Source organism: Malaya genurostris, chromosome 2 (genome assembly GCF_030247185.1).
Source record: "Malaya genurostris strain Urasoe2022 chromosome 2, Malgen_1.1, whole genome shotgun sequence".
NCBI lineage: Eukaryota > Metazoa > Arthropoda > Insecta > Diptera > Culicidae > Malaya > Malaya genurostris.
The window spans coordinates 20,112,974-20,185,062 of NC_080571.1; the positions used below are offsets into that span (position 1 = coordinate 20,112,974).

Genomic DNA, 72,089 nt, shown 5'->3' on the forward strand with positions numbered 1-72,089 from the left:
CAGTTAGTTTCATGACAATCAGTGGATGATTTCATTTAATACTATGAAAAAAACATTGATTCCAAGTTTTTCTTTTTCTTATTTTTCTATCGTCCATATCTTCTAAACCATATGAGACAGATGGTTTATGTCTTTGACAAAGTTTTAGTATTTGAGTTTATTTACAATATTGTGGAAGACTTCAAAATTGTATTTCTTCAAATAAAAAAGTTAGTTTTTTGTGTGTCTTAACAGTGAGTTTTGGAACATGGTTTTTAAGTTTAAAAAAATCTTCAAACTACACCGCGCAACTATTGTGCAGACATCAAACAACTCAGATCAACCGTTATAGCATAATAAAAGAAAGCAAACTCATATTACCACCACTAGCAGCAGTGGTGCTAGATACATTAAGGAATGAGCCATCGTTCGGACCTTGTGTCGGTTTTTCTTTAATAACATTTTTTACAGATGTCGGATTATGTTACAGTCTTCGAAGGTTTTCTTCCTCATTAAATTTCCTACAAAAAATACATGCCCGCTGATTTTTTGAGTATATAGGGTGACCTCCAGATGATTTTTTTGTTAAGAGTTAGTTTTCCCATACTAAATCCCATACAAACTTTGAACCGCGGGCGCGAAAATATAGTTTCTCCGATCGAGCTAAAATTTTGCATTGTTTCTATGGGACCCAAAAGGAACACGAAAAGTTTGGTGGAGCGAGAAAATAATTTTTCCCATACAACCTTGTCCCACCCTAGTGTACATGTAGGATATTGTTGTTCCTTATTACCTTTAATATAATCGAGATTTAATCTCTAGGTCTGAAAATACAGGGTGATGTGTTGAAAATTTCAATTCGTCATTAAAAGCAACGATGCAACAACAATTAAAAATTCCCACTTGGTCCAAAACTGTTTCCATTTCAAGGTCTTGTTAGTTGATTTCAATACAAACTTAGCTTTATCGGTTTTCGGTTTCAAAAGTAGTTCCCATCCTAGGTACGTGTTTGGTTTTTCTTCCGTGCCTTGTACTCGTCCGGTTGAACTGCGGGATTGATACGTATCTAAACCAAATGAAAAAACTACAAGGATCATCCCCATGGGGTTGTTCGAGCCATTGATTGATGTGGAACAAGGCAACCAAAATTTCTAATGATCGACATTTTCAATTAGTAGTCGCACTTTTGAATCCGCAAATGCACGAGAGTCTGCTTTAATCTTTATTAGGAACCAACACCGATCACGCCAACGCAGAATATAGACTCTAATTGTCGTGATTTGAATTTGTTTTATAGCCGACGAAATTAAATCAATAGCCCAAATGTATGCAATTATATGTTTGTACATACTTGCGATACGGATATCGATATTTAAGCTTCTCTTCGCCAAGTTTGTGTTCAAGTTTTGTATACAAGCAGTTATTTTTATAGCGTTTCTCTACCATTACTACCATTCTGCGATTTCGGTTTAAGCGACAAACTTTTTCTCATTATCAATCGAGTTCATCTTATATAAATTAGAAATTAATCTTATGCACTCAAAATTTACCCTGGGGTAGTTGTCAATTTCTCAGGCGAAACGATATAACTTGGAATTTCATCCGATCTTGCATGACACAAGATCATAGCATACCAATTAAAGCTTCAAGTCATTTTATAGCATGTTTTGTCTTGCTGTCTTGCAACAACCTATCTCTGGCATGCTACATGTAGGACTGAAATGTTAGCTATAATTTTGCTTATGTTTATAGCTTTGCGTGCTTCCAACAGCTTTGCTTTTGCATCGATTGACCAATCCGAACGATGCTTTCCCTTTGATATATCGCTTACTCCTTCAAAACCGTCGACTATGGCAGGGAAATCCGGTATGCCGGAGATTTTTTGTAGACAAAATAGGACACTGCTAGCTATGAACATTCAAATCAGTACGTAGAAATATTTCCAATCAAATAGTGACATAATATTAATAATTGATACAAAATTGACTGAACTGTAATTGTTCAAAACCTGACCACATTTCTACGTGTATTTTTCTTGAGTTTATAATTTGCACACCTATATAGAAAACAAAAATGTGTTCCACATTAAAATCGTAACCCGAGTGCGAGAAATACAAGCAAAAAGCAAAGTGCTGGCATTACATTCCTTTTGTGGAATTTGGCCTTTCTGTTTCAACAGACTTCGCAGCCGATTCTTAGTGTACAGATTCATTGCATGGCTAGTACTATGGATCCGACAACTGGCTTGTAAGACCAGCGTCCTATGCATTGAACCGCCAACCCGGGAAATACAAGCAAGCTGTGATGAATTTTCCTATAATAAATTAGGACGTATTAACGCCCAAAGAGCCAAAGGGTGTGATATCCACTGACGGGGCTGCTGATCAACACGCGCAAAAGACGACATTTAAAATTATTACACATTTTTATTCAACTGTTAATTATTACTTTTTTTTCTGTGTTAGTCTTATATATAATCGAAAACGCTGCACTTGGAAAAGAAATACCAAAATTAGAATAGTAGGAGGGAAATTTGTATAACTTTCCCACCACAAAAAAGGACTTCCACTTTCCGGCGTTTGTTGTCCAGTAAAAACACAATCTCGTTGAATTTTTCTTTCGCTTCGAAATGCCGAAATAACACAAACAATTCAATGAAAAAAAAAGCTTACACGTACATGGTTTTCTGTTGTTTTTCCTTTGCCTAGCCACATGTTACTTAGCTACATTTTTTTTTGTTCCTTTTTCTTCAACTGATTATTTGCTCATTCTCGTTTTACTTCTTTTTGTAGATTCAACCTCAGTAACAGCAGTTCCATTTTATTTCAGTAATCCGATTTTGATTTCCGGTTGATTTCAATTACATCGTACCGTTGAGCAATAATCGGTTTTTTGTTAATTATTTTTGTATTTCTTCTTTTGTGTTGTCATAAGGCAGATTTCAAAAATGATTCAATTTCATGGTATACGAATGACAAGGGACTCACCTTTAAGTGTTTGCCATCGACGTTTGCGGTGTGAGCGGTCCTCCCGCGCCACCCGGTGTCGGATGTCCACCCTGGGGTGTCTGAGGTGTCAGTGGTCCCTGCTGGCTGCCAGGTCCTCCTTGCTGTTGTTGTTGCTGCTGTTGCTGATGCTCGGGAGATACGGATTGTTCCTTTGATTTACCGTTGTTGCTCTGATTTTGAGTACCTTGAGGATTAGGAGTTCCATTGCTACCGGGGCCATTCGCCCCCGGAGTACCTGATTGTTGTTGGGGTGGAGCATTTGGAAGCATCATCTGATGGGGTCCTGATTTTAACGGATCATCATCAAGAGGGGAGTGGGGCAGCGGTCCACCTTGATCCGGCATTTTGGGCATCATGTTTGGTCCACCGGGGCCCGGTCCCCCTGGGACACCCATTCGCTGCATTCCGGGATTGAACATTCCCGGGCCAGGACCAGGACCGCCATGATTACTCATACTGTTGTAGCCTCCTCCCATTTCGGACATCGGTGGAAAGATTGGATCTGGGTCAGGTTTAAACATACGGTTCATGGGACCACCCGGACCCATGGGGCCCATAGGACCCCCGGGACCCATTGGGCCTCCACCACCGGGACCCATTGGGCCACCCATCGGTCCCATTGGTCCTCCACCCGGACCTCCCATGTACATACCAGGGTTCATCATACCGGGCTTGTTGTATTGCATCGGAGGAATCTGTTCATTGATCATACCTGGCCCAGGACCGTCCGGTCCCATCGGACCATTAGCTCCCAGTGGCGTATTCATAAATGCCGGATTCAGCGGTCGATTGGGTGGCCCTCCGAAATCAGGACCGGGCATTCCGCCACGGAATTGCGGTCGCATTCCCATCCCATGTGGATCCATCATTCCTCGTTGTTCGGGAAAAAATATTTTCTGCATCTGTCGAATGGTGGCCAGCTGTTGTTCCCGATGTTGTCGTTGCTGTGGTGTGAGGTTTTCGTCTGGTACTTTTACTCCCTGCAATGATGGTTGTGGATGACCTCTCGATTGTGACAGCACATTGCCACCTTTCATCAAGGGCAGTGAAGCGACCAAAGAGTTCATTTGATCGATAATCGTTGAACTGGAATGGCTACCACTTCCAGGTCCAGGTCCCGGACCACCGGGGGAAGGGTTTTCCATTTTAATCACCGGTGGATGTCCTCCCGGGCCGCCACCACCGGAATGATCAGCAGACTGATCAGAACCGTCCATGCATGAATTCGGTGTGTGATGAATAGTCGACGGTTTCGACATTGTTTCCGGTCCTTGCATTCGCATGTGGTGACCATCGTTTGGGTACATTGGAAGCGATCCGTCCTGATCCATGCAAGGGTTCGGTGTGTGATGGATGGTGGCGGGTTTTTTGTTTCCCATTGGTCCAATATCTGAACCGGATCCCATACGCATGTAGTGCTCATTCGCAAACATTGGTACCGAGTTATCGTTATCCAAGCATGAATTTGGCGTGTGATGAATCGTGGCCGATTTCTTCACACCGTCCGGTGGTATTCCGGGTCCAGGGCCCTGATTCATTCTCATGTGATGATCTGGTGAGCCATGTCCGTGGTCCATCCATGGTGACATTGCACCCACCCCACCATCTTCAGGCCCACAGTTTCCCAGTCGGTTTTGCTTTTGCATCTGTGCACAATGATATGCAATAATCGAGCGGAATTGTCCACTGTGTACGGCTTCCGCACCTTTATTAGCTAGTGCCGTGCTAAATACGAATATCTGACTTTGCTGCTGCGTGTACTCCAACTTATTGGATGGTTTGTTAGACATCATCCCCGGAATACCCTGATTCATTTTACCTGCGTCCGGATGCACATCTTGGCCCATTCCCGGTCCCATTTTTGACATGGTATCAATGCCGGGTCCACTATTCGCTACACTGCTGTTGATGCTGCATGCATCTGATATCTGCAGTGAACCCGGTCCATTTCCAGGTGGGCCACCTTTCATAATCGGTGAACCATCATCTTTCAAACCAAAACTGCTCATCAAATCGGCATCTCCCACGGAACCTGGTCGAGACTGCTGCTGTCCTGGTCCACCACCAGCTTCCAATTTATTCATTTTTTTACTTCGACCCAGTCCAGTGATTTCCCCCGGTTCCGATTTTTTAGGCATTCCTCCTCCTCCTCCTCCGGTGTATAAGTGCTGCTGCTGTTGCTGCGACGGCTGTATATAATCGCAATGCATTCCACCTATGGGACCATCTACCAGAATACGATATTAACGAATGAAAACTTCGCAGCTCAAGCAAAACCTACCATATCTTCCACCGATGCAACTGGTCATTCAAAACAGGTAAAAATTCACAATAAGCAGTAGCTTAATTGTGGCCACAACACACCGAATCAGAAAGAGAAGGCAAGTGGAGCGCGCTTCACTTAATTTCAATTTTTTCGCTTTCTATGGTAACTACGCTGCCAATTTCACTTGCTCTAGTGTCGACCGGGACCAAGACTCATTTAACGCAGAACAAACCTCGATTTTCTGATGGTTTTCACGATTTTCCAGATTTATTTCGACAACGATGACAGCTTGGACTTGAAATTCCTTTCTTTCGTTTTCTCCTGTTTGCTACTTCGTCGTTTTTTTCGTGTTCGTTGCTTTGGTATTTTTTGACAGACCCTTTTTCTGTTCGTTCCTTGTTGTACATGTACTAAATCCGGTACTAAATGCAATCTGGGCTGAATACTGTCTAGGGCTGATTTATTTTTCTACACGCACCAAAAAACTTAATCCACTTGCTAGAAATATTGTATGTTGAAGAGAAATTGCACATGTACCATTGGAAATAAACTAATAATGTTGACACCAGACAAATCAGATTGTTTTTCTTTTTTGTTAACTGTTATGACTAACTCACAGCGATTACCGAATTCTTCGGAATGCCTCTTAAAAGAGAATGCTTGATTAGCCCGATAGATAGTAACATTTTAAATGTCATTAAATTTTCGCACTCTGAAACCATTCATTTACCACTTGCACAAACACTCGCATGAACTAATACCATAAACTAAATATACTAGATATGGTAGAACCTTTAAGAATATGGTACATTTATTACGTTGTTCAAATGATACTCCTGCATGCCGGTACACCAGTGCTACATTTTTTCTGCACCGATACCGCTGTTGTAGTATTTATCAAACGATCATTGTAGTGCTGCGGAACAGAATCGTTTATCGTAATGGATAATCTAACATTGTGTATTACTACTAGAGGCGTTCGTGTGCGATGATGATGGTTACAATTTTAACTGTCAAAATACAAGGAAAAACGAATGTCAGCTCAAGGGGCGGATAAGCACAGACTAACAGACATGACAGTATGAGTAAATTCTTATAAAAATAATTTTTCGTGATGCACTAGTTCCACCTATATTGTACTGCGCAAACTATTTACTATCGGTACACCCCTTGTGTTATGTAAAAGTTCTTTTACTAGTTGGTTCCACCTCGTTTGTTAACACCGATCAGCTGCAAGGATGCCTGATTTGTTCATATAAACTATTTTTGATTGTGTTGGTAATTTTCACCCGAAATTAAGTGTCAGCAGACCAGAAATAAGTAAATATTGTAACCAAGGATGGCTTTTATCGTATCAAAGAATGCTCACTCTTCACTCTTCACACGATTGAATCAGTGCCATCAAAGAAAGACTAATATCATCGCAACAACAAACACCCGGCATGGCTCATTTAACATAGAATAGACACCAGTGCGAGAGCGAATTTTTTTTTCGATGATATTTCTGAGAATCAAAGGTCAGCACGTTGCCATCGATTCGATTTTCTGCGATAATTGTCAACTTGCGATCCTCTCATGGGAAATGCATTGAATGACTCGAGTGGGGGACGGGTGTAGCGTAATGGGTAAGTCGATGCCTTTCACGCAGCCCACCTGGGTTCGATTCCCAACCCCGCACATAGGGTCAGAAAGTTTTTCTGGCCCGAAGAGGCGAATGACCTTAAGGTTAAAACCTCTACAAAAAAAAAAAGAATGACTCGAGTTTCTGTAATTCTGTATGAATGGCAACTCTGTTGGTAAATGAAAAAAATACACACAGTCTAGATGAAAGACAGTATGTTTTTGATAGGGTAACGTGGCGCCATCATGACACATGTGTGTACTGTCCCAAATAAAGGAATATTCGAAATGACCGTTAAAATGATTGGAGAATCTAATTTGAGTGCCCTGTCTGTTAGTCTGTGGGATAAGGTCGAACCATTTAATTTTTCTTTGCGTTTTCTTACAGTAAAACATTCCAAGAATGATAGTTCTTATTCGATTGATTTGAAATTTGTCAACACATTCATTAAAAAATATATGGTTTTATAAATAGTTCGTCCTTATGCGCTCCCTAGAAAAATAAATTGTTTTCTTAGATTTTATAAGCAATACATTTTAAACACGTTTTTTTTTCTCGAAAGCACGTTTTGAAAGGCCGTGTCCATCGTTATTTGAAAACTTTCTACGAGGACATTTTACCAATTCCCTCTGTATTTTTTCCGTTTTTTTTTGTACTATGGGGAGGTTTTACAGCTCCAAAATGTCGGTTTGTTTCATGGAAATCGCAGTTTTTACTTCAAACAACCACAAAAATAAAAAAAAATCAAACAAAAATATCAAATAAAAAGGCGGATGAGTAATGTCACTGACATAACTGGAGGACGTGAATGCGAATATAAATGATAATCGTTCGTATTAGTTGATTGTGTGAATTTCACAACTTTTATTGCTTCGCTTCCAGAATTGTAATGGTGCATTTATAATAAAGATTGACTTATTGGCGACAAATAATTTCTACCACACAATTAAATAACGCGGAACAAAAGAGAGTAAAAAAAATAGCCACGTATAGAATTTTGATGTAGATTATTTCATTTCGAATTAGCATATCTCAGTGCAAGAAACTATCAAAATGCTGTACGGGATTCATCTCGGGCATTCAGGCATTCTGGTCACTGTTCGAACCATTTTTATCGAGCGCGACGCCGTCAAATGCTGGCTTTATTCGCACTCGTCCCCCAATTGATTCAATACTGAGCTTGTTCATCATATGATGATCATATCATCATATTGATGATATGTTACAGCCGATCCTGCAACGGCCGATGCTTACATTATTCTTTCTCGCATTTACGATCCTAGTGACACTAAGAATCCTTCCAGCTCGGAACTCCAACAAACGACAACTGTTTTGTAAGATCAGTACCCTATGCAGTTTCCAAACGAAGACGCCATTAGTGTGTACACTCGCTCAAATTTAAGTGAAGCACCAGTGTAGAATGCGATAACGAGTTTTTTAAGGCCAAGAATCTACAGTTGAACAATACAGATATAATAAGACTTATAATGCTTACTTGAATACAAAATAATACATGCAAATCCCGAAAAGAAATATCACAGATGAAAACATTCAAATATTCAAAAGTATATATGAAAAGTCAATTTTAATTCCATTTAGCTTTTCACGCAATACTGAAATCTTTTTCGTTCGCCTAATCCGTATATTTTTCAGCTCCACAAGAAATGACGACGTTGGTGCTAAACTCGACGGTTCCGCGATAATAGTGGCCCTAACACGTGAATTATTTACGTAATAACATTTTTAATGATTGTGTAAGGGGCGCTATTTAGGTTTTCTTCTACCTCTATTCAACATTGCCACAAAAATGTATATTGTTTTCGTATAGCGGCCCTTACACGAGCATTATTTTTGTAATTTTTAATGATGACTAAGTAATGATGTATTTCAAATTTGATAGAAATCTCGTCATTACTTATGATATTATTTTTTAGTAATGACATTTTTATGATATTATTTTTTAGTAATGACATTTTTAATGACTCGTGTAAGGGCCGCTTTACACGAGCATTCAAAATGTCATTTTTAATGATCACTAAGTAATGATATTCCAAATTTGCAAGCAAAACTCGTCATTACTGCACCTTACACGTTCATTAAAATGACATTATTTTTTTCTTAATGACACTTTTAATGATCGTGTAAGGTCCGCTTATGAATTTTTGAAGAATATCAGAGTTCTATTAAATTAGTTAATTTATTAAAAAAAACTACTTGTATGAGAAACGATTATGTATGAAAATTTTAAATAGTATCAAATACTAACTGAATCCTAACTTCATCCGTAAAGGAAATATACTAAATTCTATCAAAACACAACAGGACATTTGAGCTACTTGATGAAAGACAACACTCGAACTTTGATAGCTTGATGTGTTAGAAAATCTCGGTCACCCATTCCAGTTGCCGTATAGAATTTCAGGAGGCAATCAAACTTCATCAGCATCTTTATATCTTTCCGATAGTAAAAGAACGTGTCGGGAGTGGTTTCAACCTTTTAAAAATGGTGATTTCGATGTCGAAGACAAACATGGTGGTGGAAGAGAAAAAAAACCTTCAATTTGGTGGGATCAGCTCGGTGTGATGTACTACGAGATCCTAAAACCGGGTGAAACCATCACAAGAGATTGCTACTGAATGCAACTGATGCGCCTCAGTCGCGCGCTAAAAAAAGCGGCCACAATATCAAGAGCGACATGACAAAGTCATCCTCCAACACGACAATGCTCGGCCTCACGTCTTAAAAGTGGTCAAAAAGTATCTGGAAACGCTGAAATGGGAAGTCTTGCCCTAACCGCGGTATTCCCCAGATGTCGCCCCTTCTGACTGCTACCTATTCCTTTCGATGGCACACGGCCTGGCAGATCAACATTTTCAATCCTTCGAAGAGCTGAAAAAATGGATTGCTTCATGGATAGAATCAAAAGAGGACTCCTTTTTTCGAGCCAGGATCCAAAAATTGCCGGAAAGATGGGAGAAAGTTGTCGCTAGCGACGGATAATACTTTTAATACATCTGTAAGCACTTTTTCGCAAAAAAGCTTTTAATTTTGGAAAAAATCGGCGGAAGCAAAGTTGTACACCTGATAGATAGGAGCTTCCACAGCCGTACTCTGGCCGAAAAATTTTACTTATCTTCATGATTTTGGAGTCATTGTCTTCCTTTTTTTTGTTTCGATTATAGAGTTGTTAACCTTTAGGTCATTCGCCTCTTCGGGCCAGAGAATTTTCTGACCCTATGTGCGAGGTTGGGAATCGAACCCAGGTGGGCTGCGTGAGACATCGACTTACCTATCACGCTATACCCGTCCCCTAATCGTCTTCTTGTCCGGCTCGATGCACGGTTGTTGACAGCACTGGAGTTTCACTGAAGACATTTGACCACTATTTGCTACTTTTTTATGGCCTTCAGTTCTCGATTTCTCTTCTATCCTGTCTTGCTGGCTGTCAACAAAGGTTATCTGATCAGTTTTACAACTTTGGTAACACATTCAACAGTTTCGCCATGCGAATAGTTCGGATTTTTCCGATGCGCGAGCTGAATTTTGACCCATTGTTCTTGCTTCGATTCATATCTGAATTTTCTAAATTGAAATAGTAATTTTTAAAATGAGTGTGCAGGTTTTTTATAAAAAAAATGCGTTAATTTGAAGTTGGTCAATTTTTTATCATAACATCCGTTATGTATAAAAAAATGAATCTTTTGTCGCATTCGTTTGAAAAAGAAAAACTTATACTGACACTGAAACTGTGCTGGGTTCGCATTCAGAAAGGGGATGGGATATAAGCATCAGGTTTGTAGTTCACTCGAATTTGAGTTCAATAACGTTGTAACTTGGTTCGAAATTGACTTCAAACAAACAGTTCGACAGCAATCAGGGGAAAAACTGGAATAGGTTTGCCAGAAAAAAAAAACATTGAAACGACATTGACGCGTGATTACCATAGTATGTCAATGAAGATTATAAGTACCATAAAACATCCTACGACTTTCGAACATAATATTCATTCGTATTCCGTATTTCGATCGAAACGGATTATTTCGTTTTAAGTGAAAATTGCATTCTGAGACTTTCAACCCGCTTCTGAATTTCGGTCAAATCGGACTGTTTCGATCAAATGCAAAATTTTGCATTGCGATATTCACAATCGTTCATTGTAGTGTTTGATGATACTGTCCTCTTCATGTGGTTTAAGCTTACAGCGTTTCTAAAAATATGTCAAACTCATTTGTGGAACAAAACGGGCTACATCATACGGAAGAAAATGAGCGATTCACATATTTTTGCTAAACTTGCCAGTATATTTACACTAATTAGCATGTTCCCGATCTGATTATACAAGCCATCATTTTATCGTAGTGCTTTGAATAATTGAATGCCATAAACAAATTGCAAACAATTTTGTTAAATAATGGTTTGCACCGATGATTTAGCTTTTTTTTTTGCTACCGGCACTTTTAGTCTTTACTTTTTCTCAAATGTATAGTGCGGACCATCGTGTGGGTACTGTTTTTCCAGAACCGGTCGAAACATCTTGTAATTCTCCAGCCAGAAGTAAACTACGAAGCATGCCGTCATGACACCAATGAAGGTATACCATTGATTGGCAATCGGAAAGCGAAGCGGTTCAGCAGTACCGTAGCGATCTTCGCCATAGATACTTGCGTGAACGTGGATCTACGAGAAGACATGATCAATATGGGTAAATTTACTTGCGCAAATGTACGTACCGGATCGTGCAGATTTCTTTTGAGCTCTGGGAAATCATACGGGTAGTAGGGATCGCGGGTTTCTACCGGTGTGTCGGGAAGTTTTGGATAGTCTCCAAACCCAGCACCATCGTCGGGGTATGTTTGATACTCCGACGGATGCAACCCATATTTACGAGCAGCAGCTTCTCGCTCTTTTTCTGTTTCGGGGATCTTGCCGGGTTTGAAATCTTTATTCCATCCGTCTGAAAAAAAAAAATATTCAAAAATTTATCTGTCAACAAAAAATTTTCTATTCGATTGCATTGGGACTGTTTGGAATCGAAGAATATAAAGTTACGTAAATATGAACACAAAATTTGAATTGGTTATATTTCAATTTGGTTGGCTATCTTTCAATGTTACCGAGCATAGAGACACTGAGAATACTTACGGGCTTGTCGGGTGGATAACGCGAACAAAGTTGAATGCTTCGGAGCGATTTGTGAGACTAGTTTCAATCCTTTGATTAGCGCTGCCATTGTCGGATATTCGACAGTCGTGATCTGAAAAATATATTTTAATGTCAAAAATAATTGCCTTGAGTTCTTGAGGTTCTTGACAGCTCAAAGCAAGGGTTGATAAGTTTTAGTACATTTGGCCCATGAAGCATAACTATGTTATATATTTTCATTAAGGTAAGGATACACATTAGAATATTTCCAACTTGCTGACAATAAATGTAATTCTAGCAAGCTTAAAGCAAATTCAGCAGCTACAAGATTCATATGGGTGGTCTATAATGTAAATGAAACTGAAACAAACGTATCCCCAGCAATCCGTTTTAGTTTTATTTTTTCGACCAGTTCTACTGTCAAATTTGAAACTGGTATACACTGCCGTTCTATTTTTTCTATATAGTGGTTTTCAGCTTGACATAGAATGCGACGGAATCGTCGCAGGATTGCGAAATAATGAGCGTCAGAACCACTGATGCCAGGTTTGCGGATTGATATGTAAATCTGAAATTTCGTTTGTTAGCAGACTTTGCAATTAAGCCGACTTTTTTGCAGATTTTCGAAATTTTTATAAACAATCATCCATTTTAATGACTTTTGCTATTACTGTAGGGTTTTCGTTTGGTTTTTTCGTCATACTTCTAAACATTGAGGTCGCATAGGACCATTTCTAATACGCAGACGCCTAAAATTTCACCTGGCATCGCTGCCAGAAAATTGGACAGTTTTTTTAACCCCTTCGCTGTCTGTTGTATTGAAATTAACTAGCATCAGAGCCAAAAGAAAAATTAATCGGCTGTTGGATTGAGGCCAATTGCATTTTCAACTGGTAAAATTCCTTAGCGACAATTGTTATTTCATCGAAAGCATCAACAAATGTATATCTGTCAAAGACGACCAACCTTTTAGAGTAGACAAATAGCACAATCGATTAAAGCACGAGGTTTTGAAAACCAAGGCGTCGATTAATACAAAATATAAATGAAAAGGGTACATACTAACAAAGACATCATATTAACAAGATATCCAGCTCTTACATTTCCCGAACAAATCATTGGCAACATCCTTTTTTGCGAGCATGTCGCCCCCAGACGAGCCCGCATCGAATCTTATGCATAGAAGTATGGGAGAAAAATGTCAAATTCGTGCGCGCCAAAATAGCAGGGTTGCGCACCCATACAATTGACATGATATGTTGAATGTGATGCCGTGCGATGGCGTTGCTGAACTGAAGATTGACTTCGCTCCAAGCTGACAGGGTCTGATACTAAGCACAAAATAATAATTACGTACGATTCAGACGATCCGTCTTCTTTTGTCACAGTCAATCTCCGTCACTGGCACCGTCAACATTAATTACATGTATTCTTATGGAGCCATTCACACGTAACGTCACCGTCACGGAACGTCTTGACGGACGGAGCGTGTGAACGTTCCGGTAAAGAAAGTATTAAACTAATTTTGACGGAAGCTGACGTTTCGGTGACGGTGACGGAAGGAGGCGGATCGTCTGAATCGTACATTATGTCAAATAAATAGCACACGCTTAAAAAATCCGTGCAAGTTAAAGCCATAATCATACGCATTATCAATATGAATTAATTATGACTGCAGTTTTCTTAATAATTAGTTGTTGTAACGGTCAATTTAAAAAAATATTTTTTTCTGGCTTGTGGTCTCGAAGGGGTTGAATAGATGCGAATGACAGTTTCGCTATCTTTGCGGCATTTTGTCGCTATCTTATCGCATCGCAATCTTTTCTAGCCGACAGTGAAAATCACTATATTTGAAACACAGATAAAACGCTGCTGGGGTTGCCAGTTTATTTTGTTATAATTTCAAGATTTAAATTTTAAAAATGACTTAAATTATGCATCTAGAACTAGAACACTCCTGAACATGCCCTTAGTCGTGCCAGAATCTGTAAGTTTACAGCCCGAAATCAGCCTTTAATTACGGCCACGGTTTCATATTTATGTAGCGTTTACACTATTGCTACTGGTATACTGGCGCGTCAGCAGCTGACAATGTTTACACTATTACTGATAGTTTTTTGCTGGCAAAATTAAAAAAAATATTAAAAACAACGAAATATTTCTTTTAAATATTTAAATCATCATTCATAGTTTTGATATTGAATCTCTTCATACGAACGAATGCTTTCAACTGAGAAAAGCATGAAATACGTACGAGATGTTCAATATTTTCATTCCGTCGCCGTTGAATTTCTTCATCAGCATCGCTTGCCAGCATGAAATTTAGAACGTTCAGAAATTTGCATGCTGGCAACAACCAGCAGCTGGCAAAGCGTTTACATTATGCTGGTAGCGTGCTGGAGCCAGCATACTGGCATCAGAATGCTGGCTTCCAACAGAAGTGTAAACGGGGCATTAATATACATCACATCAGAAATATGATTGGCTACTTTATCATTTTTCTCACCTAGTTGTATGTAGACCTGTGCGCCGATCAATATTAGCAACATCGACGGCTAAAGCGTCTTTTTGACCAGCGGCGGCGGCGAATCGACCTGACGCCAATTTCTGTAAATATCGGCGGCGCGATTTGGCGTATTTAATTATAAACATATTATTAATTTTAATATTGATTCACACAGGACAATTCACGCGTTTTTTTTAGAACGGCCAATAAACCACCTGTCAACTTCCACTTTCAAAAGTTATTGCAAGCGAGCTATGAAAGATAGAGTATTAAATTTAACACCAGACGAAAGTCTTCTCTGCCGTTTACTATTATAATTTATTCTCAGCGAGTGCCGAGTCATTCGAAATTACTCTTTAAAGTGAATGTTGATGGATGGCTTATTGGTCGTTCTCAAAAAACGTGTGAATTTTTCTTTTTTATTATTTTATCAACCTACAATCAACGATCCTAATGTTTGTGTCATTCATTAAATCCAACGTAGTGAATAGATATGGTTTTTTCTATTTTATTATTTTATCAACCTACAATCAACGATCCTAATGACAGATTGCTAATGAGGCCCTGAAAGTCTCCAATTCTATACCCTTCCAACTGATTTTTATCCGCCTCGCTCGATTCATTTGTTTGGTGATGAGATTAAAATTAAACTATAATTAAAAACTTCCTAAAGTGGAATCCCTTCAGTTTTATTGTTCAAATTAGAGATAGCTGATCATTTAGTTGAAAGTCTATATTATCCAATGACCGGTATAAAACATTGCAGTTGTGAATAGTTACCGTTATTTTTATGGAGTCCTGTTGTGACTTTGAAAAGCCTCTCGGCCAATGTTGTCAGATCAGGAGGAAAAGTGATCTGTATTTTCGGTTGCAAAGCAATTATGTGCACTTCAAATTTATCACATTTAAAGTATATACTAAGCAGTAATCAACTATAAACTCTCAGCCTCTTCTCCTCCTGGCTCTTAATGCGGTTACAGCTGTCCTAGGATCAAACCTATTCCACTAAATATGCAAATTGTACGATTTTTAAGGAATGTAGACAAAATGGGGACTCTCCATCTAGGGTTTTAAAATATATAATAAATCTATTTTCGTGTGTGTGCGTGTTCATTGGATCACAGTTTCACTCAGAGCAAATTTGAGGGTTCTAAAGTACATTTATGACACATTTGTTGTGAGCTATATGATTTATTGCTTGTTAGGTTAAGTGTAATTTGCATTAAAGAAAAATTCATGGGCACCATAATGATATTCTTTGCCGTAGCCTTTATTGAGATGAAATAAACTTCGAAATGTAAAAACGAGGAAATATGATGGACTTTCATAATTAATTTCAAAACGTATACACAAGTTTTAACGCCACGAAATAGTTTTATACAAAAATGACGATGAATCACAGAAAATAATTTTCATAAATTATGGACACTTTCGCGAAAACCGCATTTATTTCAAGGCGATTAGTTATAATTCTTATTTTTATCCATACATTCACGATAGAAGTAAAAGCGCATGAAGTTTCTATGTTCGGAAAAAGTCTCAAACACGTAAATAGAATCAAATATATTCGCACTGATTGCATTCAAAGTAGACATGACACACACATATACTCAAGAAAAATATGATCGAAACGACAGTTTATTCATAGCGGAATTCATTCCATCCGAATAAATTTGATGTTGACCATAAAGCTGGTTTCAAAATTTTCTTGAATTTAGAGTTTCAACGCAGGTTTATGCTGATTCTTCACTTTGATTTATGAACCTTATGAAGAATGGTCCACTTGGCAGGAACATGCTCTTATAGAGGTTTTCAGTGGGCTTTCGTGGAATTTAAAGTTTTAATGCAAGATTTATTATGTAGCATTGAAGACAGCTACAAGTTACTTGGGGTTAAGAACATCATTTTTCGAAACCTACTCGACCATCTAGAAATCGCTATCTTGTATTTAAAAATAACTAAACACATTGTTCCCAAAATACCAACATTGTAAGAATTTTCAATGACCAAGATAAACTGGAAGTCGACATCTTGGGTTTAGTAATGACTTAAAACATCAATTTTCGACAAGAAGTTGTCATTCCGGATTTCAAGATATCCGACATTATTTCATCAATCTTGTTGACGTGCTCTGATTGACTTCTTTAAACTTCAGTCAATTCATTTCGATTTGTTTACTACTTTGCTTTAATGGTACACATCCCGTCTCCAGAACATGACAGAACGAATTGTAGATTTTCATGTTACTCGTTCTTGAACCGACGTTTCCCAGTCGCTCTGTACTTCAGCTGCGCGGGAAAATAGCAATTTTGACCGGAAATCTTTTTTGAGTGTACGGTTGCAATCAATGTTGTTACCTATGCAGCATAACAGCGTTTCATGCAAGTTTCTACGCATGTGTGAGTGTGAAAATCCGAGTTTGGAAATGAATAGGATTCAAAACAAATCGAAAGGATAACGTGTGAAACGCATAAAGTATAGAATTGCATGATTTAGTGTGTGTATTGTACACACTAAAATGATCATTGTACATCATATTGAGAGTTAATTAAACATTTATTAATACATTTTGGTCAGCATTTCTGTTCATGTGTGTTAACGGCTATGTAGTCGATATGTAATGTTTTGAATTTATGTTTCTTTTTCAAACATATTTCACACCACTGTGATGTATGCGGTCAGCGTGCATGTAGCGTACACAAATACAAATCGTAAAGGGCTGCATCAGTTGAATAAAGTGAGCGTGAATACATTCGTTCTACTGCAGTTAGTGCTAGACGGTTTGCAAGTGAGGTTTGTGCGCGCGTGATCTGTTTCTATTCGGTACTGTTCCGATGTGTATATTTTTGCAATATAAGTGAAATAGTGAGTTGAAGCTTATTTGTTGAGAAGTTTATTTATCTGATCGTAGTGAGTAATGAAAAGTGATATCTAAGAGTAAAGCAACTTCAAAGTATCTCGACGAATGTTTAGCGTTTCGTGATTTTGAAACAGAAGCTTTGATACAATGGCTAGCTACTTCGAAATTTGTCTCGTTTGCGGCATTATTCTCCTGCCCATTTTCTATGAAACGTCTCATACATTCCGGTACTACTTTAAGTTCTTCGTGTTGTACCTTGGTGTCATCATCAATGCCATGATATTGATCCCGGCGATGAGTTTCCGACCGAGGAATGTACGCAACTTGGTGTAAGTAATATTTAGCTCTTTATGTTCTGACTGGAAGAAAAATCGATACGGACCCCGGAAAGTGGAAAATGAAAATTGATAAACAAGGCTTTGGTTGAACGTAATGCGTGTATTCACGGTTGGTATCGATCATTTTTCTTCGTTTGCATTCCTTCGGGCGCGTGGGTAATTGTACAGCGATTTATCAGTTCTAGTTAAATTATGATTTTAATCATCCTTCTAATGGGGGTGATATGTGAGTAGACATTATGGGGGAGTACAGTAGACAGACTTGAGAGCTCGACATATGGAGAAGATATATGTTAGTAGCATGGATAGATAATTCATGTTTCTGCATCTTTTCACTATTTCTCTTCACATTTCACGATCTATTTTTGAATTTAGGAACACGTAAACCGGAAAAGGCACGGCGCATAAATATATTGTATATATTTATTATTTATAAAGCATTCGCTTGAATGTCAAAACTGTTAAATTTTCAAATGCCACCACGGTCGTTTGTGTTTTTGTACACAACACTGTAATTTTTCGTTGCGCTCTAATTTCAGGTTCAGGTTAATAGCCCTGTTCTTGTTCAAACCTCTTTTATTCTAACCAGATCATTAAATTGATGTTTGTTTATCTCAAATGTCATGTTTTATGGTATTCACGTCACCCCAAGGAAGCTTCTGACATTACCCACCCTAAATCCAGTTGGATTGCGTCGTTTTTTGTACCTTGTCTTGGCAGAGTTTATAATCAATTCATCATTCGGAGTTTCTTTCTTTAAATGTTTTAAAATCTTCTTCCACAACTCTGCGATCAACTACAAAAAAGAATCATTTTCTTACAATTTATTCTACTAAAGCTGCATTGCAATTTATGATGTCCACGTAACTAGTAAAGTCTGGAGGGTTTTCCCTGAATTTTAAATTTAGTAACAGCTCAGAAGTAAAAAAAAACATCATCACAATTAAGTTAAATGTCACACTAACTAACCTAAAAATCATTTTTTGCCAACATATGCAACAATTGAATTAGTCAGTGGACGAACATTGTGTAGGCTGTATTGAAGAGTATTTTGCCTTAATTGTTCAGTCACTTTTATTATCATTCCATATCTGAACCATTTAGTTATCCAGCCAGTCTTTTTTCTCAGATAAAACTTAGACTCTAATAGGAGATAGTTCTGTCCCATAGGCTGCTTTGCTGTGGAGTTGAATTCGAGGATGAATGTAACTAACAATAAAACGATTATTCGAACCATGACGTTAAACAGCAGGCGTATTGGTGAAGTGATTGGAAGAACGGAGTTTTGTGGATGCCTTTTTCATGACTGAAAATCTCGGAAGTGATTTTATCAGTCGCTGACTTTTTTTTAGAAAATCTTTCGAACCGATTTTTTCACGAGTGATAATGAAATGAACTTTTTCTGATCATGATTTTCCTAGCACTGCACCGAATACTTTTTCGCTAGTTGCCCGATATTTGCAAAAAGTATCAGTACTGGACAAGAAATGATTTTATTAAAAAAAAAACTTTTCTGAAAATGCATATCCTACAATATACAGGCGGTTGGAAGGGAACATAATTACCTATGTTGGGATAAAATTTCATTCAAATCGAAAACGGTGTTTTTTTTTGTAATAGTTATAGTCGAAAAATGAAAATCCTAGAAAAAGTGTTGTACTAGTGGTGTACCCAGAATTAGTCAAATTTTCGAATAGAAATATTGAAAACATTACTAATCGATTCTATAAACATTACTATACTACTATAAAAATCAATTTTAAAATTTGTATGTCAAATTATATTAACCACTGTTTTTAAATGAACTAACTGTACTAGATATCATAAAACTTTCAAGAATATGGTTTGTATTATACATGGAATAGTTTATTAAACTAATCAAATGGTACTTTTACATGCGGGTAGAAAAGTTCTGAAGAAGTTTTTGTCAGAAATTTGTCCCATCTTGCATTGTATATGCTTTATTTTTTGTGGGATTTGTCATTTTTCGACAATAACTATTCGTTAGGTCCTTACCAAAAAATGGCCTAGACGAATTTGGAATAACAAATTATGCAGAGGCTTTTTGTGACAGTTTCATTAAAATCTGAGAGCGTGCTACCAAGATTTGTTTAAGTTGTCACGAAATTCGTCCATAAAAAAAAATGTCGCTAATAGCAATAATTAGAATTTTGTTGTTGATTATTTTATTTGGGATTTAAAATATTCCAGTGAAATACAATATAGTAAACCTTTTGAGAGCTCATTTGTAACTCTTAGAAAAACCGATTTGTTGAATCTCTTTGCAATGCATTTTCCTCAAATGCAAAGGATTAGCAGCGGAATGTCGGTGAAATTATTTGCACTAGTTTGGTGCGAATGGTACACGAAGATGATTCGGCTTTCGGAGGCCCTATTTCGACGTCAACATTAGAGATGGGCAATTCGCTCCTGAGCTGTTCCAGTGAATCGAATCTTTAAAGTGAGCTAACAGCTCACAGCTCTTTTTAAAAGAACCGCAGTTCACCAGTTCACCGCACTGGTAAGGTGGAAACAAGTTATACGACCTGAACGGATCTTCGGCTCTTGAAGAGCGAGTTCTAAATGAGAAGAAATGTGTGCTTTCATTCGTTCTACCAAATGTGCATCTATCCTCCTTTAACAGATTGAATGAGCCATTGTCAATAAGAAATCTTACCTCTCACTCAGTAGGCTAAGGTACATTCAGGGATGCCAACAAATGTGACATAATAATGATTCGGACACAAATTAGTTCGCATAGCATTGTTCTTTAAGCATTAATGATTTTGATCATGCATATGTAAGAAAAACGGAGTAAGAGAAACGACGCAAGAAATACGGTGCAAGAAAAACGGCGCTCAAAACTAACCTTCAGTTCATTCTAAATGAGCTGATGAGCTGATGCATTGAATCGATTCTCTTCAGTGAGCTGATCAGTTCGGAGCTGCTCACCAGTATGAGCTGTTTCGCACATCTCTAGTCAACATTTCAAAAGGGCCTAAAAACAATTGACAGGTTCTCTTTGTGTACTTTCTCTTTCAACTATATCTGCGTTATTATACAAATGTTCGTTACATATTTGGTACTGTTAGAAACATGGGAATATTGTCTTTCATTATATACGAATATTTTGTAAGTACACGAGAAAATTAAGGAGATATTAACAAAAGAGAAAGTAAACAAGAGACCTTATGAAATGTTGACGTCGATTTGTTGAATTTCTTGACAATCAACCAAAACATTTATGTGCTGTAGTTTCTGGCAAAATGCTCGATCGCTTTTCTTTAATCGACACATGTGTAGTGGTAGGATTTTGCATGTTGCCATTACGAGACAAAAGGTCATGAAGTGGCGAACAACGTTCAGGTGGAGCCTAATGACATGAACCTCTCGACACGCTGAGGCTCTGCATAATAAAACATATTAAGCTATCGTCAAGTGGAATCCTACGAAGACGCGAAAGACTGTCGTCATCGAGATGCAGTTCTAGCTGAATTGGCGTTTGTCGGAGAGAAAGGTGATCTTAATTTTGAGTAGATTTCATTTTGTCATTTCAATTCAATTTTGAAGTCATACATAAGTAAAAGGTATAGATAACAACGTAGTTCTTGTGCTGAACACAGAAAAACTATTGTAAAATAAGAATATCTATATATTTGAAATGTATGGGCCGACCCGGTTAGCTTGGAGTGAAATTAATCTTAAACTCAGCAACGTCATCGCACGGCATTACATTCAACATATCATGTCAATTGTATGGGTGCGCAGTGCTGCTTTTTTTTCGCGTACGAATTTGACATTTCTCTCCCCTACTTCTATGTACGAGATTCGATGCGGACTCGCTTGAGGGCGCCATGCTTGCAAAAAAGAATGTGCCAATGATTTGTTCAGGAAACGTGGGAGCTGGATATCTTGTTAATATGATGTATTGGGCCAATCATACTCGTAGAAAAGCATGTTTTCCAGCAAGTAATTGTGAAGCCCCTAGTAATAATATATGTTAAAAATAACACATGGATCAATAAGTCCCGATCCTACCAGAAACAGCAGAGTTATCGAGCTTGGAGTAAAGTCGTTTTGTAGTTTGTTTAAAAAATGGAAAAAACCGAGTTTCGTGTTTTGATAAAACATTGTTTTTTAATGGGTAAAAACACCGTGCAAGTGAAACAATGGATTGAAAAATGTTATCCGAACTCTTGTCCATCAAAAGCAACGATTTGTCGGTGGTTCGCCGAGTTTAAACGTGGTCGTACCGACACAAATGACGCGGAACGCTCGGGTAGACCTGTGGAAGCCGTTACACCGGAAAATGTGAGTGAAGTGACAAAAATTATAATGAAAGATCGTAAAGTGAAGCTCCGTGAGATTGCTGAGATGACACAGATATCATATGGAAGTGTATTTACTATCCTTCATGAAAAAGGTTTTTTCCAAGTGGGTGCCGCGATTGCTTTCGATGGAACAAAAACAGCAACGAGTCGATGATTCAGAAAGCAGTTTATCGCTATTTACTCGCAACAAAAAAGATTTCTTGCGTCGTTACGTGACCATGGACGAAACATGGATACATCACTACACTCCAGAGTCGAAGCGGCAGTCATCTGAGTGGCGCACAGCTGGCGAAAGCCGTCCGAAAACGCAGCAGTCAGCTGGCAAAGTCATGGCGTCAGTTTTTTGGGATACGCATGGCGTGATTTTCATTGACTACCTCGAGAAAGGTAAATCGATCAACAGTGATTATTATATTTACTTACTGGTGCGTTTGAAGGAGGAAATCGCAAAAAACGACCGCACATGCAGAGAAAAAAAATCCTTTTTCATCAAGACAATGCACCCTGCCACAAGTCGATGAAAACAATGGCGAAATTGAACGAATTGGGCTTTGATCTGCTTCCCCACCCCCCATACTCGCCAGATTTAGACCCCAGTGACTACTGGCTCTTTGCTGATCTTAAAAAAATGCTCCAGGGAAAAAGATTTGGATCAAATGAGGAGGTCATCGCTGGAACTGAAGCTTATTTTGAAGCGAAAGATAATTTTTTTATAAACATGGTATTGAAAAATTGGAAAAACGTTGGAACCATTGTATCACCCTAAAAGGTGATTATGTTGATGAATAAAAAAAAATTTTGCAAAAAGATGTCTCGTGACTTATTGATCCATGTGTTAATTGCCGTTCTATGCTGTATTCATTTACTCTATCACAAGAGTGGTTTGTATTTTCATTTCATATATAGATACAATAATTTCATGTAAAGGGTGATTTTTTTGCTGGTATCTTTTTGGTAAAGCTGTTGATAGATCACGCGTGAATCGTGTCTTGTGTCGTTGTAAAACTTGTTCAGTTTGGTCTATAATTTAATCATGAATTGGAGAAAGATTCACTTTTTTATCGAAAAATTATGTTCAGCGGCGAAGCTCATTTCTGGTTGAATGGGTACGTCAACAAGCAAAATTGTCGCATCTGGAGTGAAGACCAACCAGAAGCATTTGGTGTGATACTTTGTTTTCTATTATAGTATGGAACACTAACACTTATGTGATGCAATCCGCGCTGCACCTACTAATTAGGTCGAATTTATATGTTTAGGGCAATCAGTTTATCAAATTATGCGTGCTTAATTGAACAGATGTAAAGTCTGACTTTTAATTTAAAAATTTTTTTTCCAAATTTTGTAAGTGTAAACTTGAATACATTTTTAGTTGTTAGCAACACAAAAGAAAGTTTAGCTACACTTTTTCAGTGCATCTGTATTGGATTGCGCAATATAAAATAAACAGTGCTGAATATGTTTGGTTAAACAAAAAGAGTTTTACGGCAATTTGCCGTATTGATGGCGTTTGGTTTTCATTTCGCTGAAGATATGCAATTTTTGCCTTTCTCATATAGAAAGGTTATGCAATCACTTGAAAAACCGACTAGTGAAATTGGCCCGGAGGTGTCATATACCATTCGACTCAGTTCATCGAGCTGAGCAATGTCTGTGTGTGTGTGTGTGTGTGTGTGTGTGTGTGTGTGTGTGTGTGTGTGTGTGTGTGTGTGTGTGTGTGTGTGTGTGTGTGTGTGTGTGTGTGTGTGTGTGTGTGTGTGTGTGTGTGTGTGTGTGTATGTGTCAAATAATCTCACTAGGTTTTCTCGGAGATGGCTGAACCGATTTTGACAAACTAGGATTCAAATGAAAGGTCTCCCGGTCCCATACGGAATTCCTGAATTTCATCCGAATCCGACTTCCGGTTCCGGAATTATAGGGTAAAGTGTGTTCAATATTGTACACCGCCACTTGAACCGGTGAAACAAAAAACGTGAAAATTTTTCTAAACTGGTCTCAAAACTACACAAATCGATAGTCATTATCAGTAGGCAACTAAACAAACCGATTCCGGCTATCCTGGTTCCCGGTATCCGGTTCCGGAAGTACCAGAAATAGTGGTCATATATACCAAAATGGATCTCACTCACTTTTCTCAGCGATGGTTCGACTGATTTCCACAAACTTAGATTCAAATGAAAGGTCTTCCGGTCCCATACGGAATTCCTGGATTTCATCCGGATCCGACTTCCGGTTCCGGAATTATAGGGTAAAGTGTGTTCAATATTGTACACCGCCACTTGAACCGGTGAAACAAAAAACGTGAAAATTTTTCTAAACTGGTCTCAAAACTACACAAATCGATAGTCATTATCAGTAGGCAACTAAACAAACCGATTCCGGCTATCCTGGTTCCCGGTATCCGGTTCCGGAAGTACCAGAAATAGTGGTCATATATACCAAAATGGATCTCACTCACTTTTCTCAGCGATGGTTCGACTGATTTCCACAAACTTAGATTCAAATGAAAGGTCTTCCGGTCCCATACGGAATTCCTGGATTTCATCCGGATCCGACTTCCGGTTCCGGAATTATAGGGTAAAGTGTGTTCAATATTGTACACCGCCACTTGAACCGGTGAAACAAAAAACGTGAAAATTTTTCTAAACTGGTCTCAAAACTACACAAATCGATAGTCATTATCAGTAGGCAACTAAACAAACCGATTCCGGCTATCCTGGTTCCCGGTATCCGGTTCCGGAAGTACCAGAAATAGTGGTCATATATACCAAAATGGATCTCACTCACTTTTCTCAGCGATGGTTCGACTGATTTCCACAAACTTAGATTCAAATGAAAGGTCTTCCGGTCCCATACGGAATTCCTGGATTTCATCCGGATCCGACTTCCGGTTCCGGAATTATAGGGTAAAGTGTGTTCAATATTGTACACCGCCACTTGAACCGGCGAAACAAAACACGTGAAAATTTTTCTAAACTGGTCTCAAAACTACACAAATCGATAGTCATTATCAGTAGACAACTAAACAAACCGATTCTGGCTATTCTGGTTCCCGGTATCCGGTTCCGGAAGTACCAGAAATAGTGGTCATATATACCAAAATGGATCTCACTCACTTTTCTCAGCGATGGTTTCACCGATTTCCACAAACTTAGATTCAAATGAAAGGTCTTCCGGTCCCATACGGAATTCCTGGATTTCATCCGAATCCGACTTCCGGTTCCGGAATTATAGGGTAAAGTGTGTTCAATATTGTACACCGCCACTTGAACCGGTGAAACAAAAAACGTGAAAATTTTTCTAAACTGGTCTCAAAACTACACAAATCGATAGTCATTATCAGTAGGCAACTAAACAAACCGATTCCGGCTATCCTGGTTCCCGGTATCCGGTTCCGGAAGTACCAGAAATAGTGGTCATATATACCAAAATGGATCTCACTCACTTTTCTCAGCGATGGTTCGACTGATTTCCACAAACTTAGATTCAAATGAAAGGTCTTCCGGTCCCATACGGAATTCCTGGATTTCATCCGGATCCGACTTCCGGTTCCGGAATTATAGGGTAAAGTGTGTTCAATATTGTACACCGCCACTTGAACCGGCGAAACAAAACACGTGAAAATTTTTCTAAACTGGTCTCAAAACTACACAAATCGATAGTCATTATCAGTAGACAACTAAACAAACCGATTCTGGCTATTCTGGTTCCCGGTATCCGGTTCCGGAAGTACCAGAAATAGTGGTCATATATACCAAAATGGATCTCACTCACTTTTCTCAGCGATGGTTTCACCGATTTCCACAAACTTAGATTCAAATGAAAGGTCTTCCGGTCCCATACGGAATTCCTGGATTTCATCCGGATCCGACTTCCGGTTCCGGAATTATAGGGTAAAGTGTGTTCAATATTGTACACCGCCACTTGAACCGGCGAAACAAAACACGTGAAAATTTTTCTAAACTGGTCTCAAAACTACACAAATCGATAGTCATTATCAGTAGACAACTAAACAAACCGATTCTGGCTATTCTGGTTCCCGGTATCCGGTTCCGGAAGTACCAGAAATAGTGGTCATATATACCAAAATGGATCTCACTCACTTTTCTCAGCGATGGTTTCACCGATTTCCACAAACTTAGATTCAAATGAAAGGTCTTCCGGTCCCATACGGAATTCCTGGATTTCATCCGGATCCGACTTCCGGTTCCGGAATTATAGGGTAAAGTGTGTTCAATATTGTACACCGCCACTTGAACCGGTGAAACAAAAAACGTGAAAATTTTTCTAAACTGGTCTCAAAACTACACAAATCGATAGTCATTATCAGTAGGCAACTAAACAAACCGATTCCGGCTATCCTGGTTCCCGGTATCCGGTTCCGGAAGTACCAGAAATAGTGGTCATATATACCAAAATGGATCTCACTCACTTTTCTCAGCGATGGTTCGACTGATTTCCACAAACTTAGATTCAAATGAAAGGTCTTCCGGTCCCATACGGAATTCCTCGATTTCATCCGGATCCGACTTCCGGTTCCGGAATTAAAGGGGAAAGTGTGTTCAATATTGTACACCGCCACTTGAACCGGCGAAACAAAAAACGTGAAAATTTTTCTAAACTGGCCTCAAAACTACACAAATCGATAGTCATTATCAGTAGGCAACTAAACAAACCGATTTCGGCTATCCTGGTTCCCGGTATCCGGTTCCGGAAGTACCAGAAATAGTGGTCATATATACCAAAATGGATCTCACTCACTTTTCTCAGCGATGGTTCGACTGATTTCCACAAACTTAGATTCAAATGAAAGGTCTTCCGGTCCCATACGGAATTCCTGGATTTCATCCGGATCCGACTTCCGGTTCCGGAATTATAGGGTAAAGTGTGTTCAATATTGTACACCGCCACTTGAACCGGCGAAACAAAACACGTGAAAAATTTTCTAAACTGGTCTCAAAACTACACAAATCGATAGTCATTATCAGTAGACAACTAAACAAACCGATTCTGGCTATTCTGGTTCCCGGTATCCGGTTCCGGAAGTACCAGAAATAGTGGTCATATATACCAAAATGGATCTCACTCACTTTTCTCAGCGATGGTTTCACCGATTTCCACAAACTTAGATTCAAATGAAAGGTCTTCCGGTCCCATACGGAATTCCTGGATTTCATCCGGATCCGACTTCCGGTTCCGGAATTATAGGGTAAAGTGTGTTCAATATTGTACACCGCCACTTGAACCGGCGAAACAAAACACGTGAAAATTTTTCTAAACTGGTCTCAAAACTACACAAATCGATAGTCATTATCAGTAGACAACTAAACAAACCGATTCTGGCTATTCTGGTTCCCGGTATCCGGTTCCGGACGTACCAGAAATAGTGGTCATATATACCAAAATGGATCTCACTCACTTTTCTCAGCGATGGTTTCACCGATTTCCACAAACTTAGATTCAAATGAAAGGTCTTCCGGTCCCATACGGAATTCCTGGATTTCATCCGGATCCGACTTCCGGTTCCGGAATTATAGGGTAAAGTGTGTTCAATATTGTACACCGCCACTTGAACCGGTGAAACAAAAAACGTGAAAATTTTTCTAAACTGGTCTCAAAACTACACAAATCGATAGTCATTATCAGTAGGCAACTAAACAAACCGATTCCGGCTATCCTGGTTCCCGGTATCCGGTTCCGGAAGTACCAGAAATAGTGGTCATATATACCAAAATGGATCTCACTCACTTTTCTCAGCGATGGTTCGACTGATTTCCACAAACTTAGATTCAAATGAAAGGTCTTCCGGTCCCATACGGAATTCCTCGATTTCATCCGGATCCGACTTCCGGTTCCGGAATTAAAGGGGAAAGTGTGTTCAATATTGTACACCGCCACTTGAACCGGCGAAACAAAAAACGTGAAAATTTTTCTAAACTGGCCTCAAAACTACACAAATCGATAGTCATTATCAGTAGGCAACTAAACAAACCGATTTCGGCTATCCTGGTTCCCGGTATCCGGTTCCGGAAGTACCAGAAATAGTGGTCATATATACCAAAATGGATCTCACTCACTTTTCTCAGCGATGGTTCGACTGATTTCCACAAACTTAGATTCAAATGAAAGGTCTTCCGGTCCCATACGGAATTCCTGGATTTCATCCGGATCCGACTTCCGGTTCCGGAATTATAGGGTAAAGTGTGTTCAATATTGTACACCGCCACTTGAACCGGCGAAACAAAACACGTGAAAATTTTTCTAAACTGGTCTCAAAACTACACAAATCGATAGTCATTATCAGTAGACAACTAAACAAACCGATTCTGGCTATTCTGGTTCCCGGTATCCGGTTCCGGAAGTACCAGAAATAGTGGTCATATATACCAAAATGGATCTCACTCACTTTTCTCAGCGATGGTTTCACCGATTTCCACAAACTTAGATTCAAATGAAAGGTCTTCCGGTCCCATACGGAATTCCTGGATTTCATCCGGATCCGACTTCCGGTTCCGGAATTATAGGGTAAAGTGTGTTCAATATTGTACACCGCCACTTGAACCGGCGAAACAAAACACGTGAAAATTTTTCTAAACTGGTCTCAAAACTACACAAATCGATAGTCATTATCAGTAGACAACTAAACAAACCGATTCTGGCTATTCTGGTTCCCGGTATCCGGTTCCGGAAGTACCAGAAATAGTGGTCATATATACCAAAATGGATCTCACTCACTTTTCTCAGCGATGGTTTCACCGATTTCCACAAACTTAGATTCAAATGAAAGGTCTTCCGGTCCCATACGGAATTCCTGGATTTCATCCGGATCCGACTTCCGGTTCCGGAATTATAGGGTAAAGTGTGTTCAATATTGTACACCGCCACTTGAACCGGTGAAACAAAAAACGTGAAAATTTTTCTAAACTGGTCTCAAAACTACACAAATCGATAGTCATTATCAGTAGGCAACTAAACAAACCGATTCCGGCTATCCTGGTTCCTGGTATCCGGTTCCGGAAGTACCAGAAATAGTGGTCATATATACCAAAATGGATCTCACTCACTTTTCTCAGCGATGGTTCGACTGATTTCCACAAACTTAGATTCAAATGAAAGGTCTTCCGGTCCCATACGGAATTCCTGGATTTCATCCGGATCCGACTTCCGGTTCCGGAATTATAGGGTAAAGTGTGTTCAATATTGTACACCGCCACTTGAACCGGTGAAACAAAAAACGTGAAAATTTTTCTAAACTGGTCTCAAAACTACACAAATCGATAGTCATTATCAGTAGGCAACTAAACAAACCGATTCCGGCTATCCTGGTTCCCGGTATCCGGTTCCGGAAGTACCAGAAATAGTGGTCATATATACCAAAATGGATCTCACTCACTTTTCTCAGCGATGGTTCGACTGATTTCCACAAACTTAGATTCAAATGAAAGGTCTTCCGGTCCCATACGGAATTCCTGGATTTCATCCGGATCCGACTTCCGGTTCCGGAATTATAGGGTAAAGTGTGTTCAATATTGTACACCGCCACTTGAACCGGCGAAACAAAACACGTGAAAATTTTTCTAAACTGGTCTCAAAACTACACAAATCGATAGTCATTATCAGTAGGCAACTAAACAAACCGATTCTGGCTATTCTGGTTCCCGGTATCCGGTTCCGGAAGTACCAGAAATAGTGGTCATATATACCAAAATGGATCTCACTCACTTTTCTCAGCGATGGTTCGACTGATTTCCACAAACTTAGATTCAAATGAAAGGTCTTCCGGTCCCATACGGAATTCCTCGATTTCATCCGGATCCGACTTCCGGTTCCGGAATTAAAGGGGAAAGTGTGTTCAATATTGTACACCGCCACTTGAACCGGCGAAACAAAAAACGTGAAAATTTTTCTAAACTGGCCTCAAAACTACACAAATCGATAGTCATTATCAGTAGGCAACTAAACAAACCGATTTCGGCTATCCTGGTTCCCGGTATCCGGTTCCGGAAGTACCAGAAATAGTGGTCATATATACCAAAATGGATCTCACTCACTTTTCTCAGCGATGGTTTCACCGATTTCCACAAACTTAGATTCAAATGAAAGGTCTTCCGGTCCCATACGGAATTCCTGGATTTCATCCGGATCCGACTTCCGGTTCCGGAATTATAGGGTAAAGTGTGTTCAATATTGTACACCGCCACTTGAACCGGTGAAACAAAAAACGTGAAAATTTTTCTAAACTGGCCTCAAAACTACACAAATCGATAGTCATTATCAGTAGGCAACTAAACAAACCAATTTCGGCTATCCTGGTTCCCGGTATCCGGTTCCGGAAGTACCGGAAATAGTGGTCATATATACAAAAATGGATCTCACTCACTTTTCTCAGCGATGGTTTGACCGATTTCCACAAACTTAGATTCAAATGAAAGGTCTCCCGGTCCCATACGGAATTCCTGAATTTCATCCGGATCCGACTTCCGAATCCAAAGTTATAGGGTGCGTACTAGAAGAGTTTGTGTGTCATGTTAGTTGGTGGCCGTACGAACCGACGTTCTCGGGTTGCGGTGCCGGAAATGCATATAATAGTGAACCCATTTCGTTCTCTTAAGGATAGCTTACGCAATCAAAGCACTGTTTTATTCTGTATGTTATGCATAAACAATCACTTGGTGTCTTTCAAAAATCGAAGAGAAATTTTTTGAATAGAATACCACAATATTATATGTACATGAGAAAGGCATCATTACACCACTAGGTGGATTAAAAGAGGTTTTTTATTTTGCAATAAAATCTGCGTGAGGAAATCCATACGGGAATGTGTTAGCAACACTGCTTCAATGCATTTGTTTTGGATTTCGCTACACAAAATAAACGTAGCTAAATATATTCTATTACAAAAGCAGTTTTTCAAAAAAATAAATAGTTTTACGACATTCCATATCCATTGCCTTCCGCGTGTTAAATTAAAGATTCCTAGTTTGCGGGCTTACTTATGTCGTTTTCGCTTGATGCCAAACCTAACCCAGTTTTCAGCCTAACTGCTGTCAAACCGTTTGTTTGAAGGTAGTTTTGAACCTAGTTTTAACGTTTTTGAACTGAAAATCGAGTCAGTTTCGATCCTGGTTTTTATATCAGGTTTTCTCAAACCACCGTTGCTAAGTGCGAAGTCAATATAGTTTGGTGAAAAGTGTTTGTTTGATGAAACTACCCTGGGTCAGCTCCAGTTTTTTCAAGCGAAAACGACATTATATAAGGTACGTAAATCTTTATATCGCAATAATTTCCCCTAGAGGAAATCCATATAGAAATGTGTTTGTTGCTAATCAAATGTGTTAATGGAAGTAAGCTGAAACTGAATTATTTTTTCTCGAGCAGTTTTAAGGAAAACGGAAGAGTTTTAGACTAAGATTTTCATTTTTCTTGAATTGCAATTTTAAGCAGAATGAACTGATTGGTTTTATTTTTCAACCATATGGAAGATTCATTGATTAAAATCAGAAGAAGAAGCGCAGGAATTGGCTTTTACGCACACATTGTTGACATTACTCACACACTTGCAAAGTGTTTTTCTCCTTAATGTGAATCATCAATGAGGATTGTTGTAAATTTGTTCAACTGGAAATTGGGCATATCATTTTTTTCAGACATTGATTATTTAAATTGTTAAGTAGTGAGCAAAACAACAAATGATAAAATCTGCAGCTAGTGATAAGTTGTCTTTGGTTTTTGTTAGTCATTGCATGTTCAACGATAAAATGACATAACATTTGCTGATTGCAGAAACCCATTCGATCATACCGCTTTATAAGTAAATTGCAACGAGATTCTGACGGTGACGGTTCCGTGCTTTATTTATATACCTACTTGAGTGAACATAATTTAAAACAAACCGAGACACCAATGTATGCGTACATTGTCTTCAATTTACGGTGTGATGACACCTTGTTAGGCACTCTTCCAGCTTAATGAATGTCAACCGCAGACTGTCAGTCTACCGTTGGAATTGGAACAAATCAACCACATGTGTTTGTTCGAACAAATGTTGGAGCTCCTGAGCGCGTGTACTGATTGGATTGGAACGAAAATATAAAACAAAAACGTCTCCAAGGTAACATTTCAACGATTTAGAACCAAAAAAAAAAAGCATAACAATTTACTCAGCTGATTATTCTCAACTAAACAATTCACGCCAGTGGAAGATAAGCTGATGGAAATATTTATCGCCTCAGAGAGTACTAATTTATAACATTCACTATCGATCCATTGACGATAACAAGCAAATGAAGACTCGAATGCCGAAAAATGATATCCCAATGCTTCAAATCAGTGAATTTAACTATGCAGCTACTTGGTGGCCGTGGCGATTGATAAGAAAATTTGTATGATTACATTTAGGTACGTTGAACTGCTTCTAGCTTCGCAGAGTACCTAGTCCAGGTACAGTTGTTATGGTCAATTGTTTAAATGACAACTATGCGTGATAATAGGTATGACACGATTTAGGCACACGATGTAAGTTCGTTCAATTAGGATCAATGTAAACATGATTTGAGTTGTGATAAGCACAAATTATGTGCTCTAAACGATTAGGAGGCACATCAGTTTCATGACAGTTTCGTGTCTAGTTCGATATACTGTCACAAATCAGGACAGAGTGGTTGAGTTGCTTTCAGCAAAGAAGTATAGAATCCTTATGAATAATCAAGAATGTACATCTTTATTTCTTTTGATTGTTATAATGAATTGTTATGACGAATAGTGTTGGATAACAACTTAAGTATCAATACTGCACGAAACACAAATTTGGAAAACGAAGTGGAATTTTATTGCGATAATAAAACCTGAGAGCAAATTCTAACCTGCAAACATTCTACAGTTTGTTCTATTGTTCTACCACTTGATTTTTTATTTAGACCTATTCGCGTACAACCTTACCGTAGCCGAATGAGCAATTTTTTTGTTATTGGATCTCGTTGTCAATCCTTTTTCTTGGGGGAGTAGAGCTTCCATTTCCATCCAGCGTGTATTGAGGGGCACTTTGTTCGGAGCTGGTCTTATTATCCATTGGTTCATCGTCGGTGGTGTTGTCAAACTTACGATTGGATTTTGAATGTTTGTCAATAAGTCAAAAAATCATTGTTCCGAGATGCTTACACGCGAAAATTTCATTTAAAGGTATTTTCAACTACAAAATTATATAAATCAGTTGAACAAAATTTCTTGTTTTTCTGTATTCGGATTTCAACGACTTCTTCATTCCACTGTGCTTCAATTTCTTACCATTTTTATATACAAATTCCTTAACTTAACTTGACTGGATTTTACTTGACTTGACTTGACTGGATTTCATTGAACTTCACTTGACTTGACTGGACTTCACTGGACTTGACTGGACTTCACTGGAATTGACTGGACTTGACTGGAATTGAGTGGACTTGACTGGAATTGACTGGACTTTACTAAACTTCACTTGACTTGACTGGATTTCACTGGACTCGACTGGACTGCACTGAATTTCACAGGACTCGACTGGACTTGACTGGACTTCACTGGACTTGACTGGACTTCATTGGACTAGACTGGACTCGACTGGACTCGACTAGACTTGACTGGAATTGACTTAACATCACTGGACTTGACTCGATTTCACTGGACCTCACTGGACTTCACTGGACTTGACTGGACTTCACTGGACTTTACTGAACTTCACTGGACTTCACTGGACTTCACTGAACTTCACTGGACTTGACTGGACTTGACTTAACTTCACTGGACTTGACTGGACTTCACTGAACTTCACTGGGCTTGACTGGATTTCACTGGACTTCACTGGACCTCACTGGACTTCACTGGACTTGACTGGACTTGACTGGACTTCACTGGACTTGACTGGACTTCATTGAACTTGACTGGACTTCACTGAACTTGACTGGTTTTCACTGGACTTCACTGGACTTCTTTCAAATTTAAAGTCTTTGATTTGGAATCCGTGCCGCTTTTAGTTAACTTGGCTACCGAGTAATGTTTTATGAACTGCCTAGAATGCAAGAGTTAGATAAAACAGGAACTACCGTAGGAAGCTTTGAGAATTTTTCCGAGCTTCCTGTAAAAGGATGCGAAGTTTTAAATTGATTGTGACCAAAGATACTAATAGGACGCTGGTCTTAAAAGCCAGTTCTCCTATGTGTAAACCTCGGCCTGGAAGAATAATAAGATCGTAGCACTAGCAGTGCAATGGTTCTGTGTGCTGAGAATCGGCTGCGAAGTCTAGTGAAAAAGAATGGACGAATTCCACAAAAGAAATGTAATATTATGTAATAATAATATTATAATTGTAAAATTAAAATTTCGAAAATCGCAACTGAAATATTTCAGATGAAAAGATCATCGATCAGGAAACTCCCTGCAGAAAAGTTCAGAGCCATTTTTTCAAACACGATTCTACCTAGAATTGATTTCACATGGCGGTTGTGAAAATCTCACTAGCGAACATTCTCCTCGTTGATAGTTAAGAAAAAAGTTCGTTCGTTGAATTTATCTGATGTGATTCTCAAACAGACGATTTTTGGGTCAGTCATTTCTCAGTTGCGATTCAGATTCGAATTTATTCCGTAGAGATTTTTTATCGGAGATTCTTCACCTTTTCGATTATCTCTTTAGCGATATTTCTGTGGATGAAAATTCGTCACCAAGTTTCGCGGACAAAACTTCCAAGTTCAGAGATTTGTGAATGCTTGTTTAACGAATGAAAATTTAGGAAGTGATTTTTTCAGTCACATCTCTTGAACTGATTTTTTCACGAAGGATGATGAAATGCACTTTTTCTGATCATGATTTTCTCAACACTGATATCATGACTTTGCTTTGATTTGAGTATCCAATGCATTTCTCAAACAAGGAAATGAGACTATTTTGTCTGATTTTTGGTCTGGTCTACGTGTATTGCACATGTATTCAGAGAAGCATATACCTCTGTGAGTGGTTTTCGGTCAGAACTCCAAGTACCTATCTAAATCTATGATCACGTACGAGGTTCAACTGGCCATGCCAATATCTTCAACAAACTGCTCATTATAGTTTGAACTCAAAGCAAATGTACCTAATTTCATTTTACCCTCAAAGTCAATCAATTGAACAGAAGCAGCATATCTCACTCAAACTAATGGTTTTCGAATATGGGATGATTACGGAAGCTTAGATGATTGGCGGCACTGTTGTCCTATATGACTTTGTTATCGCGACTACATTAATGATTCGATTGACCATTCGTATCGGGTAATTCTATTTTAAGATTGTCCACACCTTCACTTAGAAAGCAAGTTACATAATATTTTCCGGACCTTTTATCGCGAATGCATTATCAGTGAAAATCCGATAACAGCTGCAAAGAAACAATTGAATCCCGATCTTAGACTAATTGTATCCATCACAGTAGGTAAAGTGATGGTGTCTAATTTGGTTCCACGTCAATGAATGATGTAAGTCAAAATCATGAAAAGACTTTAACAGCAAGTTTTGCCAGATAATGCAAAAAAAAATAAATTTCCAACCCTTTATTTTCGCCAGAAAAAAAATTTGTAATCAAAGATAACAAATTTTTACAAACCGATTGGTTCTAAATGTGAATGTAAGTACAGCTACTGTATCGACACAATGGTGTCCTATATCTAATCTATACCGATTAATTCTGGTAACGAATGGCAACAGAACTGCATTTGCACTGAAATGCAAGATTATCTTTTTTATCGTTTTGCGCATTCTAATACCATACATGTGCGCCTAATGCGGTTAGAGTCCATTAGAAGATTGATAACATTAACATTTTTTTTTGCTGGCTCTGAGACCATGTGGCTGTGGAGGGTTTGCTATTCATGTTGACTAAGATTTGCATTCATGCTTACATGATGGAACTTATGGTCCTAGTGCAATCTCTACTCGTCCTCGACTGACACCATTGGAGGAACCGGAATTTTTCGATTGTTCATTTCCTTGGTCTCGGTTTAGTTAGAAAATAGCCCCACATAAAAAAGTCTGGTGGCGCCAAATCGGGTATTCTCGGGGTCAGTCGAAATCACCGTTTTTTCGATATGACTCATCCGGGGAACAATAGTCGTAAGAAATCGATTGTTAATCAAGCTGTATGGCACGTTTCACCGTCCTGTTTAAACCAGGATTTATTCACACCATTTTCACGAACAATGGGCGACGACAAAATCATTTATCATGGCTCGTCTTGGAAGAAATAAGGACCAATCACCATATCCGCTCAAACACCACACCAAACTGTAACTTTTTTGGTCGTAAAGAGGCTCTTCCTCCATTACTTGAGGGTTTTCACTGGCATAGAACCAACAATTTTACTTATTCGCGCAACCATGAAAGGTGAAGTGGGTCTCGTTTGACATGATGATTTTTCGTCAAATTGAGAAGTCATTTTGAATAGAAAATTGAACAATTTCAGTGCGTTCTTTTGGAGTGTACTGTTCCATGGTAAAATTGTCTTGAAATGACGCTTCCAACGCGGTATGTCAGAATTTAACAATTCTGTCTGGTTGCCCGATGTTTCCACTTTAAATGACCCACCCTATACATCTGATGACAAATCTGGTGGATATATTATATATATATATATATATATATATATATATATATATATATATATATATATATATATATATATATATATATATATATATATATATATATATATATATATATATATATATATATATATATATATAATGAATGTATGTTTGTATGTTTGTAACGCCATAACTTTGGAACTACTGAACGGATTGCCACCAAACTTGGTACAGGTACTTCTTGCATTTCAGAGATGGTTTAAGGAGTATTTTTATAGGGGATGCAGCGTAGCAAGTGTCATAAACAAGGGGGGATCATGGAAAAATTCATAAAAACTTGACACGAATCGATACGTTTTAAAGACCATAGAAACATTTTGCATACCTTAGATATGACTATACGGGGGTGGATGTAGCAAGTGCTTTTAAAAAGGGGGGTGTAATATTTAAAACGGCATAACTCCGAAACCACTGAACGGATTGCCACCAAACATGGCACAGATGCTTCTTGCTCTTCTGAAAAGATCATAAGGGTATATTAATAGGAGAGGAAGCGTAGTAAGTGTTCATAACAGGGGGGGGGGGTTATGACGAGAATCGATACTTTTTCAAGACTATAGAAACATTTTGCATATAATAGATATGGTTATATGGAGGGTGGATGTAGCAAGTGCCTTTAAAAAAGGGGGTGTAATGTTTGTAATGGCATAGCTTCGGAACTACTGAACCGATTGCTATCAAACTTGGCACACGTACTTCTTCAGAGATATTTTTAAGGGGGGAGGGAGCGTAGCAAGTGTCATTAACAAGGAGGGGTCATGAAAAAATTCATATAACTTGACGAAAATCGACATTTTTGAAGATCTTAGAGACATTTTGCATACCGTAGATATGATTCAATGGGGGACGGATGTTACAAGTGCCTTTAAAATGGAGTGTGTAATGTTTGTAATGGCATAACTTCGAAACTACTTAACGGATTGTTATCAAACTTGGCAAATGTGCTTCTTGCTCTTCAGAGATGGTTATAAAAATATTTCTATGGGGGGAGGGAGCGTAGCATGTGTCCTTAACAAAGGTGGTCATTAAAAAAATATCTAATTTGACGAGAATTGGTACTTTTTGAAGATCGTAGACACTTATTGCACAACTTAGATATGATTATAAGGATATTCTGTGGGGTGAGGGTGTAGTAAGTGCCTCTAAAAATGAGGTGTAATGTTTGTAACGGCATAACTCCGGAACTATTGCACGAATTGCTATAAAATTTGGCACAGTTATTTCTTGCTTTCAAAAATAGTCATAAAGGTATTTTTATAGGGGAGGAAGCGTAGCAAGTATCATTAACAGGAGGGGCCATGAAAAAATTCATAAAGTTTTACAAGAATCGATAATTTTTTAAGATCATGGAAACATTTCCCATACCTTAGATATGATATATCTGGGGGGTGAATGTAGCAAGTGCCTTTAAAAAGGGGGATGTAACGGCATAACTCCGAAACCACTGAACGGATTGCTATCACCGGTAGTTGTAAGGGTATTTTTATGGGGGAGGGAGCGTAGCAAGTAGACTTAACAGGAGTCGTGAAAAAAATTATTTAATTTGACGAGAATGGATACTTTTTGAAGACCATAGATACTTTTTGCGCAACTTAGATATGATTATAAGGGTATTCGTGTGGGGTGGATGTAATACGTCCCTCTAAAAAGGGATGTAATGTTTTTAACGGCACAGATACTTCTTGCTCTTCAGAGATGATCATTAGGACACTTCAGGAGGGAAAGTGTGTAGCGAGTGTCCTTAACATGGGGGAGAGGGTCAATGACGAAATTTATATAATTTGAAGAGAATCGACATTTAGACTAAAAGGAGGGTTTTTGAAAATAAATTTTCATCTCCCATTTTTCGTAAAACAAGAGAGTGGCAAGAATTTAAAGGTCGATAGTATTGCTTTTGTTAATTCGAGTGCAACACAATATTCTTTTAATACTTTCAAAGGATCTGGTTCCATTTGCCGGGAAATTCGAAGAACTAATGAAAAACAATCTTTGTCTGTCTATGAACGCGAGTGTATTTAAGTCTGAGCATAACTACGAAACAATTAAACGAATCGCCACCAAGTTTGGCACATGTACCAAAGGTTGGATTCGATATTTTTTGAAAAGCACAGATACTTTCTACATTACTAATAATCATGAAGGAGGATCTGATGATATATGAAACGAAATTAAAATAATGCAATGCATTTTTCTCGTAGATGGCTGAACCGATTTAAGATTCAAATGAAATCTAAGAATCATCTATGATTCAAATGAGAGGTCTTAAAATCCTATAAAATTTAGTCAGATCCGATTTCTGGTTTAGGAGATGCAGGGTGATTAGTATAAAAATGTCCATTTGACTTAAATTAATCAGGTTGATCGGGTTTGCTGATTTGGATAGTCGATTACCAAATAAATTTATTTCAGTTTAAGCGGTATTCAGTTTTCGATTCGGAAATTACCCCCAAATTTTAATTCGCACTACAATTTCTTAAAGATGTCTACACACTCCTCAGGTGAATTTAACTGATTTCGGCTACACCGATTTTAGAATTCCGGTTCCAGTATCGAATCGTTTCTCAAAGCTCAATCATTTTCTCAAAAAGGCCAAATCGAACTTCAAAAACAAAAGTTCAAATTAAAGGACTTAAGCTCCCATACAAAATTGGTGAATTTTATCCGATTCTGGAATTACAGATGATGAGTTTTTAAAATTCATACCGATATAAAAGATGTAAATTGTTTGGCGTATTAATTTATGGCCATTCGAATCATTTTGGGTTATGCTAGTTCCTGAACACCGGCTCTGGAAGTACCATAAATAATGACGAAAAACTCTAAAGTGGAACTTACTTCGACATCTCATGGAATGGTCAATCGATTGTCACACGTTTAGATTGAAATTCGATACTATTTGCAGTTTCGGCATTACAGGGTAATGAGTGATTAAAATCTCAATTTGCCATTTAAAACGACGATAATTAAAATAATGTCATGAGAACTAAAACACCTAAGAATATCCATGCAAAAAAACACATGCGGATTGATAAAAAAAGGTATCATCTCACTGCTAGATGGATTAATCACGTTTATATATATATATATATATATATATATATATATATATATATATATATATATATATATATATATATATATATATATATATATATATATATATATATATATAAAATAGGTATAGAATTCGCTCAAACTTTAGAAATTTTTTCCGAGGTCCGGAGGGTCTTTCATATACCAATCGATTCAACTCGACGAACTGAGCAAATGCCCGTGTGTGTGTGTGTGTGTGTGTGTGTGTGTGTGTGTGTGTGTGTGTGTGTGTGTGTGTGTGTGTGTGTGTGTGTGTGTGTGTGTGTGTGTGTGTGTGTGTGTGTGTGTGTGTGTGTGTGTGTGTGTGTGTGTGTGTGTGTGTGTGTGTGTGTGTGTGTGTGTGTGTGTGTGTTGTCAACTAAGAGGTCGATATCTCAGAGATGGCTGGGCCGATTCTTATCAAACTAGTCGCAAATGAAAGGTCTCTTCGTCACTCTGAACGCTATTGAATGGTGTTGAAATCGGATGTTTACTTTTTGAGTTATACGAAGTTTTATGTCGAATTTTTCAGTTTTTTGACAGTATCTGTAACAATTGACCTGGAAAACAGAATATACTTTTAGACTTAGATTCCGCACGGTAATAGCTATCCTACAAGCCATAGTCCGTCCATTTTCAACGGATATATCGCCATTTTTGTATAAGCGACTTTTCCCCCTATTTCAGCAGTAGAAGTTTTGAGCGGTGTATGACAAAGCAATGCTTGGGAGCAACGTGAAACACGATTTTTTATACTGTTACATACAATTGTTTATAAGTACCAAAAAGACTGTATACAGCATCCTTTTTCATGACAATTTGCCTCGGACCGATTTTAGCACGGTTCGTTTTTGGCAACATAACCATTCGAATATGTGGCATATGTAAACCAGATGATGGCAGAATTTTCGAGTTGAAAGCAATTCCATAATTATAGTGATTTAAACTACTTACAGCAAAAAATGCTGGAAGAACATAACACCCATATACCATTCGAATCAGTTCGTCGAGATCAGCAAATGCGTGTGTGACAAATAATTTCACTCAATTTTTTTCGGAGATGACTCAACTGTTTTCTACAAACTCAGATTCATATGAAAAGTCATACGCTCCCAAACAAGGTTCCTGAATTATGTTTGGATCCGACTTCTGGTTCCGGAACAACAGGATGATATGTGAAACGAAATTAATAGGGTGTAACTCATTTTTCTCGTAGATGGCTGAACCGATCAAAGATTCAAATGAAATCTAAGAACCATCTAAGATTCAACTAAAAGGTCTTACTTTTTAGTCAGATCCAACTTCCGGTTAATTAGTATAACAATGTCCATTTCACGTAAATTAATCTGGTTTATCGGGTTTGCAGATTTGTTTCTCAAAGCTCAATCATTCTTTCAAAAAAGTCCAAATCGAATTTCGTAAACAATAATTCAATTTGAACGACTTATGGTCCCATACAAAATTGGTGAATTTTACCGATTGTGGCTTCCGATCCTGGAATTACAGGGTGATGAGTTTTTTAAATCCAACCCGATATAGAAGGTAGACTCAAAACTATTGCAATTTTTTTGTCATGTTAATTTACGGTCGTATGAACCGTTTTGGGTTATGCTGGTTCCTGAATTCAAATGAGAGGTCTTAAAATCCTATAAAACATCTTACTTTTCAGTCAGATCCGACTTCCGGATTAGGAGATACAGAGTGATTAGTACAAAAATGTCCATTTCACATAAATATTCAGCTTTATCGGGTTGGCAGATTTGGATAGTCGATTACCAAATAAATTTATTTCAGTTTAAGCGGTATCCAGTGTGTATGTGTGTGTATGGTTTTAAATCTGCTATTGAATGGTTTGGAGATCGAATGTTTACTTTTTGAGTTATACGAAGTTTTATGTCAAAAGTTTCAGTTTTTTGACAATATCTGTCACAACTAACCTTGGCAACAGAATTTGTTTTTAGACTTAGATTCCGCAAAAATTCAAATTAAAGGACTTATTGTCGCATACAGAATGGGTGAATTTTTTTTTGAATTTAGATTCTGAATAACAGGATGATCAGTTTTTAAAATTCATACCGGTATAGAAAATGTAAATTGTTTGGAATATTAATTCATGGCCATATGAATAATTTTGGGTTATGCTAGTTCCCGAATACTGGTTCTTTAAGTACCATAAATAATGACGAAAAACTCTAAATTGGAATTTTTTTTTGAATTTAGATTCTGAATAACAGGATGATCAGTTTTTAAAATTCATACCGGTATAGAAAATGTAAATTGTTTGGAATATTAATTCATGGCCATATGAATAATTTTGGGTTATGCTAGTTCCCGAATACTGGTTCTTTAAGTACCATAAATAATGACGAAAAACTCTAAATTGGAACTTACTTCGACATATCATGAAATGTTCAATCGATTGTCACACGTTTGGATTGTTTTAATTGGTGTCAAAAATGAGCCCAAATTAGTGTCAGAAATTATTTCAAAAAAGATGAAAATGTCATAAGACTGTTTTGAAGAAAGAGAAAGAGAAAGGCATTATCACACCACTAGGTGGATTAAGAAGGGTTTTTAATCTTGCAATATCAAAGGGGTTTTGAATTAGGTTTTTGATTAACTTTGTAGAAAAAAATCAGTGCAAAAACTTTTCTCGATTACCTTCACCAGCTAACTGGCATGCGTAGTCAAGGGTTTTTAACTAGTTTTTCTTCTACTCAAAGTTATCAAGTTTCTCTCAAGCAACTCGCGTTAGTTGTTATCGAGAGTGTCTGATTGTCAAGCTAAATTAATTGGACCGAAAGTCTGTTGTCGACTGTCACATACATTCAATTTACATAACAATTTAAGTTCATCTTATTTTCCATTGAAGAACGAGTGTTCCTATCTAGAGATTGTCATTGGAAAACCAGGAGAGGAGCGATAATTTTTTTGCGAATACGTTTAAAAATAAAATATTCGATTGACTTTCCCTTGAAAATCACAAAATCAAACAAGAACTGTATTATCATTATCTAGCGATAATTTTTCCTTCAGAAATTTTGGAAATACGTAATCTTGTTGTTTAAAATCGTGTAAAACTGGAACACATCTTGCTGAAAATGCGTTTTCATTGAGCTCTCGTCCTGCGATTTCATGTATCGAGCATACGATTGCAACTGAATTATCGATTATCGTATCAAGTTCGCATATTCCGTTGGTGTTCGCGAAGAAGGTGAAGGTTTTCAACTTGCTCTGCTAACACACATTCGTCGCAACCTGTAATATTATGTCACTTGTAAGGGTTACAAATATGTAACCAGCTTCAGTCAGTTGTGCTGACTTGATTCTACACAAATGAAAGTACAAACATGACATATATTCATCACCGAATTTACTATCTGTTGATCCTTCTAGACTGATTGTGTCGGTATATTCATGTTCCACCCACCGGTGTTCTTCTGAGCGCCGCGGTAAAATAAAAATCAACTGCCTGCTTTACGAGGTTGATATGAGAGATACACCGGTGGAATACGGAATAGAGTGTACTACTTGAGCACCCGGCCCATAGATAGATGCAACGGTCATCCTGTCATTTGGTTCAATGTGGTTTGGAACAAAACTGCGTATGGGCGACAAACGCCTTCACGCATTCGCCACTTGTCGGTTGTTTAACGTTCCGGTTAATCAGATACGTGCTCTAGTGGGTCATTTGGACACGCATTCGACGGTTATTAATGAGCTGATAAGATCAGCTTGGAGGGATGCGCATAACCATACAAGCTCCATATATTGACATGGCTTCAAATTATCCGGTTGTCTTTATAGTATTAATGGTTCGGATATAAGAAGTTATGGTTTGGCCTTCAACAAAGTTAGATTCAAACGAAAGGACTTGCGGTTCCATACGAAGTTCCTAAATTGCATTTGAATTCGACTTTCGGTTTACGGAGTGATATGCAACAAAAAAGCGAAAATAATGCCAGTAACTGAGAGGCCTTCAGATGTCATATTAATGTCCCGATTTTTATTCAGATCCAACTCCCGGTTCTGGCGATAGAGTGCGTAGTGTTACTATGAGGCGCCTTTTCAAAATCAGCCATATGGAAGAATGGGCAGAACTTAATCGTGAATATCTCGAGTTGTATTTATGGCAGCAACATAATTCTTTCACTATTTCATCAAAAATATGATCTGGAATTTAGGATAATATTTTGAACGGTAAACTCTTTACATTCGCTTGTGGTTTTCGCGCTAGAACGACGATTTTGAGGTAGTTAGGCACATATCTTCAACTGAATGTTATGAACGGGGAACCCTGGTCTAAAATCGATCATTTCTTCTTGTGCGTTGGATGGAAGCAGACGTCGGGGCAAGAAGACGCATTCAAACAGCGGCATCGGAGAGCGCACCTTCCGTGTGGTTAAAAACCTCAAACGCTCAGGTCGTAGTTCTCATTTGCCTTCCGGTCGTCAAGGCGAGAAGACGCATTAAACCAGTTTCGCATCATTTGGCACTGCGAGCGGATGTGTCGGTTTGTTCGCAAAGCTAGTATCAATTCAAGCAAGAACGATTGCATCGGCTGCTGGTCGTTTGCATTGGAGAGAAAGAAAACAAGAAACGAAAAGTGGACAACATTATATAAAATCAGCCGTTCTAATGGCTCTAAATGTTAACTAAAGAACTATTAAGATTACTAATAGTACTGTTGTTGTACCGTTGAATTCCACTATGTTATGTCACGTCATTACACTCTCACAAAGTCACTATTTTCACAGTCACTATTTTTCCGAAAGTGTTTCAAACGTTATAATACAGATACGTATTTCGGAATGCTATTTGCATCCTTCTTCAGTGTATCGGTTTTATAAGTTTATAGAAGGATGCAAACAGCATTCCGAAATACGTATCTGTATTATAACGTTTGAAACACTTTCGAAAAAATAGTGACTGTGAAAATAGTGACTTTGTGAGAGTGTAATGACGTGACATAACATAGTGGAATTCAACGGTACAACAACAGTACTATTAGTGAGAACATTCTACTAACAGCTCAAACAGAAATTTAGTATTAAGATTACTTCTTTGCAAATCGAAGGTAGAAATCATCAGTTTAGTGAAAATCCAAAATAATTTGATTTGCTTCGTGCACTTTTCGCTGTGCGAAAATCGTTCGAGATAAATGTTCCGAACTGTGCTAAATATCGTACACGGAAAGAAATCCGTTACTGCTGTTATGATTAGAAAATCATGAAACCAATCATTTTAACTTATCATAAAATCATGAGCAGAAACTCTTCTCCCATGAAAATTAATTATGGTTCGAAAATGCGTTACTTGAAAAATGCATTTCTTGCAAAACTCGTAACTCATATTTTCTACCCGGATATCACTTTGAACCCTCTGCCTCAAGTGATGTGATAGATTAATAGATTAATGGTTAAGCAAAAAGCAGACATTGAAAAGCAAGACCTACTGAAAATGTTTACTTGATCCTAAAGCATGTTATTTAATAGTCGTTTTGTTTTACCCACCGGCTGATAGAGAATTAAACAGAACATAAAAATAAAGATAATGAACCGAAAATTGACATCATAAGAGACTAAGCACGGCTACGCTTTTCATTTGACAAACATTAATGTTACATTTTGTTCGAATGTATTCTTACATATTTGATGCGTTCGTTGTTGCTCGAATAATATTCCGAGAGCTAACGTTTAATTCAATTGTGAATTTGGAACATCTAACGAAAATCAGAAAAAAATTTTGTTCAACCACTTTGATTAATTTGTTTCATAGATATAACAACACAAGCTGTATTGATGCACCTAAATATTATGAATAAGAGTTTCTTTTTAAGAGGTTTGATTCACTCGTGTTTTTTTCATGCAGTTCGTTTAAGTGTTTAAATTCTGAAACACAAAATCAAAACTGAAGTAATGAACGCAAGTAAACACGTTATCTCTTGCGTCGTCGTTTTTCAAAAACAGAATATTTTCATTTTAAAAGAAGTTCGTCGTGCTTTTCACTGAATTTATATTGCAAAAATGACCATCATTGCAAAAAACACACATAACACCTGAATTTATGTTGCAAAAATTACCATCGTTGGAGAAACACGCCTGAAGTTATACCCAACAGTCCGAATGGATCATGATCCGAGAAATTTTAATCATGGTGTATTATCATAACATGAAAATATATTATTTTCCCCAAATCATGACTCGTTTTGCTCATTTCTAGAATCGGAATTTTGCCCGTGTAGAGAATTCCACAATTTCAGGGTTGTTACGGTCGCGCGGATTCCTGCCATTGTCGTGGATTTGGTTTCTGCTATGATTTTGATGCTATGGCGTTGATTTCGCGCGAATTTTAAAAACTAGCATTCTATATTCGTAAATTATTTGTTCGAACTTTTATTGTTCTTTGCAAATTTTTTAAGCTTGTGAGTTTTATGAAACCCTAAAAAATTAAAGATGGGCGAACGTTTCAGCAATTGGTCGAACTGGCCGAATTGGTGAATTTTCATCTTGATAAAACCAAAATTTACTAGAAGGCGGTTCTAGTAAATGTTTTCTTTAGTGGACAAAATTTCGAGTTTATGCTCTTCGATCTCGAGAGGTAAAAATTTCTATATCAACAGAGATGTTACCAGAAATTACAAAAACTTTTCGATATATGTGGTTGCGTTTCCCCATTCCAATGAGGAAATAGAAATAATATTTTCGCACTCAAAGATATTGATGTCAGATGGAAGATATCGTCTCAGTGAAAACACATTCAATAATGCATATGATAACAATCGCATTCTTAAAGGAAAATTTGCATGATAGGCTTTCTAAGCAAAGTTGGACAAGAAAAGAAACGAAAAAGCTCTGGAATTCCATCCGTGGTGATAGGAAATTGTTATAATAGTTTGTTAGTTCTTCTATCCAACATTTTCAATTGTTCTATTCTGGAATTTTTTCCTGAAATATGGAAGAAATCCTATGTGATCAAGGGTATAGTATCCAACCGTGTAATAGCTGCTTTGTGCGCTTTATCGAAGCTATTTGAAATCATAGTTCTGGATTTTATAACGCATAGTTGCTCTGACTACATATCTGAGACTCAGCATGGATTCATGCCAAAGCCTTCAACTTCCCCAAATTTAGTAACCTACACTTTCATAATCATACGTTCTTTACCAGCACGACTACAAGTAGATTCTATATACACCGATTTAGCTGCTGCGTTTGACAAAATTAATCATCACATAACGATCTTCAAATTAAGTAGACTGGGATTAAACAGACCATTTTTAAATTGGCTTCGACATTGCTAGCATCTTACTCGTCATGAAATGATAGTGAAAATAGGAGACTGTACAACCTCACCATTTGCGGTTACCACCGGAGTTCCTCAAGGAAGTCACCTTGGACCGTTTATAATTTTATTGTATCTCAACGATCTAATATTTCGATCCAGTGTATGAAGCCATCGTTCGCCGATGACTTTCATATTTCATGTTTCAAAATGGGTTTAAATGCCACTCAATTCTCCGTCATCTCTTTTAGTAGCAAAAAGTCTGTATTCAAGTTCGACTATAATATTCCACAAACTGTTCTCGAACACGCATCGTCTGTCAAGGACCTGTGTGTTCTTCTGGAATCCAAGTTAAATTTTAAAGAGCACATAGAGCTAAGGATTTATTTTCCGCGTTAAAAAAAATTTCTCTGATGTAGATTGTTTGTAAGCTCTGTATTGCGCTTCAGTTCGCTCAACGCTCGAATATGCTGCTGTTATCTGGTCACCTTATTACCAAAACGAAATCCAACGCATTGAAGCGATTCAATGCTAATTTCTCCGATTCCCTCTCCGACGTCTTCCATGGAGATATCCTTTAAACTTACCATGTTACCATGTTTGTAAGGCTAGTTTTGTGGCAGACATACTTCAGTCGCAGATCGATTGCTCCGAGCAATTGCAATTGTTACAATTTGACATTCGACGTCGTAATCTTCGATTCTATTTTTTCTTCGGATTCCCTATGTTAGAACTTATTATGGATATAACAGGCCCATTGCTAGCATGTGCCGCATATTTAACAAATGTTCAATTCTTTCGGCTTTCATTTACATTTTTCTTATGTTACTGTCTCATTAGATTTAGCTACTATAGAAGCACTATATTTAAGGAAATGTATCATTTGAATGATTTTAATCTATTTATACAAAAGATAACGAGGTTTTATGCCTGCTGGAGAACAAGTTTGACAGAAACTAACTCCAGTGGATATTCAAAGTAAAATCTGACAACAGGAGAAGGCGCTATTATAATTGAAACTGAAACTAAAAAGAGTAAATCAGATCATCCTGATGTGGTCTACCTTATAATTCTTCTTACAAAGAAGGAAATGCTTGCCGAGCAAGAAGATGTTGAAGCAAAAAAATGGTCTTCGCTGAAATCTGAACTTCTTTCAAAATCGCAATTGTATGCATTTTTATTTTTACTGTAACATTTTCCGTACATCAGAGAGTAATAATTAATTAAGGACATCGAAAAAAATGGAGAATAAAAAGGAAAACGTTTTCATGGGGTTTCTCAAAGTGACGTGTTGTATGCAGATTTATTTATTGTGTTTATATAAAAAATTTATGCGGATTTTCAAATTATATTTAAGTGAGTTTTCAAGTTCTGCGCAAAGTATCACCTGCATCAAAATAGTGGTGTAATGCTTCGCTCGAATATCGCGCGTTTTAGTTTCCAACTTCGCGCGGATTTCGCGCGTTTTAGTTTATGGCTTCGCGCGTTTTGATTTTGAAATTTTTTGTAACAACCCTGCAATTTGATTCTTCTAAAAGGCAGAAATGAATCCTGTACAGCATCTTGATAGTTTCTTTCAATGAAATATGCAAATCCGAAAAGAGATAATCGACGTCAAAAATCGTTTGAAAGTGTAGTAGTGAAAAGGGGGAATTTGAAAGTGTAAAGAAATCGTGTCAGTTTTATTCGTATTCACGACATCCAGTTATGTCTCTGACATTACACACCCGTACTTTTTTTTCATGAAAATTTACAAAATCGAGGACAAACACGATCGCAGGCGTACTCAATACAGCGTAACTTTTACGAATGTCCAGGTATCAAGCTGAAAATTTGATATAATATCAATGACAGATGTGGCAACCTAAAAAAAATCTAATCGGCTGACTGAGAGCGCCACACGGTGGTGATTCCGGGAACTTTTTGATCAAGGTAGTATTTCATAGGATTACTTTGAAAGACAAAACAACCCTTACTTTTCGAATATGTGTGGGACATTGCGAATCTGCGGTGTTCGATAGCTGTTTTAAGTATACTTTCTGCATCTGTTGTTAATTTGATTTGGTTTTAGTTAATAAAAACTTTCGTATTTTGTTTACATTACAGATGGGGAGGAACACTTTGTAAGCGCCTATCCCCACTAATAGGCATGAAATGGGAGCTACGAGGAGCGGATATCCTGTCGCGTGATGAAGCTTACGTCATTGTTGCCAATCATCAAAGTTCGTTGGATGTTTTAGGTGAGTATTGGATTTAACAAACCAACGAGGAAACGCTTTGGTTCCGGATATGCTCGAAAATTGTAATTTTTCATAAAAGCAAATTAATGATTCATGGTTTAAATAAATTGAAAGTAAATCGCTAGGAATTAAAAATTTCTGTTCGGACTGTGGTGAATTGATCTGTTGACACCACGATGTTCTCATCGATCATCAGTGAAAGTAAAGTCAATCAGACTATGAATAAAACCGATCAGGAACAAAAACATACAGTTGAACCAGCGTCTACTTAAATGTAGAGAATGAACAAATACGAATAAAATAAACATTTTATAATACGACTTTTTTTATCTAATCCTCAGGAATGTTTGACTTCTGGCACGTTATGGACAAGTGTACGGTTATAGCCAAAAAGGAGTTACTCTACACCGGACCCTTCGGCATCGGTGCTTGGCTTGGCGGTCTAATCTTTATCGATCGCAAAAATGCGGAAAAAGCTCACTCGGCAATGAACGACTGTACGGATATGCTGAAGGAGAAACGCGTCAAACTGTGGGTATTTCCGGAGGGTACCAGAAGGAACACCAACGAGATCCACGAGTTCAAAAAGGGAGCCTTCCACGTAGCCGTTCGTGCCCAGTTACCGATTATGCCGGTGGTGTACAGTTCGTACGGCATGTTTCTCGACGACAGAGCTAAAATTCTTAACAACGGACACGTCATCGTGACCACCCTAGAACCGATCGAAACCAAGGGTTTAACTGCTGAGGACATACCGGCACTGGTAGACCGGGTCCGAGGCATAATGCTAGAAACGTTCCGGGCTACCACGAAGGAAGTTGAAAGCCGGTACAATGTGAACGGAAATGTTTCGTTGAGCAGTGCTAAGCTGAGGCTTCGTTGTATCGATGATTTCATCAGGCCAAAATTGCCAACTGCCAACAAAAACTCGCCCGCTAGGCAGAGCGGAACCGAACAGAGGAAGGGTTAATTTATTTTAAAGCTTGGAAGTGTGATATTTTTTGTTCTGAGTGAGTGTTTCCTCCAGGAGAGAAACGCAGCATTCCTTTGAAACCGAAAAAAAGACTAGATCGATAGGGAAAAACAAACGGTATCCTAAACAGAGCCTAGGGCAACGCTTGTAAGACGCAATTTTCGTTTTAGTACATACTTATTCCTTAAGCTTTGTAAAGATTTTTATATTAATATGCACGCATATGGGAACGAATTGAGTGTTTAGAATTTGAATAATAGGCTATTTCTGGGCACTACTCTTTTATATAAATCACTAAACAGTCCAACCATTCGATGGATTTTGAATTATTTTTTATCAATAAATCTTTGTTGTTAAAGATTGATCCAGATCGAAAAAAACTTTTCCATGTAAAATTGAGGCAAATCTTGTAAAGTGCACCTATCGAAATATACTAAAAAAGTCCATTTGTGATAAGTCACAAGCAACAACTAGAACAAGGCTAGACTTTCAAAACAAACATCCAAGACCATAAACCAACGCTGTTATCGAATACTCAAGTAAAAAGCCGTGAAGAAATGTTTTTTTTTCTGTAAAGTAAATAGTATGCTTTTCCATACTGAAAATTATTTAATTTTATGTTTATGGCGAATCGACTTCCTGGTGAAGAGCCAAAAACCGTTGCAATTAGATTGTTCTCACGTAAGCGATCCAACTGTGAAAATGATATTTTGATTTTAATGATTGAAAATGAGATTAATGATGTGTCATATGTATACCTGTGAAATATTCGTAAAATAATTCCTCTATTCTGTATTATAACCTTGTATTCAATAAAATAACATTCCTTGAAAATCGTTCGTTGTTAATTATTTTCTATTTTTATCACATGAGTTTGTTCTTCAGGCTATTACGCAGGGAGATGAGTGAGAGATCGCCTTTTATGCAGTTGCTAGTCTTATTTAGTTGAAACGCAACTGCACTATCCGGATCCAAGTTTCCGGTTGAGTAAGATAAGTGAAATATCTCCGTTTATGTCAAGGTTAAACAACTTTAAAAAATGCAACTAAAAGGATCTGAAATGGAAATATCTAACTAGCAATAAATTCAAAAAATTTCAACTTAAACTTACATTGCAACAACACTGAAGTGTTTCAATAGTATACTATTGAAAAACCTGCCTAATTTGACCCATGTCAGCACCAGCCAATCAGAACGCGTTCTGAGGAAGAGAATCGTTACTTCGGAACAAAGACTACGGATCTTATTACCGTTCTCACTTTCACTCCACTTGATTTTTCCTATTACCAGTATCACGCACAGTGCAGCATAACCGGATTGACGTGAATACGAATAATAGTGGCTCACTGAAACTCAATATCTGCTGCTGTACAACTGTATCGATATAAAAGATGAACATTTACTTTTTTCTCATTATTTTCTGTGCAAAGTGTGGGAGATCAAAGCCTCTATCAAAGGTACTTTTCAGTACCACAGATCATCATAAAGAATCATTTGAATTTTCTCCATTTCTTATCAAAAACATCGGAATCTTCAAAATGGAAGTTGAAAATAGTTTGTGCCATCACTAACACAATGACAATAAAAATGCAGTATTTGAAACATTAACGAAATTATGATCAGAGCGGTAAAATTCCATTTTCAATCGAATGATATCAGATGAAAATGAAATTTATGGCCACTGACCGTCAGCATATCGATACAAATTCATATGACTTTTGCTGTCTTTTTCAAGTGAAGCTCGCAGAATTCATCGTCAGTTGAATAATCGTACCTAAGGAGTGTATCGAAAATAAGCTATCCACAAATTTTTCTTTCAAATTATGAAAAAAAAACCGTTTTTTTATTCAAATTAAAAATTGATCCTTTATTGTACGAGGCAGTGCGGTAAAATTTCATTTTCAATCGAATAATATAAGATGAAAATGAAATTTATAGCCGCTGACCGTCAGCATATCCCTACTAATTCATTTGACTTTTGCTGCCATTTTCAAGTGAAGCTCCCGGAATTCATCGTCAGTTGATTAATCGTTGATAGTCATTTGAAGTTTTGCTTGCTCAGTTTCAAGTGCCAAGTAGTGTAGCTCCTTCATTGCCTTCGCTCTTGGTAGTAAGCAAGTTCGAACGAATAGAATTATAAATGGAGTAAAGTGTTAAAAATGAAAACTGAAGGAGGAAACAATTAATTTATATGTATTCTGTGATTGATATTTCAGCTATCTGGTTTGTCTTCCATCTATTATCTTGAACCAATTCGAATGTTTACATGAACCTCATTTGAAGGCCGCTCTCACATTATTGAAAGAGATATTTTGTTACTGTATGTGGATATTTTGTTACTGTATGTGGATAGCTTATTTTCGATACACTCCTTAGTCATTTGAAGTTTTGCTTGCTTAGTTTTAAGTGCCAAGTAGTCTAGCTACTTCATTGTCTTCGCTGTTGGTAGTGAGAAAGTTCGAATGAATAGAATTGTAAATGGAGTAAAGTATTAAAAATGAAAACTGAAGGAGGAAACTATTAATTTATGTGTATTCTGTCATTGATATTTCAGCTACCTGGTTTGTCTTTCATCCTAAGACAAGACCTGACAACAGGCTTCTTATTCTTCCTTCCGAATCATCCTTCTCGTCATTTTCGCCCTGTGGAATAAATACCAACGTATCGGCTACAGTGTAGCCATATTTACAGATTTTTTAATAACTTTATGCTAAGAAAAAACTTTTTATTAAATTTAAATTTTTAGACTCGGTTTTTAATTTGAAATAAAAATGAAAAATGTGTTGGTGAAAGCATTTTATTATTATGTATTAATGCTTAAAAACAATTAATTGAGCTTTGATGACAAAACACGAAATATCTCATGTTGAACGCAAAATCGAATCCATTGTTGACGTATTACCAGATCTTTTGGAAACCGGAAAGAGTCAAGTTTTGATAGAAATGCTTAGTGTGACCACAGTGTGGAACACAACAGTTCATTCTTCTCGTAAAACTAAACACACTTTCGAGTTTACAATAATTTAACAAATCTTTTTTGGTTACACTTTTATTCACTTGCTTGATGCTGATTTTAAGTACGCAGTGCTGCCACTATAAACATTTATTACATATGAGATTGGAAAAAGTGAAACGTTCTCTGAAAATTTTCATTTTCATTGGTGAGCTAAAATTATACATATTAATAAATTTGTTTTCTGATTTTCTTTATACTTGGCATCATTGCTCGCGTACCCTGCAAAAGTTTTTTCTTTTCACAATGTGCGGGTAGAAACATCAAAATCAGCCAATCAGAAACTGGTCCATTCTGGAACAAAAGCAGCCCCCCTAGTTGTCAGGTCTTGTCTTAGCTTTCATCTATTATCTTGAACCAATTCGAATATTTACATAAACCTCATTTGAAGGCCGCTCTCACACTATTGAAAGAGATATTTTATTACTTCAAGAGATCAACTGACGGTGGTTAAACTGAGCTTCAGCGATGCCAACCCTACGGATTTATCCGTAGATCTACGGATTTCTGTCTTTTCTACGGATCTACGGATGGACCTTTAAAAATCTACGGATTTTTTCATTATTTAAAAAATGTCTTCTTTTCCAAGATATGCACGGAAAATGCTTGAATATTGTTGCATCATTTTTCCAGATTCTTTTGTATGTCCGATTATAAAAACTATCAAACATCTACCGGCACTGATTATTCATTTTAAGAAAGTCTGTCTTTACCACTTGGCATTCCAAGCTATGGTTTCGCGTTCGTTTTTTTTTTACTATTGATCGATTTATTTGTATTTGATACGTGCTAATTTTCATTCTAAACATCTTTTTAGATACATTTAGTGAGTTTTTCCCTATATAAGTTCACGGCAAGCTCGTCTCAAAGGAGCATGTACGAGTATAAGTAGACTTGGAGTTAAATCGACGGATTTGACCTCAGGAAAAAGTGGCATCACTGCTGAGCTTTGATTTGAAGAGAATCGGTTGAAGAACTAAATGCTGCCGGTTCGGTGCGTCAGCGAACGTTGTGTGTGTCAGAGTGTGAAGTTTACTGCAGTAGAGAGATCGTCAGTGTGTTTCACATTCGGTTTCAATTGTATTGAATGAAGTTTTACCAAATACAAATAATTTGTATTTGGTTTTACTGCACTGGTCATGATTCTAGGTTCTAGATACAAGGAATAATATTCTTCACAGAATATTTCCACTGCTTTGAAAAACAACTCCATTTTGAATGTTTATTTTATTGGATAGCGATATTTAATATTATCTATACTTTCATCGGTTTATCATATTTGATATTGAACTTATTATTATTATATGTTTTAAATAGCCCAATTTTGACATGTTTATATCGCACTTTATAAGGACATAGTTTGACTTTCAGCGAGTCAATGTTATTCGTATTCACCTAAATTATCAGTGATCGTTGATAATAGGAAAAATCAAGTAAAATGCAAGTGAGAACGGTAATAAGAGCCGTAGTCTTTGTTCCGAAGCTTCGAGACATTTCACTTTCACACTTTTACAGCCAGTCTTGCCAAAAAAAAACTGTAAAATTTATATTCTGTTACTAACTGTTGAGACGCTATTCAGTTTGATGGCGTTATCGATGGTTTCAACAGGTTTCAGGAAAAAAAAAACAAAACAGTACGTATATTCTTGAATGTCATATTGTACCGAGTCATTGTCCAATTGAAGAATCCAATCAGAGTTATCACCACGAGATAGCCTTATGGTGATTTTTTTGACATATCCCATAAATTTAGAAAAAATTTTCACGAATTTTTCAATTCATTGCGTTTGAACGAATGCAGATGGCAAAACCATACAAATATGGGTAAAAAATTGATTATTCACGTGTTGTCATCAAACATAAGATTTAAAATTGTCCTATACACTTGAAAATCTCGGATGAAATTTGAAATTTTCAGATCACATACAGATTTGATTTAAATGATTAAACATGAGTATATAGACTAGTAATACAACTTTTCATCATAATTTATCAAATAATATCAAAATCCAACCATAAAAACAAAGAATTTCCCAGATATGAAAACAGTACCCAACCTCACTTCTTCAAATTTGGTGTTTCATGTTACGATTTCTCCATGAATATCAATCAAACATACCACAGAAAGTTACTGAATCATTAATGATCGATTTTTTTACATATTTTTCACACGTTTTTGTATGTTAGTATTCGATTCATTCGAATGTTCAAGCAAAATCTGAAAATTATCACCATCGCTTAGTTCAAAGCTTGCCACTCGAGCAGCGCAGCGATCGCAGAAGAGTTGGTTGAATTCTTCAATTAGAATAAAAATGCTGATGAGCACTTCATTGTAGAATCACCTAAAGAACTATGCAAAAGTAAAGATTTTTCAGCTGGCATCTAAACTACTTACACTTTAAGGACTTACCATCCGCCATTTTTAAAATTGAATTTTTCACACTGGAAATTCACGTATATTGTTTGACGTTTAGTTAATTCACGTAATTAGGTATGTGATATTTCTATTCATTTTAGAGAGTGTCAATTTTTTTTGAGTGCAGCTATCCGAAAGTATCGACCCTCTATCATGACGCCATTTTGATAAGACAACAAAAGTCTCGGTTGATGTTCCATATGACCGTAAGAGAGTAAATGACAGTTTCTCTTTGTGTAATCACTCTTCTCTTGATTACAAAGCGGTTTTCACGTTTACAAACATTTGACTTCCAACAGAATAGTAAAATCTTCGAAAACTTTTATAATCGCGTCACATTAAGCGAAAGAGAATGTAAAGAATGAGAATCTGTAGCGGCCCTTACACGAGTATTATTTCGGTCATTTTTAATGATGACTAAGTAATGATATTTCATTTTAGTAATGGCACTTTTAATGATCGTATATTGGATATTTTTTTAGTAATGGCACTTTTAATGATCGTGTAAGGTCCGCTTGTAACTTGCTCATATGATCCTTTGAAAAATCAACCGAGAAATAAACAATCAATAATACGGGTTGTTCTTACTATTTCGTGGATATTGGGTGGCCTCTTCTTCTCACTTATGTGAGCTAGTTTACATTACTTTTTTGCCAAGAAAAGAATCTATGATAACTTCAGGAATTGTTCGGAATAGAATGGAAAAACTTGATAGTTATACAGTAAATGTCAGTTTATTGTACGTTCCATAACTTTGGAAAACATTTACAGTGCGAATAATGTTTTCTTTCAATGTATTTTACTTGCAATTTTTAATGTGATTTCTTTTCGGTTCCTTGTACCTGACATTTTCGTTTTCTATTATTATTTCTCAGATTTACTTTCAGTACCACTGAGCCAAATAGGCGATCATTTATGCAGAGACAATAAATTTTAGTTCCATAAAGTGAGAAGGATAGAATATTTTCGTTAACACTGGATAAAGTAATCGCATTTTTAGTTCGAAAAAATATTGGTTGATAAAAATGTAAACATGAAAAAGATACATTTATTGACACGTTTCTTCAAAAACTGGTTGTCACAATATTAAAATTTAGTTTCTCTATGTCTTACTCTTCTTCAAATTAAAAACAAACGAATATATGAGCAAAATATTAGCAATCAGACAAAACTGTAAATGTGTTAATAAAAACTTAATTCACAAACAAATTAAAATATACAAAAAATTAAAACGAAATACAAAAAAAGACACTTGACCTTACCAGTTACTATAAAGCCCTCTTTCTGTGAAGGAGCTCCGCATGCAGGAAACGTGAAAGAAAAATTTGTATCCACAATAGATCATGCCCGATAAATCGGTTGTCAATAATTTCAAACTCTATCTCTTACTTGCTAAGTTGGCCGCGACCGGCAGTGCGAACGGCTCCCAGCTCGGGAAAGTCACTGGACGAAAATCCTCGGCCACTGCCGGGCGGTGAGCGTGACGACGACGATGGTGCGTACAGCGAACCCCGACCGTATCCTCCCACGATCCGGTGCGGTTCGATCGACCGTGTCGAGGATAGTCCCAAAGTGTCCTCATCGGAGTCGGACGAGTGGCGTTCCCGTTTAACGCGCGTCGAACTGTTTCGGCCACTGTCGCTTCGATAGTATTCGCCCGAATCGCGACGACGGTCACGATCGTAATCGCGGTCCAGATCCCGGGAGCGGTTGCGTTCACGATCTCGTTCGCGCTCACGATCTCTTTCACGCTCACGTTCGCGATCACGCTCACGTTCGCGGTCTCGCTCACGTTCTCGTTCGCGGTCGCGATCACGTTCACGATCGCGGTCGCGGTCACGATCACTCCAAGTACTGTTCCGGTCGCGGTCTCGACGATCATAGGATAATGGTGGTGACGAGATGGTAGCCGAAGACGATGATCCCCAAGGGTTTTTGGGATCGCGTCGGCTGGAGCTGCCGCTGCTGCTAGCCTTTTCGTACTTCATCGAGTCACTCAGCGACGGATACTCGTCCTTGATCTGGAAATGCAACAATACAAAATTAATATCGATGCCAGATACAATAAGAAATTTTCTACTGTATTGTACAGTTCACACCAAATCGAACTGCACTTCATGAATATGTGCTAAAACAAAAGTAAGTTCATCTGCATTGATCTGACATAACTCTGACTTCTATAAACGACAAAATAATTATACATGGGATCTTGCCCGGGCTGTCGATTTAATGCATATGAAGAACACACATTTTCGCATGCGGTTCTGGCCACTTTGGATGCCAGCAGGATGGCAAACGGATGCAAGCTATGTCTTCCCTAGAACCAGAGCTTTTTTACCACCCGTGAGTGATCACCAAATATTGCACGCGTTTCATAAGAGAAATTTTAACTGCTTTTTTTAGGGATTTTCAACAATTCAGGTCTTGGTATTGATAATTAATAATATTTGAAACTGCATAACATTACCTAGAACGTTTTTTAACAGAAAAAAAAATTTGGTTTAGGATATCTATCTTGTCCGGAATGAAAAGGTACCGAATTATTGGATACTCTGAAAAGTAATATACCAGAGCATGTGAATAATTGGATATTTCTGTATGAAATGTTCAAAACGACGAATGTAACAATGAGAGATTCTCTTTGTTTACTTTCTCTTTCGATTATTGCGGAATATTCCTGCTTTTTTCGGTAATTTCTTCAGTGCAGATTCAAAGATGATAACTTTAGTTATTATCGGTAAATAATTGGAGTGAAGATTTTGGCAATGCCAAAGAGCATACAAAGATATTATGCTAGAAATGAACTTTGATTCCACTGAAGAAGTCACCAAAAAAATTAAATCAATGCGTGACACGTATACGTCCGAGAAAATACGAATAAACAAATCGAAAAAATCTGGTGCCGGAATTGACGATGTTCAACGGTGGTCCAATGATTGAACGTATTGGACCAACGAATGACCACCGTTGAACGTTTTTTTCCTAAGAGGGCAGTACACTGACACCAGCATGCTGGCAGCCAGCAGAAGTGTAAACGCTACATTAGGTTTGGCATCAAGCGCAAACGACAAACTTTAGTGCAATATACAAGGTAAACCGTGAAAAGATTGCAATATTAATTGCTTATTTACGTTGCAATCAGCTGATTTGAAAAGTTCCGATTTTGATCTCATCAAGATGGCGTCGTGACAGACGACTAAGACCGTTCAAGGATTATCTTGCCATTTATGTTTTTAGAACTGCACTGGTGTTTGTGTGTTTCTCGGGAAAGAAAGATTTTTCTCGTTCTGGAGTGAATCAATCGAAGGAGAAAAGATTAAAACCAGAGTTCATTTCATTCAATGAAGAGACCAAGCAATAATAGTCCTATACGGTAGGCATTCGCTGTAAAATCACTTCGAAGCAGAGGATCACGTTTCACAACGGAATGCAGCGTGGAGAATGCCTTGTTTTGCATTGAGGTCGAAATCAATGACTCTGAGCTGACCAGGGATACCATTATGCGACATTTTTTTCCTAATGCGGCTCCTGGTTTAAAGAACGAATAGATTCGTGTATTGAAAAAACTTTTCAAGGGATTGCGATGTTGATCAATGGCGAACGTGTAACAAAAATAATTCAAGTTTTTATTGAAGTCATAAATATATACAATAAATTTCGGTTCGACTAATCGGAAGTTCTTGATAGATTTGTCGAATGTAACGAACGAGATAAAACGCTCCAAACATGATGATTCAAATTAGTTTCTTGGAAACCAAAGCTTTACGATGATCTTGAAATTATCAATAAAATACTTTTGAACGCTAATGTTTACTAGCATATTCATAGTTTCGGTGCACAAATTATTCTTGAATAAAATTCTGGCAGTGTTCGAATCCAATTCTCAATTATTCTAGTTCAAAATTATCAATTTATATACGTTCGTCCCGTATATCCGAGGTTGCCGAACGTTTGGTATGTCGTACCATTCGTATGATGAAAGGGCCAATGCACAAAACCTTCCTGCTTAATATATTGATCAAATGGTTTGTACTGCCATATGTTAGGTTGCTGTTGTACAACATTCCAGGCGGGTTCCCGTTTTAAAAACTGTCCAGCACGCCCAAATGTGTCATACGGACAACCATAGAAAACTTTGCGGAAGTTAGTATTTTTCCATGTTTCCTGTTTGAGCAGTGGACCTTGATTGAAATTCCAATTAGTGAAATGTTCTATTTGACCGAGAGCCCAATTTGGTGACACATTCCAGTTGGCACTAGGTCCCACTCGCGGATAGCTTCTAAATGTGATCGTTTTCGGTGCCTTCAAATGTGACGAAATGGGATTTGTTTTGACAAGCGAAAAGTATCGTAAAACATTCACTACACTCACCTTTGGTCTTCGATCGTACGCGTGGTAACCGGACGATACCGACGATCCCGGCTTCGGTGGTACCCGTGAGTCAAATGCATCGTAGTGACCCTTTGCCAGTTTTTGCATCTTCGGATTCGTTACATGGGTGACCTCAGAAGTCGACACGAACGAGCAATTGTCAAACTGGGCGCTGATGTAGGAACTGGTGTCTCCCAGGGTCGAAGAGCACAGGGCCGTATCTGCATTCATAGGCAAATGACGGCCCGGTTTCATTTCGATACTCAAATCCAAACAGCAGCTATCGGAAATGATGAACGCCCAGCGGATGCATTTTGACAGGGGACAATACTTTCCGTTTCCGTGATCTTCGTGCCACTCGCACGAGATATCCTTCGTGTACTCGTAGACGTCTTTTTGTATGATGGCCTGCGCAATGTGGACCGATGGAAACGTTTTAATGTCCATTCCAAAACTTTCGGTTGCGCGTTTCAAGTGAAAGAACAATTCCGACATGGGGCAAACGAGCAGCGTATTCTCGTCCATCGCACCCTGATTCAGGATTCCCTTCAGTATATTTTCCACCATGCGAATTTCGGTGGTTTCTGTAAAAAGGGGAGGCATTTTTTCCTGTTGGGAAAGAAAACTGAACAGTTTAAGAATGATTTCATCGTTATCCTTCTCGCCCTTCGCGTCCGGTGGGATCGGTAGCTGATGGTCGCCTTCCGAGTGCACTTTGGCATCATATGCCATTCCCAGAGGAAGCTTCCCCGGATCGATAAACATGTGCAGCTTGTCCATAACACCATCCTTCAGACTATAGCGAACCAGTCCCATTTCCGCTGGGATGTATGTTCCACTTGAGGTAACGCAAAAATATGCAAATGAGATAAAATAGAATTCCTGTTTTTCAAGAGCTGAAAACAAGATTCGAAGTTAAATAAGAATTTTGAGTTTCCAATTCCAAGAAAACTCCTACCATTATTAGCGACCGCAGTGTCTAGCATGCCAGTGATGGTATTACGAATTATTTCTGATTTCTGCTGTTTATTTTTCTGTTCAGCTTCCACCATAGATAAAGGTATGCCCTGAGAAGTATATTTTTCACCATTATCCCGCAACCATTCCTTATGTTCCCGTGCCATTTTCTGATAGGGTTCTTTTTCTTCATTGGTCATTGCCTAAAAACAAACTGTTTACTACCCATCTTCCACAATCACTCAAACACCCGGTACTTACATTCCAATGAGGTGATGCTTTCAATTGAACCTCGTGGGCTCCTCCACGGAATTGATAACCTTCGGCTTCCTGCTTCTTTTTGAATTCCATCATAAAGAAATAGTACGGCCCTTTCGGCTGATGCCGTTTTCCTCTTCGAGGTGCCATTTTAGCAAGTACCTACGACAAAATCGATAATATCCTATTTTTGCCTTTGAATGTGAATATGTTAGCAACAGACAAGCCGCAAAACAAAGATGTCCGTCAGGGAAATCTATCACTCGGTCGAACAGAACGGATTTGAAAATCAAATTTGCTTCTAAAGACTACCACTATTCATCACTATTATTATAAATTACACTTTCTACGAGGTGAATAAACTACTTTCAAACGCAAAAGCCTGTTTTTCAAGATGGAATTTCACAATGAAATGTGTCGCACTATCCCTACATCAGGCATTATTTTATGACGGCGCCGCTTTGAAGCAGACAAGAAAGATCGCGATCTTCTGATGTTGAAAAATAGTATGCTGTCAAAGATAATGAATTTTCGAAAATATTCATGCACTGCCTTATCGACGACTGGTAAACACGTTACACGACCCAGTAAATTCGAACATCGGACGCATCGTGCACGAAAGCTTTTGATTGCGTTTCGAGCATACATAGTGTATCGGTAGAACAAAAGAGTGAAGATATACCTAAGCAGAGAGCGGATGTCTGATACTCAGGGGATGGGATATATCGGGGCTGGATTTCCAATCCCGAACATAGGACCAGAGTTTTTCTGGCCCTAAGAGGCGAATGACCTCAAGGTTAAAACCTTTATTATCGAAACTAAGAATGTTTAACACTCTTTCACATCCTATCGGTGAGACGTTGGCTCGAAAATGCCTTGTTTGATATTCCTTCGCTCTGTTTCTCTAGCGATACATAATGTAAACATAAAGCTTTTTTAGGTCGACGCGGTTGATGCAAATGGTGCAGAATTGTCGGCCCCATATCGTGCTCAATCGGTCCGATAATCGGACCGATGCGGGTCGACAAAATCCACCGGGGAGTCACATTTCATAGTACCGTATCTTCTTTTGTCGTGAATTAGATTTTTTTATCGTGACGTCACAAATGAACAAGAATTCATCCTTGACAGTTCAGCGGTACTGTTTAAAAACAAGTTTAAACGAAATCGAGGAACACATATCAAACAAACATCTTTACACTTCAAAACTAGCCCAATTTTATTTAATAAATCTCTGAAACGAATCGTTAACTAATTTTTTGAAACTCTATTTAGGCAATATGGACCGTGAACGTTCTCATCCGTTTGTCAACAGATAAACAAATAAAAAAAAATCTGTTTACAAACAGTACCGCTGAATTGTCCAAATGTGTTCATCCGATTGAGGTTAGCAGTGACGGTGAAAAACCTAATACTAGTCACTTTACTATGGAGCACCTTTTTATAATTTACCCTTTGGGAGAGTGATAAGGTTTTGATCGTGAATATAAACTTTGTTTTGCTGTATGCCATCGGAAATTCGCACCAAACGAGTGCGAATATGATGAATAAAATATAAATAAACAATAAAGAATGAAGAATTTGACTGATTCACGTTCAAGAAAAATGTTCCAAACAGTGTTTAATATCGTAGAGAGTTCCACAATTTGGCTCTTCTAAATACCAAAAATGGAACCATTTTTGATAGTTTCTTTTACTAAAATAAGAAAATCCGTAATGAAATAATCATCATCAAAATTCTGTATGTTATTATTTTTTCACTCTTATTCGTTTCGCGTGGTGGAAAATATTTGTCACCAATAAGTCAATCTTTGGTACAATTCTGGAAACGAAGCAGTGAAAGTTGCGAAATTCACACCAAGGCTTTTATTCAACGCAAAACCTCTCCGTTATACGTGAGACATTTTATTTAGCATTTTTCCAAAAACTCCAAAAACTGCACACAGCCGGTTTATGGTCTATTTTGTTTTATGAAAAATTTGTTTGAAGTTATTGCGAATTTGGGGTTCGAACAGACATACGGAAGCAGAAAACGGCCAAATTTTTAATATTTTCTATCCAAATCCGGGGGTTTCGATAAATAATCGAATAACCATGTCAGAGTACAAGCGATAAATCTGCTCAGTTTTTACTCTGACAGGATCCCTCTGTATTGCTGTAAGTCAGAGATGCCATTTATACAGATTTATCTGTATTTTACATATTTTTACATACGCATACAGAATACAGATTTGATATAGATTTTCTAAATTTAATACGAATTTCCCAAGAAGTAAAATCATTTGTTTTTCGTATGAGCAATCTATTAGTATTTGATTGCAGTGACGAAAAGTAAAGTCTTGGTCTCATTGAATTTACCATTCTACAGCTATAATGTGTTGGAATATCATCTTTTAACATAATTTTATTGTTGAAATTTATTTTATTAGTGAATACAGATAAATACAGATTTTTTATAGAGAGTAATACAGATTTCCTATGAAAATATCTGGCATCTCTGCTGTAAGTACGCTTCCCGCTTTTGTCAGCGCCATGCTCGGCTTAGCTTCTCGCGCTCCCTCTGTCTGCGTCCTAAGGTTTATGAACCAACCATAAATCAATTCCATTAAGGAGTAGATATTTTAAAAAATAGTCTTCATTTTTAAATTTTTATCTATGCATTCTATAAAGATTCACTGTATGTAATTCATCAATATTCTCTAATGTGAAAATGTCATAATTTCGTCTCATGACTTCATCATTGACAAAAATGCGAACGAGAAAGGATGTTCGGATCCGTTTCGGTTACTTCAGAACAGTCACAATTGAAACTGCATTAATCACGCAAATTTTTCTATTCATCGAAACCAACTGTGGAAATTTACTTAGGAGAGAATTTGGCGGAGAATCGTCCGTAGATTTCCGAAGTTCCGCGTTTTTCCAACCCGGATTTTTCCAAAGTTTCGCGTTTTTTGCCAGATTTCCGAAGTTCCGTACATTTCCGAAGTTATTCGTATTTTTACTCGGATTCGCGAAGTTACGCAGTTCATCAATGATGAGTGATATCAAAAGAGAAATCAATTTTATTTTGATCAAGTTTGTTTAACTTGTATACCCTAGTCACGTGAGCTACGAGTCTTCAAAATCGCAAATATATGTGATGTGATTAGTTTTCCGAATGAAAATATCTTCAAAATGTTTTGTTAACAGTAGGTTTATGAAATAACGAATGCTAATGCGAACGCAGAGAAATGAAGCATGTTCAAAATAACAAAACTGTTAGTAGATCTTTAAATTTGATTTATGATGAATGCTAACTTGGATTTGATTGTTTTGTACTAATGCCTCTCTTCAACATCAAAAATGTTCTCTGATTGGTTTGAATCAAAATCTGGATCTAGTCCAGCGAAAAAAATATTTTTTCCTTCTGATTCTATTGTTGAAATAAACTAACTATTTATTACATGTCAAACAAAATTGAGTTGATGTTATCGGCAATGTCTATGTTGATGCAATCCTGTTATGAATCTGGTGAAGCACAGAAACATTAGACACTAATTAAAATTCAGGGCTTGATTGTGGTATGTCAATAATTTGGTTAGGTTAGGTTAGGTTCGAGAATAAATCGAAATAAAAGTAGTGTCCAAAATTACCTTGCAAATTAATTTAAAAGAAATCATTTAATTCTTAAAAACAAACAAGAATATGCGATCATAACAAACAAAAGCGTAGTTCAAGTAACTAAATTTAAGTTTACTTATTTCAACTAATTAGTTTGTAAATTTGCGCTACAAATAATCAATTTATACTAGAGTTCGTTTATTTAAAACTAATTTTTCAAATTGAATTTACTGTGAATTGTGAACGCACAAGTAAAATATTTGTTATTTTTATCAAAATATTAATTGAAACAATCTTATCCACTTTAAAATAAAAGGTGATTTTTTTGAGGTTAGGATTTTCATGCATTAGTATTTGCTCAGATTTTTTGAGGTTATGATTTTCATGCATTATTATTTGCTCAGTATGCTCTGACATTTCATCATGAATAGACTTACTAACGAGCAACGCTTGCAAATCAGTGAATGGGCCCTAGAAAAGTTGGCAGAAAATCCGCTTTTTTATCGACAAATTTTGTTCAGCGATGAGGCTCATTTCTGGTTGAATGGCTACGTAAATAAGCAAAATTGCCGCATTTGGAGTGAAGAGCAACCAGAAGCCGTTCAAGAACTGCCCATGCATCCCGAAAAATGCACTGTTTGGTGTGGTTTGTACGCTGGTGGAATCATTGGACCGTATTTTTTCAAAGATACTGTTGGACGCAACGTTACAGTGAATGGCGATCGCTATCGTTCGATGCTAACAAACTTTTTGTTGCCAAAAATGGAAGAACTGAACTTGGTTGACATGTGGTTTCAACAAGATGGCGCTACATGCCACACAGCTCGCGATTCTATGGCCATTTTGAGGGAAAACTTCGGAGAACAATTCATCTCAAGAAATGGACCGGTAAGTTGGCCACCAAGATCATGCGATTTGACGCCTTTAGACTATTTTTTGTGGGGCTACGTCAAGTCTAAAGTCTACAGAAATAAGCCAGTAACTATTCCAGCTTTGGAAGACAACATTTCCGAAGAAATTCGGGCTATTCCGGCCGAAATGCTCGAAAAAGTTGCCCAAAATTGGACTTTCCGAATGGACCACCTAAGACGCAGCCGCGGTCAACATTTAAATGAAATTATCTTCAAAAAGTAAATGTCATGTACCAATCTAACGTTTAAAATAAAGAACCGATGAGATTTTGCAAATTTTATGCGTTTTATTGTTTAAAAAAGTTCTCAAGCTCTTAAAAAATCACCCTGTATAATAATAATGTCTTGTAATTTCAAGCAGCAATAATATGGAACCAGATTTTTTTGTCACTATTTTAATAAACAAAATTCGTTGTGTGAAACTCCGATTTGTTTCTTTCTACTATAGTTTTCTCTACGTGTAACACACTAAACGCATCAGAATTTGTCAAATATTTAGTGTTAAATTGCCAAACACGCAGTATCAAATATCTAATGTGATTATCGTTGTTTCAACATGCGCAGGTTCTTCTCCATGAAGAGAGCGGTTTTCGATTTTCAAAAGTGTGAAGGAAACGTTTATGTTTTGTTTGTGTTCACGTCGCAGCAGTTATGTCTTTGGCATAACTCTCTCGCTTTTTTGCAAGCCTACAAGAATCGTCACGAGCACTTCCGGTGGAGCTCTCAACGTGTGAGGATGTTGTTTCGCACTAGTGCGATGAAATTTTGTGTATTTTTCGCGTTTTAGATTGAATTAGTCACTGTAAATGACAGTACAAACCGGAAATAATAAATAAACAATCGAAATATAACCTATACGAATAAAAATGAACAATACATGTGAATAAAACCACAATCGAAATTAAAACATAAAACAAAATAATAATCTAACAATACACGGGCAAGATGGGCCAACACTGGCCTTAGCCTGTCACGTTAGTGACGTTAGTGAGCGTTGAAATACTTGGCTGAAAAACGAGAATTTTTATTCCATATAGTTGAAAAAGTAGCTGAAATTCGTAAGTATCGTTATGTCGAGATCTCTAGTAAAAATGTAAATAACATATTTTTTAAATTCATTCCTTAAATGTAAGAACTCTACATGTACATAAAACGTCAACATTTGCGAAACTGAAGACAAACACGAGAAAAGGTCCTAAGTACAAATGAGAGTTTCTCTTTGTTTACTTTCTCTTTCGAGTATTACGGCTCATTCAGCAATCCTTCCATCTAACACTTCACATAGGACAACAGCAAAAACCATCAACTTCCGATAGAAACTGTAGAATTTGTTGAAAAATACTGGAATTTATGGTAATAATTGAAAGAGAAAGAAAACCAAGTGAAACTCATTTGCACTGGGACCTTTTCTAATGTTCATCGGGAACTATTAGGTTTTGCACGATGACGACACAAATGAACTGCCGATGAATCAAGTTCATTTTTGACAGTTGGCGTGTACTTGTTTTGTTTTGCGACTGCAAGTTAAAAATTGAAAAAATGACGAAAAAGTGCCTGTTAAAAACGTATTCCACAGTGAAAATAACTAAAAAGATTGCCCTGTATGTGTTTCCAGCATCAAGGAGCGATATACGTATGAATCTGTTGAGTGTGAGGCGACTTGCAATTTTGACATTCGAACGATGAACTTTTAAACTGTAAACAAGTACACGTCGACTGTCAAAAAAGTTCATTCTGTTAATTTTTATTGAGGTTATGTCATGTTCGTGCAAAACCTAATGAGCAATAACGGGTATTGTTTACTTATACCCATCGAGTTAGAATTCGTTGCAGTATTATTGCCGGTGTTTGTTAACTTGATTGAATAAGTAATTGAATATCCATTCATAACGAATAGCAGTATGAATCTTCATAGCGAGGGTGAATGAACACATGCGAGATCATCGTCATGAACACGATGAACGCTATTAAAACCGCCTGTATCGTTGTCCGTTCAATCATTCAGTCGCGGAACATAGTGGATAACGGATCGCAGAAAAAGAAACTTAATCGGAAGCCATAAAAGAAAAAGTTGTTTCATTGCTTCAACAGTTTGATAAAAGTGGAAAGTTTTACCGTGTTTTGTGCGAAATTCACCGGTAGTGAATAAATCAAACGAAAAACTGTTGGTCTGTGTCAGTTGAAAGCCGCACCAAGACGTATTAGCCGGTTTTCTGCTTAAATTGAAAAGTACATTTTCGAGTTTTTGTAGTGCACAGACACTACATTGCGCAACCGAACATCGAATAGGAGGTGAAAAGAAAAAAAATAGATAGCAATACAAAGACGCAAAAACCCGATAAACTTACCGTCAAACGTGAGTGAGCTGACGAAAAATTATCGATTTTTTCGGTGTTTAGTTGAGGAGAAGGAATAGCATACGTGACGAGCCGCACGAAGATCGAAATCTGTGTCATTGGGAGATACCTGATTATACACAACGAAAGAGTTATTTGTTTTGTTACCGTGGAACAGAAATTAGAAATCCCAACAACAAGATGGCTTTCATGATGCCAGTGATGAAAAACGAGTTTGATATCTATAAGGGTCGCCAACGGCGTGTGTCCGAGTGTTCGAATCAAAGTTCCTGTCGCTCTCGGAAGGTTTCCGAAAGCTCCCGCTCCGACTGCCCTAGTTTGTCAACATCACCGGGAAGCGCATTCGCTGCCGGATCACCGGCCCGACATCGCAGTCATCCGATGTACATGTCGCATTTGGCTTCCAAACCTCAGTTCTCGCGAAACTCGTCTCGTACCTCGCAGAGTTCACTGATAACAAGCCCAACAAAAGCGAGCACTGGTAGCAGCCCGCCGAAACCGTCGGGTGGCAGCCAGAGCAGCTTGAACAAATTTCACTCGCGACTGGTGGACAAGCTACGAAAATCGCTACGGATGTCGAAATCCACCGAAGGTCGTTCATGAGAAGATCAACCACTGCCGAATAGTAAACCTCCGGATGCCGAAACGGATCTACAAAACGACGATGAACCGGAAGAGGATGGGGAGATGGTGCTATCGGACAGTGTGCTGCACGTTACGACCAAGCCGCCACTTCCCCATCGTTCCAGTACACCGCTACGGCTGAGCAGAAGTGGTGACAGAGGACGGAACCGATCCAGGCGTGGCACTCTCAGTGCTCCGAGGTAATTTCTGGCCGGGAGATAAAGCGGAACGACACAGTGGGAGGTGTAATAGATCTGAAAAACTTCGAAAAAAAAAACTGCGTTATTATGTATGACCAAACTCAGAAAATCATCCAGGAAAAACGGGTGCCATTAAAGTACATTTTTCTTATCAGTAAACATAGCATGGCCTCTGGCGGTACTTGGCAGAGGACGCACAAAATACCCTTGTATCAGATTTCGAACCATCAGGTTACATTTCGAACAAGATAAGCTAGGAAGCAGCAGCTTTTAATAGTTTAAGCGTTTAGTTTTATTTTGTTTACAGACCTAAATTGTAGTCAATGATTATTGCAAATGGAACATAGGTATATCGAAATCATACAGTTATTAATTTCTGATTGACGGGTTTGCTCAAAATGACCAAAACCACAAAATTTTGCAATCAGCAGTGCCCATGGGAGGATTGCAAAAACCAAAATGCCTCTATATGAGATTTGATCAACACAAGTCAGGTACTCAAGTCGGTAATGTCGGGTAGTTCAGCAACACAAAACAAAAAATCTTTTGCAAGCTGAGCGCTGACAAACGCGAAATTATCGGCTGCCAAGTCGCTGAAAACATTTTGAGAGTGTGTTTTATTCGTGTATCAATAATAATCGAATATTCTAAACCAGTAAATAATGAGTAAGCAAGGAACAAATCAGCAAACGGGATATATTAAAATATTATCTAATCCGAATCTGTGATATGTGCTTGAAACACATAGATTTACATTAGATGTTTAAAACAAAGCAACACCTAAATATACAACAAAAATTTTACTCGTTCGAAACCATGGAAACATGATTGTTTGGATATTACGTAGAATACAGCAACATTGATATATTCCTTAAATTAACGTTTCGATCTTACCGGCAGGAGATAGATATAGAAGGTTATGTATGTGTAAGTTTTCGCTTGGCTTTGTCTGAATAGAAAAGCAATTTTACCAGGATGAATTATTTTCATTCCTACGCATGCATTATTATACCTACACATTCAGACGCACATGTACACAGGCGTGCGAAAAAATAAGAACAAACTGTGTGTCACGTTGCGGTTTGAGCTTTTGCTTTTCCTTCTACCTTCGTACTCTATGTCAGATGCATAACAGAGTTTAGTGAATGGGGTTACGTATAGTACAAGAAAAGAAAACATAAAGCAAATATGAAAACAGAAATTGCGAACGAATCACAGACAAATTGTCATAGTTCATGGTAATTTGATTTGTACCAAAAGAAGGTAAAAAACTATGCACCGATTTTGTCTGTGAGCAGTCGATTGTCGTAATGCGCTCTTCAAACGTATATTTACACCACTACAGCTACAATAACATCAAAATATTTGTATACACTTACTCGATACCTAAACGGGAAATTGGTGTACATGAATAGCGATAACCGACTCATATCCAGTAAAAATTCATGTTGTTTCAAGCCTCGGCGTTTGTTTGAAAAAAAAAAATCTCGTATAACTAGCCGTTACAGCTATTCAACTGCAACTTCCTTCCATACACCCCTAACCATCGACATTTCTTGTTATATATTGTAATGTAAGAATCAAGTAAATAAGAAAAAAAAATAAACAAAAACAGTTCAACGCAAAATCAAACCAATGGAACAAAAATATCACGTGAAGAAAAGCTTTATATTAATTAAAGACTGCTGCTTAGATTTTAACATTTTATTTGTCGTAGGAATATAGAACACCCAAAAGTTACTATTGTGTATTTAGAATGACTATATTTCTTAGGTTTAGTGACAGTAATTTACATTTGAAAGCAAAAGTCAACTGGTCAGCAAATTTCCATAGAATATATCTCGCACGTTATCTGCACGATGATATTGAGATGGTTTGAGAAGATAATGGCAAAAAACGGAAAGCAACGGCCCTATCACACATTTAGCCAACCTTATAGCAAAACATTCCATTTTGCCAAAATGAAACAATGAAACAAAAGTCGAGAAGAAATTATTTAGGAAATTTTTGAATCTGGAACTGTGTTCCTACTTACAGAAAACCATCCTGTCCAATTGTCCGATCTTTTCCGATAGTAAATTAAATAGTATACCCTAGGTCATATAGGTTCTGTCTTGTTGATTAAACGAATAAATTATTTCATTCGTTTTTATATGTGTTGAAAGTTTGCAATAGTGTGAAACAAAATATTTTGTATATTTTGTACCAATTTATATGACATACTGAACTTACAGCTGTAACAACTATATTATCAACTAGAGCATAAGGAATATACTTCAATAAACATTAAACAACTATGACTTAACTGTTTTCATTCTGCAATCACATACCCTGACGAAGATTCCATCGTCCGATTCTATCCGGTTGAAAAAATAAAAATAACTCAGTTAAATTTAGGTTATTTATTTTTCTTCCTGTTGGTCAACGATTTTCAATGAGTTGAAATAAAAAACTGCGTTTCCTCCTCGGTAAATAGCGATGACTGAATGAGAACATTTGTACAGACCACATTTGCAAAATCAACTGCTGCACGGCATTCCATCATCGTCGTTTAGTAACGTGCTTCAACATTGAACAAGTTAGTTATTTTTTCGTCTTCGCGTTGTTGTTTGTACCGCTTGGTGTCTGCTGTACGAGAGAATGAATATGCTGGTAGTGGAAGTCTCAGCGAATTGGTTTACAAACTCATGTAGCGTAGGCTAATTCACTATCCATGCTCGTTTGAGTGCCCCAAGGTTCGTTTTACGATGTTACTGCTTTCCTCCAGCTACCCAAGGAGAAAGTGTTGGTTCATTTAATCTGTGCTGTATTTTTACTATTGAGTGCATTACATGTGACATTCTATTACACTTAGATTTATTCATCGAGTCATGGAAAAATTGTTGTCGATAACAAATCCGGTGAACGACAAGTACATGTTAAAATTGGGGCTTAATAAAAGGCATATAACACTAATTTCCTCCATTCAAACATTTGAGCATTTGTACGTTTTAAAAATCGCGATGAAGTAGCAGCCATCTTGGGTTCAACAGATACTTGAAACATCAATTTTTCGAGACCTACTCGTTCCAAAATGCACCTACTCCGACATTTGAAATAATATTAACCAACCGGAT

General features: G+C 37.6%; 5 protein-coding genes across 7 annotated transcripts; 2 read left to right on the forward strand and 3 right to left on the reverse strand.

The window, feature by feature from the left end:
* Positions 1–2,385: 2,385 nt before the first annotated feature.
* LOC131429903 (collagen alpha-1(III) chain-like) lies at positions 2,386–5,593 on the reverse strand. The gene is made up of 2 exons (XM_058594345.1): positions 5,269–5,593; positions 2,386–5,214 (listed from the first exon to the last, which is right to left on the reverse strand). The coding sequence occupies exons 1-2, from the start codon at positions 5,294–5,296 to the stop codon at positions 2,969–2,971; spliced, it is 2,274 nt and encodes a 757-aa protein (XP_058450328.1). The 5' UTR covers positions 5,297–5,593; the 3' UTR covers positions 2,386–2,968.
* A 5,560-nt stretch (positions 5,594–11,153) lies between these two features.
* LOC131432109 (NADH dehydrogenase [ubiquinone] 1 beta subcomplex subunit 8, mitochondrial) lies at positions 11,154–12,182 on the reverse strand. Its single transcript, XM_058598199.1, has 3 exons — positions 12,018–12,182; positions 11,606–11,829; positions 11,154–11,552 (listed from the first exon to the last, which is right to left on the reverse strand). Exons 1-3 carry the CDS (start codon positions 12,103–12,105, stop codon positions 11,340–11,342), a joined length of 525 nt encoding a protein of 174 aa, XP_058454182.1. The 5' UTR covers positions 12,106–12,182; the 3' UTR covers positions 11,154–11,339.
* Positions 12,183–17,276: 5,094 nt separating this feature from the next.
* LOC131427523 (1-acyl-sn-glycerol-3-phosphate acyltransferase alpha-like) lies at positions 17,277–51,100 on the forward strand. Its single transcript, XM_058590790.1, has 3 exons — positions 17,277–17,712; positions 49,160–49,293; positions 49,635–51,100. The coding sequence occupies exons 1-3, from the start codon at positions 17,531–17,533 to the stop codon at positions 50,261–50,263; spliced, it is 945 nt and encodes a 314-aa protein (XP_058446773.1). The 5' UTR covers positions 17,277–17,530; the 3' UTR covers positions 50,264–51,100.
* Positions 51,101–56,410: 5,310 nt separating this feature from the next.
* Positions 56,411–61,749, reverse strand: LOC131427521 (protein maelstrom homolog). 3 transcript variants are annotated; one of them, XM_058590787.1, is made up of 5 exons: positions 61,505–61,749; positions 61,285–61,443; positions 61,025–61,226; positions 60,067–60,962; positions 56,411–57,716 (listed from the first exon to the last, which is right to left on the reverse strand). In XM_058590787.1, exons 2-5 carry the CDS (start codon positions 61,429–61,431, stop codon positions 57,081–57,083), a joined length of 1,881 nt encoding a protein of 626 aa, XP_058446770.1. In that variant the 5' UTR covers positions 61,432–61,443; positions 61,505–61,749; the 3' UTR covers positions 56,411–57,080. The 3 variants fall into 3 exon arrangements, with proteins under 3 accessions (XP_058446770.1, XP_058446769.1, XP_058446771.1); XM_058590786.1 differs by having other exon boundaries at positions 61,285–61,749; XM_058590788.1 differs by lacking the exon at positions 56,411–57,716 and adding an exon at positions 57,739–59,997 and having other exon boundaries at positions 61,285–61,749.
* A 6,017-nt stretch (positions 61,750–67,766) lies between these two features.
* Positions 67,767–71,273, forward strand: LOC131427525 (uncharacterized). The gene has a single exon (XM_058590791.1). It carries the CDS (start codon positions 68,330–68,332, stop codon positions 68,750–68,752), a length of 423 nt encoding a protein of 140 aa, XP_058446774.1. The 5' UTR covers positions 67,767–68,329; the 3' UTR covers positions 68,753–71,273.
* The last annotated feature ends 816 nt before the right edge of the window (positions 71,274–72,089 follow it).

Coding starts and splice junctions, on each gene's coding strand:
- LOC131427525 (XM_058590791.1), top strand. CDS start 68,330: ATGGCTTTCATGATGCCAGTGATGAAAAACGAGTTTGATATCTATAAG.
- LOC131432109 (XM_058598199.1), bottom strand. CDS start 12,105: ATGGCAGCGCTAATCAAAGGATTGAAACTAGTCTCACAAATCGCTCCG. Junction 11,830..12,017: donor GTTATCCACCCGACAAGCCC/GTAAGTATTCTC, acceptor TTTTTTTTTCAG/ACGGATGGAATAAAGATTTC. Junction 11,553..11,605: donor AAAGAAATCTGCACGATCCG/GTACGTACATTT, acceptor GTCTTCTCGTAG/ATCCACGTTCACGCAAGTAT.
- LOC131429903 (XM_058594345.1), bottom strand. CDS start 5,296: ATGACCAGTTGCATCGGTGGAAGATATG. Junction 5,215..5,268: donor TTGCATCGGTGGAAGATATG/GTAGGTTTTGCT, acceptor GTATTCTGGTAG/ATGGTCCCATAGGTGGAATG.
- LOC131427521 (XM_058590787.1), bottom strand. CDS start 61,431: ATGGCACCTCGAAGAGGAAAACGGCATCAGCCGAAAGGGCCGTACTAT. Junction 61,227..61,284: donor AAGCATCACCTCATTGGAAT/GTAAGTACCGGG, acceptor GTTTGTTTTTAG/GCAATGACCAATGAAGAAAA. Junction 57,717..60,066: donor CGTACGATCGAAGACCAAAG/GTGAGTGTAGTG, acceptor TTGCATTTCCAG/ATCAAGGACGAGTATCCGTC.
- LOC131427523 (XM_058590790.1), top strand. CDS start 17,531: ATGGCTAGCTACTTCGAAATTTGTCTCGTTTGCGGCATTATTCTCCTG. Junction 17,713..49,159: donor AGGAATGTACGCAACTTGGT/GTAAGTAATATT, acceptor TTTACATTACAG/ATGGGGAGGAACACTTTGTA. Junction 49,294..49,634: donor AAGTTCGTTGGATGTTTTAG/GTGAGTATTGGA, acceptor TCTAATCCTCAG/GAATGTTTGACTTCTGGCAC.